General features: G+C 39.3%; 2 protein-coding genes across 2 annotated transcripts; both read left to right on the forward strand.

Annotated features, from left to right (window-relative positions):
• The first annotated feature begins 7,070 nt into the window (after positions 1-7,070).
• On the forward strand, positions 7,071-32,247 carry LOC106548662 (cytochrome P450 2C5). The gene is made up of 9 exons (XM_087709809.1): positions 7,071-7,286; positions 7,861-8,023; positions 19,454-19,603; positions 22,932-23,092; positions 24,099-24,275; positions 24,958-25,099; positions 31,049-31,236; positions 31,572-31,713; positions 31,842-32,247. Exons 1-9 carry the CDS (start codon positions 7,113-7,115, stop codon positions 32,042-32,044), a joined length of 1,500 nt encoding a protein of 499 aa, XP_087565935.1. The 5' UTR covers positions 7,071-7,112; the 3' UTR covers positions 32,045-32,247.
• Positions 32,248-56,103: 23,856 nt separating this feature from the next.
• LOC106538299 (cytochrome P450 2C5-like) lies at positions 56,104-70,318 on the forward strand. The gene is made up of 9 exons (XM_014052747.2): positions 56,104-56,280; positions 58,298-58,460; positions 59,546-59,692; positions 60,791-60,951; positions 61,888-62,064; positions 63,127-63,262; positions 65,048-65,235; positions 67,059-67,200; positions 70,131-70,318. The coding sequence occupies exons 1-9, from the start codon at positions 56,104-56,106 to the stop codon at positions 70,316-70,318; spliced, it is 1,479 nt and encodes a 492-aa protein (XP_013908222.2).
• Positions 70,319-72,089: the final 1,771 nt, after the last annotated feature.

Genomic DNA, 72,089 nt, shown 5'->3' on the forward strand with positions numbered 1-72,089 from the left:
GCATGCGTGGGTGTTTCCTGCCAGCTCTAACGGCACCGGCATTCCATCTTCGTGATGCCTTTTGAAGTTATCTTGCACCTGACATTTGGAAGACTTATGATTGGACTGGGTCTATGATGCCAAGGGGTGGGGAATGGGCTATTCTATATATCAACTGTTTTCGCGCCTAATTAACCAGATTTCGCTATGCATTGCCTTTAACCATTTTTAATTAGTAAAAGTACATTGGATTTCTACGCATGGAGTCTCATGGTCATTCTTTCCTAATTAACTAATGGAGAGGAGCTGACAGGTAGAGAAGTCTCAAAATACCTTTCCAGGAGACTATAATCTACCGTGGAAGGTAAAAATTTTCAAGGAGAGAGAGAAAAAAATAAATAAATATGTCTTCGCCAGCTAGTGATGGAGAAAAGGACAAAGAAACCACTGATATCTTGTTTCCTGAAGAATTGGCTCAGCTGGAGATATCGAGCCCTGCTAGTCCCCCCGTTGGTCTATGTCGGAGGGACAAAGAGAGGAGGGGGCAAACTGGGATGCGGCCGTTACCAGAAGAAGACACCAGGAAAGGCCGTTCGAAGCGGGAGCCGAACGAAGACCCCAGGGAAGAGATCTACCTGATTACTTGGAACGGAGGTACTCTGGGCAAAGATTTGGGGAAGGTGAAGAGGCCGAGAGGGGATGGGAGCGAGAAAACACACGAGCAGCTTCACACACCCCCTACCAGGGGTGCTGCCAGGCCAGGGTCCCCCCTCCCCAGAAGACGCCGAATGGCTAAAGTTCCCCCCTTACCTGTGAAATATGATGGAAACCCTAAGAAGCTGGGGTCTTTCATAGCAATAGCAATAGCAGTAGACTTATATACTGCTTCATAGGCCTTTCAGGCCTCTCTAAGCGGTTTACAGAGAGTCAGCATATTGCCCCCAACAATCTGGGTCCTCATTTTACCCACCTCGGAAGGATGGAAGGCTGAGTCAACCCTGAGCCGGTGAGATTTGAACCGCTGACCTGCTGATCTAGCAGTAGCCTGCAGTGCTGCATTTAACCACTGCGCCACCTTGGCTCTTCATCATGCAGGTTTATAATTACATGGAAATCTATGGGCCCGATTTTGAATCAGATACCTTGAGAATACGCATGGTTTTACTTGCATTAGATGGAGAAGCCTCTGAATGGGGCACAGGCTTACACCAATCAAATTCCCCCCTCCTGAGGAATTTCAATGCGTTTATGGGAGCTTTCAAGAGATGTTTTGATGACCCCCTGACTGAGAAACGGGGCAAACTGAAATTTATGACCCTCGCGCAGGAGTACAGGCCAGTGTCCGAGTACATTCAGGAGTTTCAACACCTATGTAATTACATGAGAGGTTGGGGAGAAGAAGCCCTTTTGGACAAGTTTGCTTTGGGTTTGGATGAAGATATTTATCAACAATGTGTTAATCGCCACCTTCCCAAACGCTTGACTGTTTGGTTTGAAAACGCGGCAGACATTGAACTGGACTTAATTAGACTCAAATGTGCTAGGGAGGAGAGGCAGAAGAAAAAAGAGAAAGCTGTGAAATCTCCCCCCCCCAAGCCGCAAAACCCCTTTCGGAAGCAGAGACGAAGGGAGGGGAGGCCCCTCTGGGAAATCCAGACCATTTGTTTGCTTTTGTTGTGGAAAAATTGGCCATCGCGCCCCTGAATGCCGTGCCCAGCTGCCCACGATCGCCCTAACCCCTTCCAAACAGGAGGGAAAACCCACCAAGGCCTCAGATGAGGAAAAAAAAGAAGCTGCATTCGCTGTTGATTCCAACCCCCCCCCAATTCGCCCAGGCTTTGGAGGGAGAAGCGGATGTCTCCACCAGCTCCTCTGATGACTCCGATGACCACGCCTCGCCTCGCTGGGTGAGTTCAAACAAAGGCCCTATGCTAATCCCCATAGAGTTAAGAGTTCTGCCCGATGGGGGGTCTGAAAGCCTTCCCGCCCTCCTTGACTCAGGCTGTTCCCGCTCAATGTTCAATCCTGCTATGGTGGAAAAATTGGGCCTCAAGTTGAAAACTTTGAAAACCCCTATTGTTTTTTGCCAGATAGATGGGTCCATCACAGGGGGGGGAGACCCACCCATTTCTTTACTGAGCCCTTAGAGATGAAAATGGGATCCCACATGGAACTAATTTCTTTTATTGTGGCTCCTGGGATGGACAGACCACTCATTTTGGGCCTCCCGTGGCTTCGAAAATGGAACCCTCACATAAATTGGAGGGAGGGTTGGTTACGGATTCGCACGGCCACGCCTCCAGAAGGGGAGGGACCTTCTTCAGACCCTGTTGGCTGCAGTTCTGATTTGGCCGCTAGAGGGCAGGAGTGGATAGAAGGAGAGGACAGAATTCCGAAAGTATATTGGGACCTAAGAGGAGTTTTTAGTGAGAAATCTTCCAACAAACTTCCGCCCCACAGATTGTTCAATCGACATTTTGCCCGGGGTGAAGTTGCCAAAACCCCAGATTTATTCCATGTCTCCTAGAGAAATGGAAGAGATGAGAAAATTCATTGATAAGAATTTGGAGCAGGGTTTCATTGAACCTGCCCGCCCTAAAGTTGCTGCTCCTGTGCTTTTCCGTGAGAAGAAAGATGGTTCTCTGAGATTATGTGTTAATTTTAAAAACCTTAACGCCATCTCCACCCAAAACTTATACCCATTGCCTTTGATGAAGGACATGTTGGCCCACTTGGGAAAGGGCCGCATCTTCACTAAACTGGACCTCAGGGAGGCGTATTACAGGGTCCGTATAAAGGAAGGGGATGAATGGAAAACTGCTTTCAACTGCCCTCTTGGTTGCTTCCAATTCCGGGTCATGCCTTTTGCCTGCAGGGGGCGCCTGCTGTTTTCATGCAATTAATAAATGAAATCTTGCATGACCACCTTTACAAAGGCGTTATCATATATCTGGACGATATCCTTATCTATTCTCACAATTATGACGACCACGTCGCTCTGGTGCGCACTGTTTTGAAGAAACTCAGGGCCGCTGAACTTTATGCCAAATTGTCTAAGTGTGAATTTCACCAGGCTAAGATTGACTACCCCGGTTACCGCATCTCTCCCGCTGGCATTGAGATGGACCCTGGCAAAGTGAAAGCGGTCACTGAGTGGGAAGCACCCCGAACACGCAGGCAGTGGCAAAAAAATTTGGGTTTTGCTAACTTCTACCATCAGTTCATTCCTTCTTTTGCCAAAATTGCACTTCCTATCACAAATTTGTTGAAGTCCAAGGGTGGGCCTAGACCTAAGCCTAGCAAACCACTGGATTGGACCATGGAATGCCAAGCTGCTTTCGAAAGACTAAAATGCCTGTTCGCTGCGGAGCCTGTCCTCAGACATCCCGACATGGACAAGCCTTTCATCGTCCAAGCTGATGCCAGTGATGTCGCCATTGGGGCCGTCTTGCTACAAGCCAATGACCACGGTGACTTACAACCATGCGCCTACACCTCTCGCAAGCTCACAGACACTGAGAGACGTTGGGCCGTTTGGGAGAAAGAGGCGTTTGCGGTGCGATGGGCCCTAACCACATGGTGCCATTTTCTGGAGGGCGCTAAGCACCCTTTTGAGGTGTGGACTGACCACAAAAATTTGGAGGCGTTGAGAACCCCGCGCCGTCTATCCCCTAAACAAATGCGGTGGGCCCAACATTTCAACCGTTTCAATTTCACGTTCAAATACATCCCTGGAGGGAAAAATTTCATGGCTGATGCTTTGTCCAGACTTCCCCAATACAACTGCTCCAATCTGAGTGTTGTTTAACCTTTTGTTCCCACTTCCAGCCTGGCGGTTCCGGTGGTCACTCGCCAGCAAGCACGTTCGAAAGTGGAGGTGCCTCAAGATTTTCTGTCTGACCTCAAACGCGCCCTTCCCCAGGACGACTGGTTCCAGAAACATCAAGATGAGTGCACTGTGAGGGACGATCTACCGTGGATCGGCGCCAAGCTTTATGTGCCCGCCTCTCTTTGTCTCATCGTTCTCCAACGGGCTCACGATTCCAAGTTGGCGGGTCACTTTGGATTCATAAAAACCTTACATCTAGTCAAGAGGCAATTCTGGTGGCCCTCTTTGAAAAAGGACATTGAACTTTATGTGGCCAGTTGCCCGGTTTGTGCTGCCGCTAAGAGGCCGCCCGGGAAACCACAGGGGCTGCTCCAGTCTGTGGCACGACCTGTCGCCCCTTGGAAGGAAATTTCGATGGACTTCATTGTCGAGCTTTCTGAGAGCCAGGGGCACACCGTCATTTGGGTCGTTACGGACTTATTTTCCAAACAAGTTCATTTTATACCTTGCCACAAGATTCCTTCTGCTAAGACTCTCGCCAAACTCTTCATCTCCCACGTTTACCGGTTGCATGGAGTGCCTGATCGTATAGTTTCTGATAGAGGGGTCCAATTCACCTCAACCTTCTGGAAGGAATTTCTTAAATGCATTGGCTTAGCCTTAGCTCCACCCACCACCTTCAGACTAACGGCGCCTGTGAGAGGACTAATTCTGTTCTAGAACAGTACTTACGTTGTTTCATTAATTATCAGCAGGATGATTGGGTGGACTTGTTGCCGCACGCTGAAGTGGCCTACAACAATTCTGTTCATACCAGCACTGGTTTTACCCCTTTCCGGGTTGTTTTTGGTCAGGACTTTGTTCCTATTCCTGAGTTGCCTCGTGACCAGCCACAAGTTTCTTCCGTCGCTGATTGGAGTGAGCGTCTCAGCCGTGTTTGGCCTTTGACTCTTGCTACGTTGGATGCTGCTCATCGCGCTCATAAGAAACAAGCTGATAAGAAGCGTGCTCAGCCTTATCAGTACAAGGAGGGTGACTTGGTCTACTTGTCCACAAAGTTCCTTCAGACCACTCAAAAATCCAAAAAATTGGGGCCTAAGTATGTTGGTCCTTTCCCCATCCTCAAGATCATCAATCCTGTTTCTGTTTGGTTGCAACTGCCTAAGCATCTCAATCGTGTTCATCCCATGTTCCACGTTAACCTCATTAAGCCAGTTCGTGTTTCAACTTTACGTCCGCTTGATACTCCTCCTCCTCCTCCATTGTTGATTGATGGTGAACAACACTTTGAAGTCCGTGAGATTTTGGACTCCTGCAGGCAGCGTAACCGCATCCAGTACTTGGTTGCTTGGAAACATTTTCCCCCCTCCCACACGGAATGGGTTGACAAGTCCCATGTTCGTGCTCCCCGATTACTTCGGAAGTTTTATGCTGCTTATCCTGACAAGCCTTAATTTTCTCTCTAACCCCCCCCCCCATTTTTCTTCTCTGTTTTGTTGTTCGTCTGTCTGTCTGTGTTTTTTTCGTTTTGCAGGCCTGATCGCCTTTTTTTCGGGGGACAGCCGGATGTCAGTTTCTGCTCTGCTATCGCTTCAGCTGCCATGAAACGGGGAGGGAGGGCATGGTATTTGGGAGGGGTTACTCATTGTGCTGGTGGAAGTTTCTGGAGTCTACTGATTGATTGGACTATGCATGCGTGGGTGTTTCCCGCCAGCTCTAACGGCACCGGCATTCCATCTTCGTGATGCCTTTTGAAGTTATCTTGCACCTAACATTTGGAAGACTTATGATTGGACTGGGTCTATGATGCCAAGGGGTGGGGAATGGGCTATTCTATATATCAACTGTTTTCGTGCCTAATTAACCAGACTTCGCTATGCATTGCCTTTAACCATTTTTAATTAGTAAAAGTACATTGGATTTCTACGCATGGAGTCTCATGGTCATTCTTTCCTAATTAACTAATGGAGAGGAGCTGACACTAGTAGGGCTGGAAGGAGGGATCGCTGTGTAGGGATCGCTTGTAGGGATCGCTGTGTAGGAGGGATCGACCTGTAAAAAATAATTGTAGTTTAAGTTCCACAGGGTTTAATTAGCAAAATATAATTAATTACTCTTTCACATGCTACTGTATAGTCAGCAAAGAAGAGGGAGAGCTTAAAATGATCTATTATTTAAAGGAATTAACCCAAGTTGGAAAAAAACATTTCCTCTTCAAACTGCAAGACTGGGTTATTTTGTGAGGTGAGCTACATGAACCACGGAATCCTTGAAATCCACAACAAAGTCTCCCATATGAATTCCTGAAGATCATTTATGTCAGAGATGTTTCATTTTCCCATTTTGGATTGTTCTGGAATTAGTAACTTCCTTCTTATTTCCATTTATTCCAACATTGGCTATTTTCTTCCCAATAGTGAGATTCAAAATGACTTTTGGGTGTACTTTAAATTCTAAAGGGCAATGTCAAAATCATTTTTTGTCACTTTTGTGTTCAAGATCCTCCAGAAAGTTTTTTTTTTGTTTTTTGCTGTTGATGACAACTGATTTTCTTCTGAAGGGCACACAATTTGAAAAATTATATAAAAGGCAAATGTCCATATTTTGAACTCAATCAATATGAACTCCATATTTTTCCTCAAAACAATCAAACTGTAACTTATTTTTGTCCACAATGTAAAGATAAGAATATTGAGGTAACTTTCAAATACTAATAGAGGTGAAAGAATCATTTGAGCTGAATGTAAACAAGGAGATATGCAAAGGTTAGAAGAATTGAAGAAGATGCAATTGGGGATCCAGTTGGCCTCCTTCTTTCAATAGAATAAACAGAATAGAATAGAATAGAATAGAATTTTTTATTGGCCAAGTGTGATTGGACACACAAGGAATTTGTCTTTGGTGCATAAGCTCTCAGTGTACATAAGGAGAATAAAATACATTCATGAAGAATAAAAAGATACAACACTTAGTGATAGTCAAGGTTACTAATAATCTATCAAATCGTACAAAGAAACAAATAAAAACAATATAAATAGAAAGATACAAACAACATAATTATAGTCATCAGTGTGGAGAGATAGATACTAGGAAAGAAGAGAAGAATAATAGTAATACATTCTTAGTAAATTATTGACAATGGTGAGTGAATTATTTGTTTAAAGAATGATAGGATTCGGGGACAAATTGTCCTTGTGTCATTGTTCTTGTGTGCAGTGCCCTATAGCGTCATTTTGAGGGTAGAAGTTGAAACAATTTATGACCAGGATCTGTGTTTTTGAAGAACAAAAGAACTCAGAAGAGGATGGAGCTGACATGGGTAGGAGTTCTGCTTCTTCTACCTATAATTTTCATTCTTTTATCATCTTTCCAAATGTACAAGAAAAAAGGGCAGCTGCCCCCTGGACCTGCTCCATGGCCTATTCTGGGGAACCTCATTCAGCGAGATGTTTTACCTCTAAATAAATTCTATAAAAAGGTAAGTTTGGGTAACTATTGTACTTCTTTGCTGTTTCAGATGATTGTTTTGAACGATATATGTACATTTCCCTAATTTAAAGAGTTTGATTTATTCTATAAGAGTCCAGGAATTTTAACTTAAAGTCACCTTGTAAGAGTCTGATAAACAGACAATGAAGTTACAAATTTCATTAAAATAGGTAATAACAAGAAAAACATATTACCACATATTTTGAACAACCAGATTACTTACAGAAATAAATTATATAGTTAAAATTGTGATGATTACATTTCCATAACCTCATCAGCTAGCAATGTAGCCAATCATATTGATGTAGCAATAGCAATAGCAGTTAGACTTATATACCGCTTCATAGGGCTTTCAGCCCTCTCTAAGCGGTTTACAGAGTCAGCATATTGCCCCCAACAACAATTTAGGTCCTCTGTACAGTTTAAGAAATCTTAAAGCTTTGATTCAACATGATCTCTCTAAGGTGAATTTAAGACCTATTTCAAGCATGCTTTAGAGTAATTTCACCCCAAAAAACTTTTATCATTTAATTAACTGGGTTTTCATCTAATTTTACCTTTAGCTTACAGTGAAGTATGGACCTATATTTACTGTCTGGATGGGATCAAAACCAATGGTTGCTCTTTGTGGATATGAGGTGGTAAAAGATGCTTTGATAAATAAAGCAGAAGAATTTGGTGGGCGAAGTCATATGCCCTTTCACAGACGAGTGTTCCAAAATAAAGGTTTATTTTCTTTCTTATTTGTTATTGCTGTTTTTAATTATCTGTAAGTTATTTTAAATTGTTTGAATGCTGTTAATATTATTGATAGTTATGAAAGTCTCACTTCAAATGAAGTGTTGTCAAGATGTTGATTTGGTCATGCTTTTTGAAGAGGAACACATTTTTTTCACCATTTTGGTTCCACTGGTCACTTCTGAAATCTATTTGAAATCTATTTACATATGAGCCAACAGTGTGCAGCAGCTGCCAAAAAAGCCAACACAGTTCTAGGCTGCATAAACAGAGGGACAAAATCAAGATCGCATGAAGTGTTAGTACCACTTTATAATGTCTTGATAAGGTCACACTTGAAATACTGCATTAGGTTTTGGTCACCACAATATAAAAAAGATATTGGGATTCTAGAAAGAGTGCAGAGAAGAACAAAAAGATGATTAGGGGACTGGAGACTAAAACATATGAAGAACGGTTGCAGGAACTTGGTATGTCTAGTTTAATGAAAAGAAGGACCAGGGGTGACATTATAGCAGTATTCCAATATCTCAGGGGTTGCCACAAAGAAGTGGGACTCAAATTATTCTCCAAGGCACCTGAGGGTAGAAGAAGAAGCAATGGGTGGAAACTAATCAAGGAGAGAAGCAACTTAGAACTGAAGAGAAATTTCCTGACAGTTAGAACAATTAATCAGTGGAACAACTTGCCTCCAGAAGTTGTGAATGCCCCAACACTGGAAGTCTTTAAGAAAATGTTGGATAGCCATCTGTCTGAAATGGTATAAGGTTTCCTGCCTTAGCAGGGAGTTGGACTAGAAGACCTCCAAGGAGGCAACTGGATTTTTCTTGAGTTTTTTTTTAAGATGTTTCACTTCTCACCCAAGAAGTTTCTTCAGCTCTGACCAGATGGTGGGGGATGGAAGGATTTATATTCATTGCAGACAGCTGGTCATTTGAATCCTTTTAGAGAGTCATTGAGGCACTTGGGAGTTTATCTGTGTCCCTTTGGGACAACCATGACCTGGATGACTGAGAATATCCATAGACTTTTAGCCATGCACTTTGGGATGAGCACCCTTCAAAAGGTGTGAGAATATGAATTTTTTCCACAGAAAAAAATTGCAGATTACAGGAACATTTCCACTACTCAGGTGACCTTGAGGACATAGATAAACCTTCAAGTGCTTCAACAAGGATGCATATTACCAGTTTTCTGCAAGGAATATTAATCCTTCCATTCCCCACCATTCAATCAGAGCTGAAAAAGCTCCTTGGATGAGAAATGAAACATCTTCAAAGAAAAAACAAGAAAATCCAGTTGTCTCCTGAAAATGTAGCTTATAGGGATAACCATGAACTGTAAGCCGCCCTGAGTCCCCTCAGGGAAAAGGGCGGCCTATAAATAACAAATAAATTCTAAATTCTAAATTCTAAATGACCTGGATGACTGAGAATCACTATAGACTTCCTGAATTCACAGTAAATTGACACAATTGAAATAAAGGCACAAAACCTCTTGATCTGTAACAGGGCAGTGTAGGATGCTAAGGAACACAGAGGCTAGTCATGGTGGAGGATCACTGGGAGTTTTTCTTTAAAAAGGAGAAATTGTTTAAAATGTTTTTTTAAATTGTTGAACCATGAAGTAAGGATAGGAAAAGTTTTCACAACCTATGAGGACTTTGCTTTCCTTCAGATTTGTCATTCCTAAAAGTATCTTTGCTTGACTGTTCATAACAGATTCTTAAATAGAAAACCCTTGTTAAATATTGTCTCCGAACAACAATCCATAGTTGTGACATTTTGTTAGTTTTCTATAGAAGCTAAGATTAATAGGTTATAGCAATAGCAATAGCAGTAGACTTATATACCGCTTCATAGGGCTTTCAGCCCTCTCTAAGCGGTTTACAGAGAGTCAGCATATTGCCCCCAACAATCTGGGTCCTCATTTTACCCACCTCGGAAGGATGGAAGGCTGAGTCAACCCTGAGCCGGTGGGATTTGAACCGCTGAACTGCTGATCTAGCAATAGCCTGCAGTGCTGCATTTAACCACTGCGCCACCTTGGCTCTTATCTATCTTAACTCTATAAAAATCTAGGTTATAGGTTATCTATCTTAACTCTATAAAAATAGTTTCTAAGTGATTTGAGTTCTAGGAAGAAAAGAAGAGGGAAGGCAATATCCTCATCTGTCAGTTTCCTTATTATTGGAAATGTTAAATGGTTCAAATAGAATCTATGTACAAAATACATCCACAGGAGACTGTTTGATTTCTATTTAGTTACAAATAGACAACAGCAGCATATGGTAGGTTTCTACTATTGTGTAAGTTTCATAGATGAATTATAGTGGAAAAAACTATCATCACAAATCTCTAGGAAATTTATTCTTTTGAGCCACAGAAGAAACCTCAGTTGCACAATCATTTCATATAAATACATGAGAAGCATGTGACTTTCCTATAGTGCAACTAGCGAATAAGGCAAAGAAGAAATCTAGGGAATCTAGAGAATAATCTAATTGTTATTATTCCATTTTGTCCATTGAAGTTGTACGTGGCTCTTTTCTTCATTTCTACGCTATCAATACTGGACTCAATAGATTTGTTTACTAGTCATGTACATCTATTTTGAACATAAGCATATTAAATCAAATCAAAAAGCGAAAAGTTTCCAAAATGTTTGGCAAAGAATTTTGGGATTAGTATGTAGCAAATTACATGTGTAAATGTACAAGGGATGAATCAAGTTTGCCAAGTTTTAATTCTGTTCACAATTCATACCAGATTCAGATTGGAGGCAATCAGTTTAATCCTGATAGATTTATAATTAGATAAATTTATTAGTGTTAAAAGTATTATATAAAAGTATTGCCATAGTAAAACTGCAAAAAGAGAGGTCACTTACATGAGTAACCCTTAGCTGCATGACCTGCTTTTCAACATGATCTGCTTTTATCTGCTCATCAGTATTTTTCTCAAATGTTGTATCTGTAAAGATTACAGATAATCTATTGAAAAACATCCCACACTGATCAACTGCTTCATTACTAGAACCAATCTTTCTTTCTCTGTCACCTTCCCTTTTTTTCTGTTAACACAAGATTGTGAGTTGTGTAAGAACATTATTCAAACGAGAAAAATCACATTGAAGCATTGCAGAATACTGGAAAAAGAAAATGCCACCTTTATAACATCTTCCAACCAAATGGATACCATGCAACTTTATGAAAAAGTGCCCGACCATTCAATATCGACCATTCAAGGTTAACACTGCCATATATCAAAAATGTCTGAAAAAGATATAATTTAAGCTGTTTTATTTAAGTTGGTGTGTTAAAGAACTGAGTAAAGCTTTCACTGATATAAGCTCCTCAAGCCAAAGATCCATATAAAGTTTTATTCAGCAGGAGAAAATGAATACATTCCAGAAAGATATGCAGACTATGAAGTTTCCAAAAGATGACCTAATTAATTTATGAGCCTTGAGACAAAGTTCAAAAGAAATCCAGTCATTTATTAGGATCAACATTTTGGCATATTCTGCGGAGCCGAAACTGATACCCGGTTAATGATGTTTGCGTGACCCGACAAATGCACGATAGACATTTGCGCACCGACAAAATAGCGCTGATTAAAACGCAATGTCAAAAAAGCGCTGACAAATTCATGATGATAAAATCATGATGACAAAAGCGCAATGATGACAACCGCATTTAAAAAGCAGTAGAAATTTGACAACCACACACCATTTAAATAGCAGTAGAAATTTATTATGTCAGTAAATAATTTAAAAACTGAGCAGTAAAAAAAACAACCCCTGGTATGCCCAAATATGGGAGGAAGGTAGAGCACAGGTTCGATTCCCAACAAGGGTGTGGCTAGCTGATGAGAGCTAAATAGCTTGAAATACATCTATACTAGTCTCCCTTTATTTATTTATCAGCACAAATATATATATGAGGTTTTCGCGGGTGTTAGTATGTAGGTCTCCAGTTGTTCGGGTTTTCTCCCGCGTAGAATTGGAGATGTCTTGGCGACGTTTCGACGAAGTCTCATTCGTCATTTTCAGGCTGCTTCAGACTACTTCAGGTTTGGTGTTTCCAGGAGTAGGAAACAGTTCTATATATATAAGATTTTTACAACCCCTGGTAAGCCCCAATTATGGGAGGAAGCTAACTGCTTCCATCATCTGTCCTTCGGCTCGTTACAAGAGTCCATCACGACAGAAATCCAATATTTTTACTGTTGCCTTTATTATCTTTGTGGTTTTTTATTTGTGCTGATAAATAAATAAAGGGAGACTAGTATAGATCTATTTCAAGCTATTTAGCTCTCATCAGCTAGCCACACCCTTACTGGGATTTGAACCCAGTCATATAAAGTCACAACCCCTGGTATGCCCAAACATGGGAGGAAGGTCACACTTACACACACACACACACACACACACACACACACACACGTATATATATATATAATTTTTTGGGGGGTCACATAAATAACACATAGCCACAACAGTGGGGGAAAAAAGTCAAAACAAAAAAGAACAAAAAACCAAACAGAGAAAAAAAGACACAAGTATATGTTATAGAAAAGTGTATCACCTGGTTACAGCAAGTTTTTGTGCATCTCTTTCATTAATTCATATTAATTCAAATATCTTAACTCAAATGTTTACCATATTAATATCATCATACCTCCACTTTTAGTTGACTACAGTTGTTTAAACATCCTTCATCCTTAACTATAGCAAAAATTTAATCCATAACCACATGCTGGCATTTCATTTACTTGTTTATAAAATCCTCCATTAACATCAAATCCTCATATCCTGTTTTAGCTAAACATCCATAATATTTAATATCAAAAATTTCATCCTCCATGTATATAATTTATTATCATTCTCCTTTCTTTCCTTAATTGTATCGTATATCATAGCATTTTCCCCATATTAGTTAAGATTTAACTGTATATAGTTTTATTTTATTTTTTATAATAATAATAATTATTATTAATAATCTTTATATATAGTCCAAAGATATTTCTAACCTTCCCTTCTCATATCCAATTATTATTTATCATAGCAACTCAACATTATATACATTACTATCATTATCAATTATTATTCAACTATATCTATTACAAATGAATTTAACTAGGTTTAGCTAGTTTTAAATTATACTCTTCCATCTATCAGCCTGTGTCTCTCCAGTAACAGAACCGCCTTAAATCTGTTGCCATTCGTGGGTCCAGTTCTCTAAACATCTTTATGAGCAAGTCCATATGAAGAAATCTTTCCACCTTTTTGCTTATGGTGCCTCTCATATAATGCTGCCGCCCTCCTTTTATTTCCTTTATCAGCTTGTCTTTAATTCTCAGTGGTGGTATCAAAAGTTTTGCAGATGGTATTTCATAAAGTATAAATTGTTTAATGCTTCTCACTCCTCCTGCACCCTGTCTTTTGAAGTAAATCTTCTGTGTGGCTGCTCCCCCTTCTGACATTCCATCTTTTTCTCCCTCAGAGGTAAACCAGTTGCCCCGAATATCAGCAAATTGAGAATTTTTATCTCTGACATCCTTAGTTTATATTTGAAGATCATTCTCAATTTTTCCCTCGTATTTTGTTGCTAAAAACACCAAATAATCCAATTTTCTCTCAATTCTAGCCTGTGTGGCAGATAATTTCTGTAGCACTGAAAAAATCATTTGAATAGACACTTGAATAGACGCCATATTTATACGCAGTTAGTATTTTTTCTTGAGAGCTCTGAGGTATTTGCAGGCTCGGAGCTGTGCAATCTTATCAGATCTTAGACCAATACAGCCAAGCAATAAAAGTGTCAAGTTGTAAACAACCAAATTATAGTGAATTGGTTTACAGCCTGCTTGCAGAGGATCAGAGGAGATGTTTGAGTAATCTATCCTTTGTCCATGTGAATAACATTTAAAACATTTAAAAAGTAGAATAACCACCGTCCAAAAACCAATAAAAAGATCAAGATCGCCGCTAAATTCTTCTGTTCTTTAATTTAAATTAGCTTGAATTTTTAGGCGGACTGTTTATCTCTGAGTAATAAAATAAACTTTCGTCATTCTTTGGGGCTGCCTGCAGTTTCAATTAGCCTTATGGCTAATCCGGAAGTCACTGGCAAAGGAGGTTATTTTCCAGTTCCCCAGAGACTTTGCTAACGTCTCTGGGACCACTGGATCTCCTCCTACCTTTCACTATCTCTCCAGGACAGTTTGGGTCCAAAAAGGGACTGTCCAAATGCTTCGGAATAGAGGATTTCTAGGAGTAGCCTGAAAGTCCGTCTTCTCACTGCTAAGCCCCGCCTTCTTCAACATTCTGTTTGTGTCTTGATCACCCGAATCCCACAAAAGAAAATTTTCACAACGTATTGTTACCTTCATAATGTCTGGAAGAATAATGTCTTGAACAGCATGTGGCCTAGGATTGTTGACATCAGGCCTCTTCTGTTTCCGCTCGACAGTCCATTGGCTTGCTGAATACAATGGCAAAAGATGGGCTGCTTCCAGCAAGACTCCTGCTGTGCTGTTCACAATAATTTGACGAGGTTTTTCCAAACCATTTTCAGCTCGTTCACGTATAGTCCCTTTTATTATTTCACTTTCATTTTTTGCGGTATCTGGCACATGCATGTGTTTAGTACTTGTTTGTTAAGTCCCATCTGTTTTCTTCTTAAATCTGCCAGCACACTCTTTTAATGCACCTCCATGAAGACAATCCATCTTGATTTAACTGTCACGTCAATATCGATATCCTTTATACAGCAATTGTTGTTTTCCTTTCTGTGACTTAATAATATCCATGGCTTCAACTGGTGTGTGCTGACTGCATTAGAATGTACGTTTTTAAAGGCATTCCACTATGTTAAAGGCCCGGCATGCGATTTTGTCGTCGCACATTTGTCATCGCGTTATTGTCGAAAATTGATTAGCGATTTTGACAGTGCTCATTTGTCCGTCGCGGTTTTGTCGGCGCACATATGTATATCGTGCATTTGTCAACTTGATAATAGTCATGGTAACGCTTTACAAGTTGACACAGGCATTGTTTCAATCACTACAAGAGGCCATAGCCAAGAACCATAATGAAATGAAGAATGATATGGGAGAGATGAAGATGGAGATGGGAGAGATGAAAGAGAAAATGGAAAGCATGAATGAAAAACTGGGAACTTTCAGGCAATGTTAGCCAAAACCAAAGAAAAGAACAAAACAATTGAAGCAAAATCAGAACAGAGGAAAAAAATTCAGAGGAAATGAACCAGAGACTAACACAGGCTAATAAGAAATTAGAGGGAACTGTAATTCAATTGCAAATGGAAAAGGCTGAACATTTTCTGAGATTCCAGAATGTAGAAGAAGAAGAAAAAGAGGAAGATCTAGCTAAATTGATGGCAGAGTTATTGGCACAGGCCCTTCAGATAACAGTACAGGATATGAGGGTGGAGTGTTTAGATGAAGTGTTTATAATACATATGAGTTATCCAAGAAAGAAGAAACTCCCAAGGCAGGTGCATGTGAGATTCATCAATAGGAGCAGAAATTCTTTAAAAAGTAATGGATGAACTATTGAAATATAAAGGGACAGAGGTTGTGGTTTTAAAATAGGTTCCTAGACATGTAAGAAACCTGTGGAAGCAATACCAAATCCTGACAGGACAGTTGATCAACATCAGATAAATTTCAGATGATTGATACCTGAAGGAATTTTGATTACATGGAATGACGAAAGGCACAGATTGGATTCACTAGATAAAGCATATGAATTCTATGAGTACCATTTCAATGCAGATGAGGAGCATAAAAGAAGAGAGGAAACAGAAGATAGAGAACAAAAGGAATTAATGGCAGGAGGAACCAAAAGTAAACAAGAAGAAAGTGAAACTGAACAAAAAAAAACACAAACAGAATGAGAAGGAGCAAGAGCTAAAAGTAGAGAGAAATAAGAGCAACTAGAACAGCAAAATCTATTTATAAGTTAAACAATGGAAGAAGAAATAAAATTATTGTTGATTATACTAATATACTAAATTCTCCCATGAAAAGGAAAAGAACCCTTACCAAATTGCAAAAAAATGAAAATAGATATAATTTTCTTGCAAGAAGTACATATCAAAAGACAATATCACAATTTTTTAGAATATCCCAAAATTGGGAAACTATAAAAGAAAAGGGAGGAGATCTTATATATTAAAGAAACAATAAATGCTAAGCAAATTTATACAGATGAAGACAGGAGAATATTGATGGTGGAAGTAATAACAAACTACAAACAAGTGTGATCTGATAGCAATATATGCACCAAACAATAAACAAGAAGAATTTTATGGAAAACTTCATGAGAAAATTGCAGAACTGTATGTATGTATGAAAATATTTGTGTAATAAGAGGTTTTAATGCAATTACAGATGCAAAACCTGACTATAGAAGCAGTGAACTATGCAAAAAAAAAAGGAAAACTTTACCAAAACTTTCTTTAAAATGGTGGAAGAAAAGTGCATGCAAGATGTGTGGAGAGAAAGAAATCCTAAGAAAAACCAGTATACATATTATTCAAATAAACACCAATCTTGGTCAAGAATGGATATGACACGAGTTAAGCACTAATGTACAAAAAATAGACATAGAACCAAATATATTGGCATATCATAATCCAGTTTGGATCAAGTGGAAAGAACACAAAAAAAAGGGAAATGGATGTTGAATCAATCTATATTAAAGGATAAAGAATTTATACAAATAACTGAAAAAGAAAGGAAGTTAAAGATAGTAGAATGGAAGAGGCCTCACTGCAAAATGTATAGGATACAGCTAAGGGATATTTTCGAGGACTAGCATAATTTACAAAGGAAAAAAAATAAGAAAAAGAAACAACATCAAAAGACACTGGAAGAAAAGTATAAAAGATTAGAATCAGAGCTACAGAAAGAACCACAAAAAAAAGAATTTTAAAAATCAAATGGAAATAATAAAACATAAATTGCCCTTTATTGAAAAAGAAGAATTGGCATGAAAAAATAAAAGTGCAAAACAAAACATTTTTGAAAAGTAGCAAACCAGGGAAAGGGCTGGGATATAAATTTTAAAAAGAGAACAAGAAAAAAGTAGATACAAAGTATGATAGACAAGAAGATTATGCTTCATTACCAAAATTATAACAAAAAGAAAATAATCCAGAACTATTATGAAAATTTGTACGATCAAGAGGAACTATCAGAGGATAAAATGAAGCAATATTTGGAAGAAGCCATGCAGCCTAAAGTACCTGAAGTAGTAAGAACTATGTTAAATGAAAAGATAACAATGTTTGACCTAACCTAGGCGATTAAGAGAAAGAAGAACAATAAAACACCAGGGCCAGATGCCCTATGGGTGGAAGTTTACAAACAACTACAAGTCACCTTAGGACCGTCAATGCTGGAAGTCTATAATGAAGTCTTGCTAGAAGCTAAGATACCAAAACCCTGGATAGGAGCAAATATTACTCTTATACCAAAAAAAGATGCAGATTTATTGCAGATTAAAAATTATAGTTGAATCTCACTTTAAATGTGGATTATAAAATTTATGCATCAATAGTAGCTGAAAGCTTAAAGAGATTTTTGAATGAATTTATACACTCAGACCAAAATGGATTTTTGCCTAAGAGACAAATTAAAAAAACATGAGAATAATCTTGAATACATTGGAATATATGAAGCACACCCTGAAAAACAAATGGCACTGATCTTTTTAGACACACAGAAAGCATTTGATAATATAAATCGGCAATTTATAATATTGCAATTAAAATACATGGAATTTGGTGAAAAATTCATTAATATGATTAAGACAATATATACAAAACAGACTGCAAAAGTTATTATAAATGGGAATGTAATGGAGAATGTTAACATCAAAAAAGGCACAAGACAGGGATGTCCTTTACTATGCATTTTGACATTGGAAGTGTTAAATAGAAATATTAGGCATGAGACAGAAATAAATAGGATGGAGATAAAGAAAAGAAAAATACAAATTACAGGCATTTGCAGATGATCTGGTATTTATCATAGCTGAACTGCAAACAACTGGAGCCAAATTGATGAAGAAAATAGATGACTATGGGGAAGTTGCAGGATTAAAAGTAAACAAAGAGAAAACTAAAATTTTAGTCAAAAACCACAGTTAAACAGAAAAAAAATTAATGGAGAAGACAGATATTCAGATAGTGAAGAAGGTAAAATACTTGGATATCCATTTATCAGCAAGATATAAAAGAAAATAATTACAGCAAATTGATACAGCAAATTAAACTGGACCTGGAAAAGTGGGAAAATCATTATCATTAATAGGAAGAATAGCCACTATTAAAATGAATGCTCTACTGAGATTATTATATCAGTTCCAAACAATTCCAATAAAGCTGAAAAGAAATACGTCAAGGAATTAAATAGGCTTTTTGCTTCACTCCCTCCCCATCCCTATCCAGCAGGACACAGACAGCCCAATGGAGGTGGAAAAACGGGGTGTTTCTATCAGCCTTTCTCTTTTTTTCCCCTAGCCTCCTTTTGCCAGCATTCTTTAGATGGGTTTTTATTTTTATTTTGTCAGCCCAAGGGCGGCAGAGGGAGAGATATGTAGGAATTTTCCCTGATTGGGCATGGCCAACTCAATGCCACTCCACCTTGCCATGAGTGACGTTGAGTTGGCCATGCCCTCTCAATTACATGACCTCACCTGAAAAAATACATTTGGGATCTCAATATAGACTTCCATAGCTAGTGCAGGGATTTCTTTATATCTAAAACACAATTACAGAAACTTGTGACATGATTTTCATAGCCTCATTCATTCTTCTCTTCATATGACAGCTGTTGTGTAGTGGGCTTTAGTGGGCAAGAACCAGACAAGCATAACTGTAACAGCTTTTATTGACTCAAAAACAGAACTGAAGAACTGCAGGCAAATGCCTGTTATTTATACTCTAGGCCAACAGGGCCTTAACCAATCATAAACTAGAAAAAACAGCCCCCATATAAGTATTCTGAATTCCTTCCAACAATTGGAGTCATGTAAATGTTAGTTTGACTTTAGCCCAATTTAACAGTCAGGGTCATCTAAATCCACTTTAGCATAAATATATACATTTAATATATAACAACAGCAGTCAAGAATGGAAAGATGGAAACTGTGAAGTTTGCTTCATTAGTATTTCAAACATCAAATCAGGTTTACATTAAATATGAGGAAGTAACATTCTGTGATGCATAATTTATTACAATGCAGTGGCCTATTTCAACTATGATTGAGAAAAAGAGTTGAAAAAGGAAAGTGCCTGAAACATCACATTATGTCTAAATATTATCCTCCACCAAAGCTGAGATTTGATGGACATCTTGATAGTTTTGGTGTTTTTTATTTCAGGATTCTCTACTACTGATGAGAAGAAATGGAGGGAGCTACGACGTTTCACACTGTCCACCTTGCGAAATTTTGGGATGGGGAGGAAAAGAATGTCTGAGAGGGTGCAAGAGGAAGCCCTTTGTCTGGTGGAGGAAATGGCTACCAAAAAAGGTTCTCTAAAGAAACTGAAAGCTGTTCTCCCACACAAGAATCATAATAGGAAGAGTATTTAGAATATTAAAATGAAAGAGTTTGTTGTACTGTATGATAATACAGAAAAACTAGATTTTTACTTATGGATGAATGAGATAGGAAACCTCAGGGCAAAAAGGAAAACATGGATAATAACTGCTCTTATAGGCATGGAGAAACAACAATAGGTAGTTTTCATGAGGGTGAAGACCTGAAATCCTCTGTGGACCTGAATTAAATGGTCATAAATAGTGTTCCTATTTATGGACAAATCTCTGGAATCAGGAGAGAAAAGAAAAGAATAGATTAATTTTTTTAAAAAGAAAGACAATACAAAAAAGAAAGGAAGAAATTAGAAGGTGGGAGGGGGAGAGAGTCAGGAGAGTTAAAACTGGAAGCAGAACCTTCTTAGAGTAAGGTGACCAGACGTCCCGCTTTTGGTGGGACACCCCTGCTTTTTAATGCATTTTCCCGCGTCCCGCACGCTTTTTAAAAAAGCACGCTTTTTTGGCACTCGCAGCTCCTGCCCATCAGCTGCTAGCTTGCTGGGCTGGCTCATCATTCTGTTCTATCTGCTACCTACAAATTTAAGCCAGCCCAGCCTGCCGCTCACTGATTTAATTGGCCAGGACTCCAGCCAATCAGTGAGCTGGCTGGGATGGAGCCCAGCCTGCCGCTCACTGATTGGCTGGATTCCTTAGCCTGAGGACGCCTGCACGAGTCTCCATTTTCCTTTCGTCTTTTGGGGTTTCAGCTGTGCTTGTTGGTGAGTAATCTAATCTAATTCTAATCAGAGAATTTTCCGCTCGCCGCGGCAGGAGGAGAGGGTGGGGGCAGCGGCAGCCGCCCGCAGAGAACTTCCTCTTGCTTCCGGGGCTCCCGCCGCCCGGCAGAAGCCCCTGAAGCGCATGGAAGTTCTGTGCGGGCAGCTGCCGCTGCCCCCACGCTCTCGTTCGTGCAGAGAATTAGCCTCGGCTGCTGAAGGGATCGGGCCGCCACTTTAACTTTCTCCTCCTCCTCCTCCCCTTCCGCCCTCAGCAAGAGAAATGGCAGCCCGCCCGGGGAACGGACACTTTGGCAGGGCTTGCACAGCGCTGTGGAAGCCCTGTCAAAACGCACGTTTCCCGCCTCGGCTGCTGAAGGGATCGGGCTGCCACTTTAACTTTCTCCTCCTCCTCCTCCCGCCCTCAGCAAGAGAAACGGCAGCCCACCCGGGAAATGGACACTTTGGCAGGGCTTGCACAGCGCTGTGGAAGCCCTGTCAAAATGCATGTTTCCCGCCTCGGCTGCTGAAGGGATCAGGCTGCCACTTTAACTTTCTCCTCCTCCTCCTCCCGCCCTCAGCAAGAGAAACAGCAGCCCGCCCGGGGAACGGACACTTTGGCAGGGCTTGCACAGCGCTGTGGAAGCCCTGTCAAAACGCACGTTTCTCGCCTCGGCTGCTGAAGGGATCGGGCCGCCACTTTAACTTTCTCCTCCTCCTCCTCCCCTTCCACCCTCAGCAAGAGAAACGGCAGCCGGGCTTCCGCCACGCCCCCGCGCCGCCGCTTTTTCTTCTTCCCCGGCCTTCCCAGTTAGCTTGCTTGAAGCTCCAAGGAGGTGGGAGGAGGGTCGCAGGAGTGGAAGTGGGGGGAGGTCTCCCCAGCCGGGAACAGCTGAGAGGCTGCCGGCCCCTTTCGCAGGAAAGTTAACTTTTCTTGGCGAAATCCTGCCCCCCCCCGGGTGTGGTTGAGTGGTCAGCTGTCCTCTTCCCATAAGCCGCCCGGAGTTACCTGTGTGTGAGGTGGGCTGCCCTATGCATTTGCGTGTGTGTGCTGGAGAGAGAGTGAAAAAGAGAGGGAGAAATAATTATATTAATTAGATAGATCAGTCTTTCTCCACCTTGGAGACTTGAAAGTGTGTGGACTTCAACTCCCAGAAAGGGAGTTGGAGAAAGGGAGAAAGGAGGAGAGAATGAAAGGAAGATGGAAAGAAGAAAGAGGTAAGGAGAGGAGGATGGAAAGGAGAGAAAGAGGGGGAGAGAGGGTAGAAAGGGGAAGAGGAAGAGCAGGAGTAGGAGAAAGGTAAGGGAAGAAGGAAGGGAAAGGAGAGCAGGAAGGAAGAAAGTAGAGAAGGGAAGAAGGGAGAAAAGAAAGGGAAAATAAGGTGGTGTTATAACAGGAGGAAGGGATGGTAAACAAAGCAACCCAAACTGTATATTATAACCTATTAAATGAAATAATAAATGTATAAGAATGATAAATGTTAAAACACTTGTAACCAAATGACATGCTATATGTGATGATGGGTTTTTTCTTTTTGTTTTGGTTTGTTTTTATTGTTGTGGGTATGTGTCATCTATGTAACAAAAAAAATTTAAAAAGTTGATAGGCAAGAGGAAGGAGGAAGGAAGGAAAAAAGAAAAAGAGGGAGAGAGGAAAGAAGAAAAGATGAAACTAGAAAGGAAAGAAGGGAGGGAGGGAGGAAAGGGGAAGACAATGAAAGAGCAGAAAGACAGAGAAGGTGAAGGTAGATAGGCAGAAGGAAGGAAGAAGGAAGAAATAGGAAAGGAGGGAAGGAGGAAGGAACAGAAGCGAAGAAATGGAAAGAGCAGAAAGACAGAGAAGGTAGATAGGCAAAAGAAATGAAGCTGAAAGAATGGAAGGAGGAAGGAAGAGAAAAAAGGAGGAAGGGAGTGAGTGAGGAAAGAAGAGAGGATGGAAGGAGAAAGGAAGGAAGAGAGGGAAAGAGCAGAAGACAGATAAGGTGAAGGTAGATAAGCAAGAGGAATGAAGGAAGAAGTGAGGAGTCTCGAGGAGGGGGAAAACATTTAGTGACCAAAGTTACAATGGCATTGAAAAAAGTGACTGATGACCATTTTTCACACTTAGCGACCGTTGCAACATCCTCATGGTCACATGATCAAAATTTTGTTTGGCAACAGATTCGTATTTATGCTGGTTTCAGTGTCCTGGGGTGACCTTTTGACAAAAAAAATTTTTTTTAATCAAGCCCCCCCCCCCCCCCCGGTCAAGGGCGTCCCTCTTTTCCAATCTGAAAATCTGGTCACCTTATCTTAGAGGTGAAGAAGGGAAGGGTCAAGGAGAAAAGACTTACCATGAACAGAAAAGAGCAGAGGAAGGAGGTTTCCATTTGATTACATATAAGCTCTTCTACTTAATATTATTTATCAAAAATTATCAATAAAATCTTTCCATAACTTCTTTGACCCAAATCATTTTTCCTTGCAGTTTTGTGGTGAGAATTCTGGAAGGGAGGATCCACAGTCTTTTATTCTGCTCATAGGTTTCTGTGGCCTTTGTTGCAGGGAAACCTTTTGACCCAAGAAGAAATGTTACAAGCGCTGTTTCTAATGTGATCTATGCAGTTGTTTTTGGCAATCGACTTGATTACAAAAATCACACCTTCATAAAGAACCAGCAGATTATGGAGTCTCAATTAGGATTTCTTGCTAGTTTCCTGGGAATGGTATGTTTATTCTCTCCCTGCCATAAAGATTCAGTTTCACTAGTGGGTTTTTTTCTCTGTGTGTAAATGTCAAAATTAGAGATGTTGTGATTAGATGTAATGAGCTACTAAGCAGGAGAAACAAAATTTAGACATCCAGGAAAACACAAACTGGTTCTGAGCAAACGTCTCTTGGCTGGTCTTATTTCCCAGGGGTCTATTTCCTTTTCTCACAACAAATTTGGCCCTCACTTGATTGTTCCTAGGACTCACTCATTTCTTAACTAATCAGGGAGGTCCAAATGAGAAATTTAATTGGAGGGGCTGATTTCTCCTAATAGTAATCTTTCATTGTAATTTTTCACCCCTGGACTCTACAGTTACCTTTAGTTCTCAAACATAATTCCATGTTGTAATTTTAACAAATGACAATAGTATCCATTATCCCCAATCCTTTAGGTTTGTGATATAAGGAGAATATCAATATTACGATCAAATTAAAATTTAATATTATAATATTTTTAAGAGTACATTGCTACACATTGTAGTAATCATCATATCAAATCAGGCACAGGGGATTCTTTTCTTACAATGGTGTTTTTAGAAATTTCCCCAGTCTTTCTTTCCACAGCCAACTTTTTTCTTCTATTGCTTCAAGAACTATCACCATTTTTGCCATTATCCTTTAATGGAAGAGATGGGAGGGGAGGTTAGAAAAGTAGCAGGTGAGTCCCTTGACCAAATATCTCCTACCAGGAACATAGCCTAGGTGAGGAGATATCTAGGGGAAATGGTTTTGAAAGAGAGTCATATTTAATTAACTTATTATAAATAAAAAAAATCCTACTATATAGTAGTTTCCAAGACTCTGTATTTACTCGAAACTAAAATTCTTGACCCTGGCACCTAGCTGAGGTTTGACAATTAACAAAACCAGAGTAAAAACTACTCTCTGAATATTTGGGACATTAAGCTTCCACCGTTATGGTATAAAAAAGTATATTATTTAACATCAACTCTGCAACAGGTCTACAATACTTTTCCAAAAATAATGGAATACTTTCCTGGGAAACACATCAAGTCTTTTGCTGAGAGTGAAAAACTCTGTGGTTATATCCGTGAGGAGGTAGAATTGCACAAGAAAACATTGGATCCTCAGAACCTGCGTGACTATATTGATTGCTTCCTTCTTAGACTGGAAAAGGTAGGTATAGATACTGTACCTTCATAAATGTCTAAATATAACCAATGTGTATCTAAGATGAAACAAGTTTGCCACATATGAAAGAATATGAAAATATTGATCCCCTGTTCTTTTTTGTTTACTTTAAATTGTCATTTGTTGACATATATTCATGATATAATTGTTTCTAAAGTTATCTCCCTTCAAAAAATGAGTATGTATAGAAATTTGCTTTACATGCTAATTTACACAATTTCTACACTCTTAATAGGTAAAGAAATTATTGGTCTTGCAAGACCAATTTTTATTAGGATTAGTCTTTCAGATATAACATTCAAGCTTCTATGCTCAGATCTAATCTTCTTTTCCACTCATACACCTTAAGACCTGCTGTAGTCCAGCTCTAAATAACAACCTTAGTCAAATTCAGAGTGTCCAGCCTTTAATTCTGGCCATTTCTTGTGGTAAATATTTGATGGTAGACCAGACAAACAAGCTGTTCCCTCCCTAAGAATTGAAAAGGTTTTGTATATATTCTAAAGTCAGTCTGGTCGAATTAAGTTTCCTTTAATTGAAAGAGACACTATGAAGAGTTTCATGAATTACTTTAATTTAATTAAGTAGTTTAATTACTTTAATTTACTTTAATTGAATTCCAAGTAGAATTTATATTCTTCTGGTTCCCTTTCTATTTTCTTTTCAGGACCAGAACTCATCTGAGGGTATCTACTCTCCTGAAGAACTTGTGTTTACTGTGTATGGTCTCTTTACTGCTGGGACAGTAACTACAGGCCATACTTTGCTCTGCAGCCTCCTAGCAATGGCTAAATTGCAACACATTCAAGGTAGAGAAATACCAAGAAATATATAAAGATGTCAGTACTCTTAGCGCTTTCAGTATTAATCCTGGGGGGGGAAATAAACTAAATATGCTGTTGTACTCAACAATACAACTCATTGCAGGTTCTTTATTGATTGTTGAACTACTGAGCCAAGTGCCTGTGTGTAGTCAATGAAAGCCATGCACAAAGGCAAGGTGTACTCATTCTGCCTTTCAATGATTTGCTGAACAACCTAGATGTGATCAATTCTACTGTAGCCATTTCTGAACTCTGCCTGCTGCTTTGGCTATGACATCATTTAATGTTCTCACTATTCTTTTTCCTATTATCTTGGTGAAAACGTTATAGATGACTGAAATAAGATTTTTTTGTCTGATAGTACTTTAAATCATCTTAAGCCCCTATATTATGTATAAGGACCTCTTTAGCATTTATCCATTTATTCAATATTCTTCTTTTCTGTGGCATCTTAAGTACAGTTTTCTTAGTATCTTCTGTAAACTGTGGCCACCAGCTTTCATGATTTAAACTGTAACACAGTCATTTCCTGAAGCTTTTCCACTTTTCATTAATTTTATGGCACTTGATAGATCCTCGACTAATATATCTGGCATTTCCTCTTTCTTTATATATATTTTATTATGTTTTCATTCTATACAATCACATATTCACTGTGCTTAATCAGGGCATATAACATTGAATATAGAAAATGCCCTCTACAATACAAACCCAGTATACCACCTTGGCCCGCCATACACCCTCTTTCAACCCCCTCCAACTTTCATTCTTCCTTATCACACATGGCATTTCCTCTTTCATGGGTGTTGTTACTTTTGAGTGATCTTGATCTTTCCATAGGTCTGAATAGAATTTTATTTCTATCAATTCCTAATCTAATTAATAATCTAATAATTCTGTTAGGATTGTGCACTTCACACAATGCAGAAACTTTCTTTCTTGTATTTATAAGCTTGCATTTGCTCTATTACTACCTTTGTTTTCTTCAATTGCTTTTTTCTTTTACAAGTTTCATGTTAAACTGATGTGTATCTTCCTGAATATGTTTTTTTGTGGTCTTGCAAAGTTCAACATACTTCAATTTATTAGTGAAACGTCCGGTATTCTTCATCGTCCATTGTTTTTTTCATTAACTCAATAGTTTCATCAAAGATTTTTGACTGTGCAAACTGTTTTTCCATTAAATATATACGTCTCACCCTGGCTGGCTGAAAAGGAGTCGAGCTCTGTAGCTCAATGGTTAACACATCTGCCTAAGAGGCAATAGAGCACAGGTTCGATTCCCAGCATGGGTATGGCTAGCTGATGAGAGCTAAATAGCTTGAAATAGATCTATACTAGTCTCCCTTTATTTATTTATCAGCATAAATATAACAAATGTAACAAAAAGGCAACAGTAAAAAATATTGGGTTTCTGTCTGGATGGTCTCTTGTGACGAGCCGAAGACAGAGAGTGGAAGTGTGACCTTCCTCCCATATTTGGGCATACCAGGGGTTGTGACTTTAAATATATACCTCTCACCCTGGCTGGCTGAAAAGGAGTCGAGCTCTGTAGCTCAATGGTTAACACATCTGCCTAAGAGGCAATAGAGCACAGGTTCGATTCCCAGCATGGGTATGGCTAGCTGATGAGAGCTAAATAGCTTGAAGTAGATCTATACTAGTCTCCCTTTATTTATTTATCAGCATAAATATAACAAATGTAACAAAAAGGCAACAGTAAAAAATATTGGGTTTCTGTCTGGATGGTCTCTTGTGACAAGCCGAAGACAGAGAGTGGAATGTTTGGAATGTTTATTAACATTTATAGGCCGCCCTTTTCCCTGAGGGGACTCAGGGCGGCTTACATAAAATGGGGGAAGGGGGGGTACAAACAATAGACACAAAATAGTACATAAAGATAAAAATAAAAGCAACATTCATTCATCATTCGGGTGGGGACAGATTATCTTTATCCCCAGGCCTGGCGGGCTAGCCAGGTCTTAAGGGCTATGCGGAAGGTCTGGACGGTGGTGAGGGTACGAATCTCCATGGGGAGATCGTTCCAAAGGGTCGGAGCTACTACTGAAAAGGCTCTCCTCTGTGGGGTTGCCAGTCGACACTGACTGGCAGATGGTACTCGGAGGAGGCCTAATCTATGCGATCTAATTGGTCGCAGGGAGGTAATTGGCAGGAGGCGGTCTCTCAAGTACGCAGATCCACTACCATGGAGGGCTTTATGAGTGACAAGTAGCACCTTGAAGCGCACCCGGAGATCAACAGGTAGCCAGCGCAGCTCGCGGAGGATAGGTGTTATGTGGGCGAACCGAGGTGCGCCCACAATCACTCACGCGGCCGCGTTCTGGACTAGCTGAAGTTGCCGGATGCTCTTCAAGGGCAGCCCCATGTAGAGTACATTGCAGTATTCCAGCCTAGAGGTGACAAGGGCCCGAGTGACTGTTGTGAGGGCCTCCCGATTCAGGTAGGGTCGCAACTGGCGTACCAGGCGAACCTGGGCAAATGCCCCCCTGGTCACAGCCGTCAGATGATGGTCGAGAATCAGCTGTGGATCCAGGAGGACTCCCAAGTTGCGAACCCTCTCTGAGGGGTATAAAGTTTGACCCCCCAGCCTGAGTGATGGAACACTGATCGAATTATTGGGAGGGAAACACAACAGCCACTCGGTCTTCTCCGGGTTGAGCACAAGCTTGTTAGCCCTCATCCAGTCCATAACGGCCTCAAGACCCCGGCTCATCATGTCCACCGCTTCATTGAGTTGGCACGGGGCGGACAGATACAACTGAGTATCGTCCGCGTATTGATGGTATTTTATCCCGTGCCTCCGAATGATCTCACCCAGCGGTTTCATGTAAATGTTAAATAGTAGGGGGGGATAAGACCGAACCCTGCGGCACCCCATATGATAGGGGCCTAGATCTCTGCCCCCCCACTAACACCGACTGCGACCTGTCCGAGAGGTAGGAGGAGAACCACTGCAAAACAGTGCCTCCCACCCCCACCTCCCGCAGTCGTCGCAGAAGGATACCATGGTCGATGGTATCGAAAGCCGCCGAGAGGTCGAGGAGAACCAGGATAGAGGGATGGCCTCGGTCTCTGGCTCTCCAGAGATCATTGGTCAATGCGATCAAAGCGGTTTCTGTGCTGTAACCGGGTCTGAAGCCCGACTGGAAGGGGTCGAGATAGCTTGCTTCCTCCAAGGACCATTGGAGCTGGAAGGCCACCACCTTCTCAACAACCTTCCCTACAAAAGGGAGGTTGGAGACTGGTCGATAGTTGTTAAGAACAGCTGGATCCAGAGATGGCTTCTTCAGGAGGGGTCTCACCACCGCTGCTTTAAGTGCGGCGGGGAAGTGCCCCTCCCGAAGAGAGGTGGTAACAACTGCCTGGATCCAGCCTCGTGTCACCTCACTGCTGTTGGCAGTGAGGGACACGGGTCCAGTACACAGGTGGAGGCACTCACAGCTCTCATGGCCTTGTCCACATCCCCAGGGGCAACATCCTGAAACTCAACCCAGGGGTGATCTACCAGTTCATCCTCTTGTGCCTCGGCTGGAACTGCAGGGATGGAGTCCAAATCCGACCGAAACCGAGCAATTTTGTCCGCTAAGAATTGGGCATAATCCTCAGCTCTACCCTGCAAGGGTTCCCCCGTATCCCTCCTGTTTAGGAGGGAGCGGGTTATCCTAAACAGGGCGGCTGGGCAGGACTCAGCGGACGCAACCAAGGTGGCAATGTGAGATCTTTTTGCTGCCCTAAGTGCCCTGATGTACTCCTTGGTGCTGGTTGTTAGGATTGCTCGGTTCGACTCGGACTTATCGGACCTCCATAGGTGCTCTAGGCGTCTCCTCCGGCGCTTCATCTCCCGGAGCTCCTCAGTGAACCAGGGAGGTCTCCGGGATCCGCTGCCTCGGAGGGGCCGTAGTGGCGCAATCCGGTCGAGGGTCTCCGATGCTGCCGAGTGCCAGGCAGCAACCAGAGTCTCCACCGGACTGTGGGCGAGAGTATCAGGAATAACCCCAAGCTCCGTCTGGAACCTCAGGGGCTCCATAAGTCGCCTGGGGCAGAACCACTTGGTCGGTTCCTCCTCCCTACAGTGGGGGTTTGGCCTCCGGAAGTCGAGCCTCAGTAGGCAGTGGTCTGACCACGACAGGGGTATGATCTCATTACCCCTCAGACCAAGATCACAAATCCACTGCTCCGAGAGAAATACGAGGTCGAGCATGTGACCCGCTGAATGGGTTGGGCCCCGAATTACCTGGGAGGTGTGACCTTCCTCCCATATTTGGGCATACCAGGGGTTGTGACTTTAAATATATACCTCTCATCCTGGCTGGCTGAAAAGGAGTCGAGCTCTGTAGCTCAATATATATATATGGTTTTTTTTGACTGTTTGTTCATTTTGATCCATAATGTTCATCTTTTCCAAATCTTGCAAAAGAGCAAAATGATTTGATAGATTAATCTCAAAATTGTTGTTTTTTTCTAACAGCTTATCTTCATTTTTGTTTTTTGTGACATCTTTATCATTTTCATATGCTCTTTTCGACAGACTATCTTCACTTTAGCTTGTACCATTAACTATCATCACTTCCAACATTAAAATGATTGATGACACTACACTTGCAGAATATGGTTTTATCACTTGGCATGATATAGTCAATTTCACAAATACCCAGATGGAGTCTTCTGTGTCCATTTTCTGCTTGCCTTTTTCTTGTAAAATGAGTTCATGATATAAAGTTCCTGTCAATAAATAAATAAATTCTATTAGTCTACACCTCTATTATCTCACTCACAATTTCGATATAGGCCAGTTGACTTTTCTTCAATTATTGTTCTTCCTATTGCATTAAAGTCATCCTTTATTATTTTGTACTGGGTTTTTTCTTTTTCTTTAAGGCAGGGCACATTGCCATAAAATTCTTCAACTTAATTGTCATTATAGCTTATTGGATGATTTGAAGCTTGCATTGTTTGTTCAATTGAACAATGTATTGGGCTACTCTGTCTGATATATTTTCAAATTTTACTTCAAAGTGTTTCAGCTTTTTATTGATAAGAAAACCAACTCTGCCTCATCGTCCATCTTCAGTACCTCTAGTATAGAATAAATGCCCAATCCTATCAAGTTCAACTAAATGTTTGCATTATTATCATGTTTCACATAATCCAATGATATCCCAATGTATATTGTTGAGTTCAATCGGAGGTTCTTCTACTCATGCATCTGTTGTCATTGTTCGAATGTTGATGGTTCCTATGTCCAAAGGCCAAAGGCAGCCTGATTTAACCTGGTGATTTTTAGCACCCTCTGCCTTTTGGGCAGGTCTTCCTGCTGCTGTGGTAGTTGCCCTAGGGCATCTGAGGAATGAGGGACATTTTTCAGTTTATATTGGCATGTGGAAGGAATAGATTATAATCTGATACACTAGACTACTGTGAGTTAGCAGATGTGATCAGTGTTAGTCTGAAGTATCCATTATGATCTGTTCACCTTAGGAGACCCTTCTGAATATATACATGTTCGACAACATAGCCCATACATTCATTTAACCATACAATATAATATCTGTTTAGGAAATTAATTTAAGTACATTAGGTTTTCTCCTGATTGCTATTTATTCCAACTTTGGGCGGGGACTACAAACTTCTAAAGTGTCATATGGAAACACTTTTCATTTTGCTGGTTTTCAGCTTATCAAGAAAGACACAAGACAGATAAACAATAAGAATATCCTGTTCTTGCACTAGAAACATTGAAATGGTCTCCTCTAAGAAATGACTTTGAGGAGGAGCCATTGTCCTGACTAGAAGAGTCTTCTCTGAATATACTTTGGAACACATGTTTTTATTCAACTGGTAGTTGACTGCAGATGCTCAGCATGAGAAAGTGAAAGTAAAAGACAATTTCATCTAAATATGTTTGTCTCACAGCTAAGGTGCAGCAGGAGATTGATGAGGTGGTGGGTACAAATAGAACTCCAAGCATGGAAGACCGGTTGAAGATGCCTTTCACCAATGCTGTGGTCCACGAGGTTCAACGTTATGAGATTGGGAGTGCTGAGAGCTTTCCACGGGCAACAACCTGTGATGTAAAATTCCATGGCTACAACATTCCCAAGGTATGCCAATAATACTAATCTACTAATCAAGATAATCTGCAGAACAAAAAAGTTGACTGTTAGTAGCCAGAGATGATATTCAAAACAGTTTAGTAAATATGTATTAATATGGCTTATTTATGGAATTGTAAGCCTAAAGTCACTTTGGATATTGGGAGATATGTAAATTTAATAAATAAATTAGTTAAACCAAATATCTCTCCCTTCACTCCATTTCAGACTGTTTGCAGATTGCTCCCTGCTGCCCTATTTTATTTGAGGCAAGTGGGGCTTTTTCTTTTCTGCATGAAGCAACACCAACTAATGTCATCTGTTTCCTCACCTCCCTCTTCTAGTGCATCACTGTTGCCCCTATCCTTCCTTCGCTACATTATGATCCTCTCCATTGGGAGACTCCAGAGAAGTTCAACCCAGATCATTTTTTGGATGAAAAGGGCCAATTCAGGAAAATAGATGCTTTCATGCCATTCTCAGCAGGTACAGTTCTCTAGAAAGATAGTATTTCAAATCCACATGCTGATCTGATCCATGTTATTCTTTTTATCAGGCACAATTCCAGCAAATGTACTTCCTAAATAACTTTATTTTCTGGTTTTCTATTGCAGGGAAGAGGGCCTGTCCAGGAGAAGCCCTGGCTAGGATGGAGCTCTTCCTGTTCTTCAGCACATTGCTCCAGAGGTTAACCTTTTATCTGGATGGGGACACCAAAGACACAGATGTAATGTCTCTGTTTATGGCCTTCAATAATAAGACTCAATGCCCCCTTATACAAGCTGTTAAACGTTCAGTGAACAATTGTGTTGAATAATTAGGACAATGAAAGAAGCCAAGATCCATCCACCCATCCATCCTTCCTTCCTTCTCTTTCTTTCTTTTTCTTTCTTTCTTTCTCTTTTCTGTTATTATTTCTTTTCTCCTCCCTTCCATTTTTATCTTCTCCCTCCCCGTCTTTCCTGTATTGGCTGACCTGTATTAATAAATATTCAAATAAAGCATGTGGGATAGCTTTTACTTTGAAAGGCAATGTTAAAACTGATGTGGTATACATATATAATGATTGTGAAGGACATTTTATTTTTTAAGGCAAATAATTATTTTTATCTCTGCTCTAATAATATTTTATGGGAAAATTAAGAATATTTTGAAATATTTCATACAAGTTTCTCTAAGCTATATTCTGCAAATTCTGCAATATGTAATTCATACTAAAGATTTCAACTTCATTCAAGATTCTCAATTGGAAGTCTCATGAGGATATGATGTTGTGGAATAACCTACATTTGAAACTGGATGCTGAACTGCTGTTGACTTATTAGCTCCTCTTTTCCAGTTTTAGCAAATAGCATCTGGCTGACCACTCATTTTTCATTTTATTCCACAACAGTTTAGTTTTATTTTTTATTAAGCCTTGAGGCTTAACCCTAAGGATTCAAGAGATGAGGGAGATCCGGAGAGAGATGCTGAGCAGGAACACTGGGATGTAATGGGGAAGGGAAGATATGGTAGGATCTTGGAGTTGATCCTCACTTGGTGATGTCACTTTCACTGGTTGAGAGTGATCAAATTGTCTAGTTTCAGGATCTTCCTTTAAGGATCCTGTAATGGGCACTAGGAACAAACTTGATGAACAGGGAAAAAAACTCCTATTGGCAGTTGTAACTATCTGCAAGCTATTGATGGTTTGGAGGTGTGTGGTGCAAACTGGATGTGAGATGATCTTTACTTGGTGAGTCAATCTCACTGTTTGAGAGTGATACAATTGTCTAGTTTCAGGAACCTCTCTTAAGGCCAGGTTATAAGATCCTGGTTGAATTTGGAGTCTAGGGAACCATTTTGATTGTTGCTGATATATTTCCTAAATCTCAGAATTGCACTTGCTTGAGCTGCTGGATCTGTAGCTAGGTTGACAATAGAGATCCTGAGGCTATTGATTCATGAGGACTTCAATTTTGCAGCTGTGGCCATTATGGAAAATATGGACATATTCCAAATCACTAGACACATCATTTACTAGGGATTACACACTAGCTTTTTTCTTATGACAGGTATGATAGATCTAGTTTTGGAGAACACCATTATCAGCCTGCTGTCATAATGAAATCATTCTCTGGATACTTTCTGGTTTGATGGTGTCACTCATTTCTTGGGGATCCAGGACTTGCCATACAAGGTGGCTGGAACTTGTTGGGTATTAGAGGGAGCTTGGGTTTTTCATTTAGTATTTGGTGGGCCACCTGGCTAAATCCTTAGTTGCATAAAACTCCATAAAGTTCCATAAAACTTAGCACACTCTCACATTTGAGAACCAGTAGAAAAGGTAAGTTGATTTCACCCATGAGCCAAGGTATTTCTTCCTCAACCTGGTTCAGAACCAGATCAGAATTTTCTTCTAACAGAAAGGTAATAAAACAACATATAAGCATATAAATTGCTGGAATAACTTTCAGAATCTTTCTCATAGTATAATTATAATCCTGACACCAAATGAGAGGACATCAACTTTCATGAATGAAGGCAAATATACATGTCCCAAGATAATATTGCAGGATCCAATCTGGGTCAGTCACCAAGACCAAAGATTTTATCTTCTGAGCTTTCAGACTCGTACTGGAGCCCATCCGCAGATAACTTCTCTCTAACAGAGTGTGTATTGTTAGAGATACAGTCTTTCATAGACTTACGGTAGCTGCAATAAAATAAACACAAATACCTTTTTTGGGGGAAAATTTTACATATTTATCAACTGGAATATCACAAGATACCACACATAGAATAGCACACCCTCTTCTAGAGAGAAGTGCCCTGAGGATGGGTTCCAGCATGAGTCCAAAAGCTCAAAGACAAAACCTCTGGTCTCAGTAACTGACCTGGATTGGAATCAGCTTTGCTCTGTATAAAGGGAAAATTCCCATGCAAAATGTTAAATTACAGCAGCAAAATGCTTTGTTATTGATTAATAAAACAATGTTGGAACTCATCCTTTGAATTAATTCACCTTTGGTCAAAGCCAAAATGTAGGGAAAGAATTCTCTAGTATTGCTCATATTAGAAAATCAATCAATCAATCAATCAATAAAATAAACTGGGTATACAATTTATAAAAAATATTTCCAGTTGATAAATATATAAAGTTTGGCCAAAAATAGTCAGTGTGTTCATTTTATTGCAGCTAAGTCTATTAAAGACTGTATCTCTAATGAGATTACAATGAATATATATTAAATATTTAAGAATTAGAAAGAACAACTACTGGGGGGGGGGGAGCCTTTCCTTCCAGTTTTTTTCTTCTTTTTAATAAATTTACAGACATTTCTAAAATTCTGTTTTAACTTTGTCATTATAGGGTATTGAGTGTAGATTAATGAGAGAAAAAATGAATTTCAACTATGGTAGAATCAGGCTGCAGCATAACAAAAGTGACAAAACTCTGAATTCTATGGGATCTGAATACTTTCTGAATGCACTGTAATCCATTAGGAACCTATCTGTCAGATCAAAAGTGATGGTGCATGTGTGGGAGAGAGCAGAACACCAATTAATTGCTGGCATATTTAAGGGGAAAATGGGGAAGCAGAAAAGAAACTGAGTTAAAATATTGAAAAACTGATTTTAAAAAAAGCAGAAAGCAAAAAAAGCGTGGGAATAAGAATTTTGGAAAAAAAGTTACTACATCAGGGCCAATGCTACAGTGTTAATACCACTTTATAATGCCTTGGTAAGGCCACACTTGGAATACTGTATTCAGTTTTGGTTGCCACGATGTAAAAAGACGTGGAGACTCTAGAAAGAGTGCAACGAAGATGATTAGGGGACTGGAGGCTAAAACATATGAAGAACAGTTGCAGGAACTGGGTATGTCTAGACTGACAAAAAGAAGGACTAGGAGTGCCATTATAGCAGTGTTCCAATAGCTCAGGGGCTGCCACAAAGAAGAGGGAGTCAAGCTATTCTCTAAAGCTTCTGAGAGCAGGATAAGAAGCAATGGGTGGAAACTAATCAAGGAGAGAAGCAACTTAGAACTAAGGAGAGATTTCCTGACAGAACAATTAATCAGTGGAACAACTTGCCTCCAGAGATTGTGAATGCTCAAACACTGTAAATTTTTAAGAAGGTATTAGATAACCATTTGTCTGAAGTGTTGTAGGGTTTCCTGCCTAAGCAGCCCATTGGACTAAAAGACATCCAAAGTCCCTTCCAACTCTGTTATTCTATTTCTACAAAAATAGAAGCAATATTATCTGTTTCTCAGTCCCTGATGAAAACCATGTCAATTTGAAAGCATGTCTCTCATTCAGCCAATACTTGCTGCCAGCCAAAAAAGGAAAGTTCCTTATAACAAATGATACTCCTTTAAATGATCTTTCTCCCTTTTAAATAGGAGTAGGGAGGACTTTTCTGAAATTCATATACTTTAATGGCTGCATCTTGAATCATTGGCATAATCTAGTCCTAAATCTGACAATATTCTATGTTGTTTGTTTCAAGTTTGCTTTAGAAACGGCATGAATTGAATGTGACAGGGTGGGGGGGGGGGGATTGATGGTTAAATGTGTTCCTCCTTTTGTTCAAGAAATAGCTTCTCCATGTTTACAGAAAATGAATCAATGGGTAGTATTGATTTTCCAAGACTTCTGCATCTAGGATTTTAGGATTCCTTCCATGATAATATTGATCTCACTTATCTAACAGTGATCTTTTAAATCTTGCTCAATTCTCTGATATTTATATGCATTGTTAAATTTGGAAGTTGGCCATTGTTCAATTCTCTTTCCTGCTTTCTATTAATTCCTTTCTGTGCTAATGGAATTTACATGCTATGCTTACTGCAGGCACATTTTAGTGGAATTACAGTAGGGACTGAGTTCTCAAAGGAGATTTTTTTTAAAAAAAGAAGTGTTCCACCAAGAGCCTCGATTCTTATTAACACTATATACCATTCTGGATAAATGGCTGTCCACTTTCTTCTCAAAAAACCTCCAATGATGGAGCACCCACAACTTCTGAAGGCAAGTCCCACTGTTTAATTGTTCCCACTGTTAGGAAATTTCTCCTTAGTTCTAGAATGCTACTTTCCTTCTTTAGTTTCCACCCATTGGTTCTTGTCCCACCCTCAGGTGCTTTGGAGAATAGCTTGACTTCCTCTTCTTTGTGGCAGCCCTTGAGATATTGGAATACTGCTATCATGTCACCCCTCATCCTTCTTTTTGTCAGACTAAACACACCCAGTTCCTGCAACTGTTCTTCATATGTTTAAGGCCCAGTCCCCTAATCATCTTTGTTGTTCTTCTTTGCACTACATCAGAGTCTCTACATCATTTTCATATCGTGGTGACCAAAACTTGAAATAGTATTCCATGTGTGATCTTACCAAGGCATTATAAAGCAGTACTAACATTTCACATGATCTTGACTCTATCCCTCTATTAATGTAGCCTAGGATTGCATTGGTTTTTTTGGTGCCTGCAACCCATTGCTGGCTTATATCTAAGTGATTATCCACTAGGACTCCACGATCCTTCTTGCAGTTGGCTGCTATTGAGCCAGTTTCACCTATTCTATGCTGTACATTTGTTTTTCTTATCTAAGTGCAAAACCTTACTTTTGTCACCATTGAATTTCATTTTGTTATATAGGGCCCAGGTTTGAAGTCTTTTGAGGTCCTTCTGGATTGTGAGCCTATTTTCTGGGGTGTTGCTTACACCAGCTTGGTGTTGTCTGCAAATTGCTTATGAAGATACTGAAGAGTATGGGGCCTAAGGTAGAACCTTGGGATCCCCACTGCTTACTTCCCTCCATGTAAATGTAGTTTGTCAGCCAATTACAAATCCATTTGGTGGTGGTGCTGTCTATCCCACATTTTTCTAACTTACTAAGAAGTAGATTGTGGTCTACTTGGTTAAATGTCTTACTGAAATCCAAGTATATTATGTCCACAGCATTTGGTCTATTAATTTAATCACTTTGTCAAAGAATGAAATAAAATATTGTTTGGCTTGATCTGTTTTTGACAAATGCATCTTGGCTTCTGGTTATAACTTTGCTTGCAGATCTGCATTTCCTAACATTCTAGCCTTTTATATAGAACTATGATGAATTATGAAAATTACACTAATACAGGGACCTTCTATTCATGACTTCTAATATTTACAAGCTCTCTGGAACTCTATTTTTTCCACCTTCCTAAATATTGGAAGGAGGGTGCCACTTGGATCTCCAGGAGCTGCCATAGAGAAGAATTGACAATTCTCCTCTTCCACTGAATTTCTTGCAAACATGACTCTTTAGTGTCCCCATGTGGACATTTCAAACCACACTACATAATCTCTGTCTAGGTTATAATAAGCATGTTGAATTATTCTCTAGGGCCTATTGTCAACCAATGAAGAGCCTGCAGCTCCAGTGTAACATACCAGTTGAAGTTTTCACCCACCAAAAAGTGGATTGCTGGATTTAGTCTCCAAGTAGCCTTTACAACAAATTGGAAGGGAGGGGGGAGGGAAGGAAAGAAAGAGAAAGAAGGAAAGAAAGAAAAAGAAGGAAGGAAGAAAATTGTTCCACAAGTTCATGATATTTCACAATAAAAATAACTGAATTGAAAAGTGAGCAGATAAAAAATTAATAAAGCTAGACTTGGTGGGATTCGAGGTGGCACACTGGTTAAATACAGCACTGCAGGCTACTTCAGCTGACTGCATTTCTGCAGTTCGGCTGTTCAAATCCCACCAGGCTCAAGGTTGACTAAGCATTCCATCCTTCCGAGGTGGGTAAAATGAGGACCCGGATTGTTGTTGGGGGCAATATGCTGACTCTGTAAACCGCTTAGAGAGGACTGAAAGCCCTATGAAGTGGTATATAACTATTGCTAAGTCTAACTATTGCTATTCAACCTCAACCCCCCCCCCCCTCTTCCAACCAGGATAAGAAAATATGTTATATCTACCTGCTGGATCACATAACTCTCTCTATATATTTTGTAGGAAGTTAAAACCCATCCCTCTCCCAGAAAAATGAAATATCCTAGGAAATATTGAAAAGGCAGAATATTTTGCTGGATGTGAAAAGGAAGAAACATGTTTTAAAGAGAGAATAGCTTCCTGCCTCCACCCAGTTTCTCAATGAGTCATTAAAGCCTGAGCTAGTCCACTTTCCATAATAAAGGTAGTATCAGCTTTTCACAGAAACTCACCACATGGCATCTGAAAACTAAACCAAACCTGGGATTCAAAACACAGCCTAGAGAGTTGCCCCTGCATGGGCCCATGAGAGTCTGACAACCAATCAGAATACAAGCTCAAGATCAAAGGCCAGAGAGAGCATAAAACCAGGGACTTTCAGCATGTCACCCCTTCCTTCTCTTCTTCTCCACCAACATTGAAGCATGTGATCACCTTTTCTGTTCAGGGCTCTAGCCATGTGGTCCTGTCCACCATTAAACCATCTTTCCAAGCAGCCTCCATGTCTCCAGTGTCTTTTTCTCCACTTGGAGCTGAATCCAGAATAACACACACACACACACACACACACACACACACACACACACACACACACACACACACACACACACGAAATAGTATAGAAGAGAAAAACAAAGATTATTAGGGACTTGGTAACTAAAATATGAAGAACAGCTGGAGGAATTGTGTTTGTCTAGTCTAATGAAAAGAAGGACTAAAGATAACATGATAGCAGCTTTCCGATCTTTGAGGGGCTGCCACAAAGAAGAGGTCAACTTATTTTAGAAAGCACTAGAAGGCAAAACAATAAACAATGGATGAAAACTAATCAAGGAAAGAATCAACCTGGAATTGTGGAAAGTTATCACCCAGCCCTCTCCCAGAAAAATGAAATATCCTAGGAAATATTGAAAAGACAGAACATTATATTTCTCTGGATGTGAAAAGGAAGAAAAATGTTTTATAAAGAGAGAATAGCTCCCTGTAGCTTCCTGCCTCCACCCACTTTGTCAATGGCCATTAAGAAGGGCAAGCCAGTCCCTCTACATAATAAAGAGTTCTCCTCTTCAGCTCCAGGGGGATGGGATTAAGGCATGATAATATTGGCCCTTTATCCAACTCACTACATGGCATCTGAGAACTCAACCAAACCTGGACTCAAAGCACAGCCTAGAGAGTTGCCCCTGCATGGGCCCATGAGAGTCTGACAACCAATCAGAATACAAGATCAAGATCAAAGGCCAGAGAGGGCAAAAAAACAGGGACTCAGCATCTCAGCCCTTTCTTCTCTTCTTATCCAGCAACATTGAAGCATGTGATCACCTTTTTCTGTTCAGGACTCAAGCCATTTGGTCCTATCCACCATTAACACCAACTTTCACAGTCTTCATGTCTCCAGTGTCTTTTTCCCCACTTGGAGCTGAACCCAGAAGGGCCTTTCTTTCAACAATTGGCAAACATGAAGGGACTCCAAGCTAGCCTAACCAATGGATATGGCCCATGCCGGCACAGATCCCATTGAGTCTGTGGGTGGACTTTATCTTGGCCTTAACCATTGGATCTAAGTTATAAAGGGGTTTTGAGTTTGAGCTCAAAGGCTGCCTGGAAAGAAGTTGAGTACATCTAAATTTTAATTCTCTAAAATTTAATTTTAAAGCATGGCAAAGAATGGGAAATATGTGTATGCCTGCATGTGTGTGAGTGATGATGAAACCTTTCTCCCAATCACAGCTGGATCTTGGTTCCTTGGTTACCAAGAGAGCCTGGAAAGTATTATGGTCAGGCCAGAGCATAGGACCTTCTGCTAGGGAAAGGAGAGAGTGTGTGTGAAAATGGATGGAAAAGTGAATGAAAATGTTGTTATTGTTGTTGCTTTTGTCCTGTGAAAGCAAAAAAAGGAAAGGCCCATTGTGTGTAAAGAGAGAAGGAGGTGCTGGTACTAACTGCAGAGGGGCAGAGGTCCACTTTTTTGGATCTGGAAAACCTTAGCAGAATTCCCTATGAGGAAAGGGGCCGAATACTTCGTTGAGGGAATCCAAGTCTTTCCCGGAATTTTTTCATGTGGTCCTGTCCATTATTAAAACCATCTTTCCAAGCAGTCTCCATGTCTCCAGTGTCTTTTTCCTCACTTGGAGCCGAACCCAGAAGGACATTTCTTTCAACAGAACTAAGGAGAAATTTATTGACAGTAAGAAGAATTAACCAGTGGAATGGCTTGTCTTCAGAACTTGTGGGTGGACACTTTTAAAAAGAGACTGGACAACCACTAGTCTGGAATGTATAGAGCAGGGGTGCCAAACTCAAGGCCCACTGACCAGATCTGGCCTGCAGGGTGCTTAGGATCTGGCCCATAGGGCAGCCCTGGAAATAACAAAGGACCAGCCCGCAGTTCCTGCCAGTGAAAACGGAGCTTGCGAGGGCCATGCATGGTCCTCCCAGACTCTGCTTTCAGCCACAACAGCCTACTGAAGCCTTCTGCCAATGAAAATGGAGTTGGGGCGGGCACATGAGCTCCATTTTCATTGGCAGAGGTCTGCAGGAGGCTGTCACAGCCAAAAATGGAGCTCAGGAGCCGGTTTTTGCTGGCAGAGCACTCAGGCCATCACAGGCACCCTCTCCCCTGACAAAAATGATGTCAAGCTGGCCATACTCACTCCATTCTCCCCCCCTCCTCCAAGGTCAAATACAACCCTGATGTGGCCTTCAATGAAATAGAGTTTGACATCCCCGGTATAGTCTCCTGCTTGAGAAGGAAGTTGGAGTAGGAGGTCTCCAAGGCCCTTCCAACTCTGTTATTCTTTTTCTAGTTACCAAGTCTCTTTCTGGCCTTTATATGTCTTAACTTTCTTTTACAAAATAAAACTTCATTATTTGTTGCTATTGCAGGGAAGAGGGCCTGTTCAGGAGAGAGCCTGATTAAGATGGAGTTCTTCCTGTTCTTCAGCACTCTGCTCTAAGGTTCACCTTCTATCAGAATGGGGACACCAAAGACACAGATGTAATGTCTTTGTTTATGGACTTCAAAACTAAGAATCAATACTCACTTATACGAGCCATTAAATGTTTAATGGACACAGGTTAAATAATTAAGACAAGGCACAAAGCTGAGGTCATGATGATTGACAGCTTGCCTTCTCCTTCCTTCTCCTTCCACCCTCCTTCCCTCCCTCTTGTCTCCTCTTTTTTTTATTATTCAAATGTTTTATTTTCATTTTTTCATTTTCATTTCTTATAGTCACATATATACTGTGCATGATTGGGGCCATATAACATTAGGCAATAAACACAGCCATCCTTGTACTCCCCAAAATACAAAACCAATATACCATTTCAACCCTCCATACACCCTTTCTTACTCCCCCCTCCAACTTTCCTTTCTCCCCTCCAACATTCCCCTCTCCTACTTCCCCTCCCCCTCTGTCACTCCTTTCTCCCCTTCCCTTCCATCTCACCCTCCTTCCGATCCTCTCTCCCACCCTCTCTACCCCTCCCTCTTCTTTCCCTCTGCTCCTCGCTTCGGTGTATTTCTATTAACTATCGATATATTCAGCTTCTTATTTTTATACTAAAATTAAAAAAAGCAACAGTATACAAGTGCAATCATGTTACTTTAAAATCTGGCACATACTATATTTCCCCCCTCCCCCCCTCCCCCCTATGACCCAACCTCCCTTCCCCCCTCCCAACTTCCCAGAGCCCGTACACGGTATAACTTTTTATCAAACACAGTCTAAGATGTATTAAAACCAAGAAAGTTGGGAAAGAGAAAAAAATAATAATAAAGGGGAAAAAGGGGGGGGGAAGAAAAAAGAAAGAGAAGAAAAAAAGTCAGTAAAATCTCTGTGTTGAACTCAGCTTCTTACCATTACACAAACTTTAAACAGTTTACATTGTTCCTAATCTTAATTGTTTGATTACCTGCAGGATTTCCCCAGAAATTATTTGTTGATTCAGCTTTTGCCTGTACTCTTCTCTAGCTAGAGGCCTTATCTCTTTATCTAAGTATCTGTCTGTTTCTAAACCCTTAATTTTGTCCCCTTTGTGCCGCCTTCCTCTATACCCCAATTTAAATACATTTCAAATTTTTCTTTTGGTATCCTCTTCCAACTCTTCGTTTTTACCCTTGTTTCTCTCTATATTTTTTTTTGTATTCATCAGTACTCCTCTCATATATGCTTTACTTACATCTCCTACAAATTCCCTGAATATACCCTTATTCATATTCAGAACAAAGTAATCAGATAGCAATTTTTAACAATCATTAATATGCTTTTCATATCAAAATAAACTCCCATTTGACCTCCAAGACCTTTTTGCCTGCACTACCCTTCCCAATTCCGTCCAGACTGGGTTATGATCCAAGAGAACCCTCGCCGCATTCTTTGTCTTCTTCACCCTAGAAGATAAATCATTAGTGATTTTATAAAATTCAAAGTTGTCCATAAAGTCTTTTTCCCTTCTAGAATTAGGTCTAATGCGATATAGCTTCCAAAGGGATCTGCTTCAGTTCACTCAGCCTTAATGTCTTTTCTTAAATATACAACTATACCATTTTTCTTTTGCGTAGCAGAGGTCACAAAATATTGACCAAGTTCGAGGTTGAACAGATATTTTGGATCAGTTAATTTAATATGAATTTCTTGCAGACAAGTTATATCGTTCTTGAACTGTTTGAAATAGTAAAATATTTTCTTTCTCTTCTGTAAAGAGTTCAGACATAACTCCTTGATCAATGGTCGATGATTATTGAGGTTGTTGCAATCTGCCTTGTTTTCCCATTCGTCTGGTAGTCGTACAGCTGGGTCCTTGTTCTCTGGTCCCTTGCCCTTCCGGAAGGAGGAAATGGTGCTTTCTGTCTGGTAGTTGTGTGATTTGCTGTTTATCTTGTCCTTCTCGTAATCTTTCTCCAGATCCAGATGATTCACGGTGTCCCACCTTCAAGGTCTTGTGATAGAAATCTCGGGCTTCCCATACAGAGTTGAGATGGTATATTTGCTTATCAAATGTAATTATAATACCAAATGGCACATCCCATCTATACTGTATCTGATGGTTTCTGAGTTCTTCCACTAGAAAAGCATAATCTCTCCTGGCTCTTAGCATTTGGGGTGGTATTTCTTTCAAGACAATCAAGTCCTGTCCACCAATTTGTAGCCTGGTATTATAAGACTCTTGTAGTATCACGTTTCTAGACTCTCTTGTAGTAAAATATATAATTACATCTCGAGGAAGTTGTCGCTGTTTTGCCGCCCAAGAGTTAATGCGATAATTTTTTTCGATCTGCCAGTCAAAGTTGATCCCTGGTCTTCCCACCAGACGATTAAAAGCCTCTGAGAAAATCTGCTTCAAGTTCTCCTGTTCGTTTTCACGCAGCCCCCTGACTCTTAATGCAAGCTCCATCTGTTTGTAGTGTATCATAACAATTTGTTTTTCTGCATTTTCGACTTTTTGTTGCATCACTTCAGTTTTGGATGTCAAGTTAGTGTTGGCTTCCTCAAGAACCTCTAGTTTATCTTCCATTCCAGCAACATATTCTGTCAATACAGTTACAAGTCCCACCATATTGTCCTTTGTTTTGGCAATCCTAGTATCAAGCTTATCACATAAGTCTGCATTAAGTTTCTTTATCTCCTCTCTAAATTCTCTAAGAGTCTCAAGAAAAAATTCTTTTGTTAGTAAATCTCCAGTAGGGGGCATAGAGGGTGAAAGCTGCAGTTTTGTGCCAAGTGCGTGAGGTATATTCCTAAAAGCACGTCTCCCCGACTTTGATTTTGGTGCCATTATTTCTTTTCTTCAAACAATTATTCAACAATTATTCAAACTCTGCTGGCCCGTTGTGTAGCTTGCGAGAGAAGAAAGTATTAGGTCCCCCCTTTATTTGTCTTAGAAGTTTTTCAAAAGGTTTCAGAAAAGAGCATTGTAACAAAGCAAGTTTCAAAAGATTAGCATTGTTATGAAACAATTCATATTCACCTCTGTTTAGAATGTCTCTATATTAACAAGGAGGCTTTTACAGCTTTTAAAAGTTGAAAAGAAAAAAATTCTTGGTAGGTCTTCAAAGAAACAAAACTAGTTAGTCAGAGAATGCCATCTGGCTATTCCTTTGATCTTTCTCTCTGTCGGGCAGTTAAGAATGTAGCATCCGCCATTTTAGGAGCTTTTTTTTTTTTTAGAAAACCGATGCACAAAGAAAGCTCTTTCCTTTTTAAAGGAAAAAAGAAAAAAAGGGGGGGACAGATAAAGTTCTCAGGTACGGACTCTGCTTGTATTAATCTCAAATAGATATATCAAAAATTGTCCTAAGCGGGGGTTCCTTACTTTGCACCGTAGTGGTTACGGCAGAAGCTCCTGGCTCGGAGGTGTGATTCAGCCTTCGGTAGGCCCCCCTTCCGTTCGCAGCAAAGAAAAAAGCTGCAAACTTCAAAGAAAAGCTCTTGCCAGCTGGATCTCTCTCTCATCTTCTTTGCCTGAAGAATGAGTTTATCTACCAGGTATTTAGGCAGATAACGCAGCCAGGAACCCGGGAGCAGCTCGTTGAGCCACCGCCATCAGCAAGATCCCGCCCCGGAAGCCCTCTCGTCTCCTCTTGTCTCCTCCCCCGAGTCCAGGGCAGAAATAAAACTTGAGAAAGTGTAATGGGTAGTAACACAGGAGGAAAAACAGCAATCTACGCAATAATCTGCTATAAGTGGTCTGATCTGCTTTGAAGGGCTGACAGATCCTTGTCGGCCCTGGACTTCAGCTATTACTGCTGATTGCCAAGTCAGTCTGCAATATATCTTTCTTCATCCAAATTTGATTGTGGATGTGGCAACAAATGGTCCTCAATGGCCCCAGCGTGGGAAGTTCTTAAAAATGGGGCCTCCTAGGTATGGCTCAAACTTTAGAGAAAGGGGAAAGATTGGGCATTATCATCTGCAAATTGTTGTGGGCTTGGAGGCTTGTGATGCAAACTGCATGTGAGGCTCTTGGTTGAATTTGGGTTATAGGGAACAATTGTGATTGGTATTTGTAAATTACCAGTTAACCAGCATCATATCTGCTTGAGCTGCTGAATATGTTGGTGGGTTGACAATAGAGACCTGAGGCTGTCGGTTCTTGGAGATTTCAACTTCACATCTGGTAGCCTTCATATTATGTTTTGTTATGTTTATAACGTCTATAATCTGGCATAAAGTAAGGCAGGTGATTGATTGCTGCTTTCCTTCTTATATAATTTTATAACATCATACTATATAGAAAAATCTTTTTAATATATATAAAATGTTACCTATATTTTAAAGATGATATTTTAAAAATGGTTTCTGCATAGCTGTTGAGGGAGGGAAAGCTACTAGAAGTTATTTCCATACACGGTTTTATTGTTCTGATATTTCTCTCTCAAAATTACCATATATGTCTGATTTTAAAAACTGCAAAATTTTCCTAAAATTAACATTTATTTTGCTATCAAATTATTAAAAGTATCATGCGTTTATGCTGAAATGCTTTCAGATAAAATTTCTGATTTGGAATAAAAAATATCTTTCCTGATTAAAATGTAAATACACTAAATGTATTTATGCCCGGCCATTTTGAATGAAAACAGAGAAGCTTGGTGTCAGGCCTGCATTTATATTCCTTTTAGAATTTTGGCCTGCCACACTTTCTCTTATTTCATTATACTATTTCTTTAAGTATAGTCAATGGGAGGGGGAAATAGACAGGAGTGAGATTGTGGAATGTATTGTTTTCATTTTTTACTAGAAGCCAAGCTCATCCTTTGTCTCCGGACTTTCACACCTGACCGGAAGAAGCTGGTCATGGATGCCAACATGGAGGAAGAAGATTGGACCATGTGATGGATTGTGACTGTGGGGACAAGATCATGAACTTTTAACTGGGTGGAATTCTGATGTCATTTCCAGTATTGGGATTAAAACAGATGTGCCTAAAATGTCTGTCTTATTAAATTGGAACAAAAAGGATCGTTTTGCCTTGGACTCTGATTTAATTCTGCATGATACTTGGAAGGCTAACATTATCCCAATACTCTCTTCAAAATAAATCACCAGCACCCCTCCCTCACGGGGCGGGGGGGGGGGCTGGTGAGGTTTGCTGTTTCTCCAACGCTGAACCACACCGGTCAGCGTAAAACATCAGCGAACAATTTGGAGAAAGCCTTTTGAGATAAGTAGCTGAAATGAGACATTCCTCTGCAAATATCTGCAAAGGCAAAAGCAGTTTCGGTTTTAAAAATCATTGCTGCTGGCAAGAAGCCCAGCCTGTATCGGATACAAAGAAGAGAAATAAACGCAGTCAGCTCCGATGGAGATCCCGGACCATTCTGGACAACTAAATGTGAGTGCATTCTACCCCTCCTTTCCCCCAGCCAAGGTTTGGAAAAAACCCTGGAGTGGAGATTTTGACTCCTTCCAAATGAACCAATGCTCTGCAACTGAGTTGAAGACAGAATCCCTAGCAAAATAGGATTTTCAACCCAGCCAGCAAGAAGGGATTTGGCAAACATCCTCCACTTACCAGCCACCACTAAATTGGATTTTCTTCCCAGAGTATGGATGGTTAAGATACCAGTGGGCACCTCCAGGACCATCAACATGGGAAAGTCCCCCAAGCCAGCAGAGGGGCCCTTGGACCAGAAATCCTCCAAGCCAGCAGAGAGGCCCTTGGCAAATAAAACCCCCTAATCAGCCATCATTGGGTGAACTGCAACCTGTGAATCAGGCACCCTCAGGATGGGTCTTAATCCCAGGTCATGGGATTAAGGGATTTCAATTGGTACCTGCCCTTCCTCAGCAGATGACACCATGGCAGACAACTGGGCAGTGGCCAACCGAGGGAATGACCTCCTCACCGGTTCCAGTCTCCCCTGCAATGCCCCAAAAGGTTCTTGCCCAACCTTCCAACAGAGAAATGCTCTCAACAATGGAAGAAGGGATTACCAAGGGGCTAGCTACAGAATGGATGGTGGAAAAATGTGATGAGGCGGTTCCTAAGTTTAGAGATGTAACTAGGTCCCTTTCCTCATGGGGCCCAACAAAATGCCACCTTTGCTGTCAACTTGGCCACAAAGCGTCAGAGTGCTTGGCTCCAGCCCCATTGCCACAAATGTGCGCACCAACCGCCACAGCGGAAAAGAGAAGGCCCCAGATGCCACCACAAAAGAGTCATCTGGCCGAACAACCTTTAGAAGAGGATCCCCAACTTAAGGTGATGAAGAGTCCTACCAAGGGGGAAGCCTCAGAGGAGGAAAAGGGCAACCAACCTCTAGAAGAGGATCCCCAACTTAAGGTGACAAAGAGTCCTACCAAGGGGGATGCCTCGGAGGAGGAAATTGCTGAAGATGACCCAATGGTGAATGCACCCATCCTTCGCCTTCTAAGTCAACCTCCAAGTGCCTAAGACGGGGTTGGAGGGGGAAGTTGAAGCAGTTGTGAGCACCAGTTGCACTTGATGCTTAATCAGCACGTTGATTGTCAAGCAACTATGCATAAGCATGAGACCTCTAGCCTGTCCCATTCGGGGTGAACAGGTAGATGGAGGGGCCCAACCCATGCTAGTAACTGAACTGGTGAAGTTACAAGTGGGCCACCACTGCGAGCTTCTCAGATTCATTGTTGCTCCAGAGATGCCGGAGAAAATAATCTTGGGGCTTGCATGGCTTGACAAGTGGAAACCTACAATAAAGTGGGAAGACGGTGGTAGGAAATTGATGATTGTGGATGAGCCAATACCATCAATGGAGGAAAAGGGCCTGCCTGGGATTGAATCCAAGAGCCCAGAACCTGCAGCAGAGACAAAAAACCCAGCTGTCCAACAAAAACCCAAAACTTGTTGGGGGATGTTTTGTCGAGAAGACCACAGCATGATAGTAATGGAAGCCAGGATAAGCTGATGACAGCTATGAGATTGGCTCTCCCAACAGACCAGTCTGACTGCTACAATGAGTGGTCAGCCCTAACAGACCATGGGAAGAGGTCGCAATGGATTTCATTGTGCAACTCCCAGACAGCAGTGGAAACAGAGTAATCTGGATCATTTCAGACTGCGGAGTCCAGTTCACAGCCAAGTTCTGGAGCCAGGTCCTGAGATCCAAGGGGTCCACACAAGAACTGAGTTCAGAGGTTCATCCCAGTATGAACTGTGCAGCAGAGAAAGCCAATGCATTGGTGGAACAATACATCGTGGACTATCAGCAAGACTTGCTACCCTTCGCCGAAGTGGTGAACAACAATGCGGTTCACAGCAGCACTGGATTTACTCCTTTCCAGATTACCAGTGGCATGGAATTTGTTTCCATACCTGAGCTGCCTAGAGAACCTCCCTCCTCCATGTCTTTGAATGAATGGATGGACATACTAAAGAAAGGTTGGGAGAATATGAAGAAGGTTCTAGCAGATGCAGCAGAAGCCTACCAGAAGCAAGCTGAGAAACACTGCTCACTCCAAAACCCTTCCATGTGGGGGACAAAGTTTTTGTGTCTACCAAATACTTAAGATTAGGAATGCCTAGCAAGGAATTTGGTCCAAAATTTCTAGGTCCATTCCCGATAGTGAAATAGTTAGCCCATTTACAGTTCAGCTCAGTCTACCCAGAAGTCTAGGGAAATTTGGCCTGGAATTTCATTGTAGCTTGTTGAAACCAGTAAATTGGTCTAGCATAAGAGCATCCACCCAAAGTTTCTCTCCTCCTTTAGAGATAGAAGGGGAAACACGATCTATAGTGATAGGAGGGAAACCACAATCTGAGGTGGAAAAGATTGTAGACTCTAGGTTGAATAGGGGTCGCTTGCAGTATTTAGTGCAATGGAAGGGTTACCCTTTGTCTGAAGCCACTTGGTTGAAAAGAGCCGAGGTGGCGCAGTGAGCAGAGTGCAGTACTGCAGGCCACTTCAGCTGACTGCTATCTGCAGTTCAGCGGTTCAAATCTCACCGGCTCAGGGTTGACTCAGCCTTCCATCCTTCCGAGGTGGATAAAATGAGGACCCAGATTGTGGGGGCAATATGCTGACTCTGTAAACCGCTTAGAGAGGGCTGAAAGCCCTATGAAGCGGTATATAAGTCTAACTGCTATTGCTATTGCTATTGCTAAGTTGGAACTTAAAAGTGGAAAAGTTAGTAGAACAATTCCACAAGAAGTTTCCCGATAAGCCAAAGGGTTTCCTAGGGGTGGAAGTAGGTGGTTGATTTTTTATATGTTAACTTTTATGTTGTTCTCTTTTCAGGAAACATTTTTCTTCTGAGGAGGGGCTGCCTGTCAGTCCTGCATTTATATTCCTTTTAGAATTTTGGCCTGCCACACTTTCTCTTATTTCATTATGCTGTTTCTTTAAGTATAGTCAATGGGAGGGGGGGATAGACAGGAGTGAGATTGTGGAATGTATTGTTTTATTTTTTTACTACAAGCCAAGGTCATCCTTTGTCTCCAGACTTTCACACCTGACCGGAAGAAGCTGGGCATGGACACCAGCGTGGAGGAAGACGATTGGACCATGTGATGGATTGTGGGTGTAGGGACAAGATCATGAACTTTTAACTGGGAGGAATTCTGATGTCATTTCCAGTATTGGGATTAAAACAGATGTGCCTAAGATGTCTGTTTTATTAAATTGGAACAAAAAGGATCGTTTTGCCTTGGACTCTGATTTAATTCTGCATGATATTTGGAACGCTGACATTTGGTTTTCTATCACTGAACTTTTACAAAGTGAATTAAGTAGTTTGAAATAAAAATAGTTTGAAATAAAAATAGCAGTTTTAATAAAGGATATATTTTAATTTCTGCAGTCTTATCCTAAATTAATATATACCATAGTCATATTTGGTATAACTGTTTACAAAGAGAATCATAATTAATTTCACAACATTCATATACTTTGTAATCTATGCATCTATATAAGAAAATCGTATATCTAATGAGTAGCTCGGTTGATTTAGAGAAAACTATTAAGTACCAAGAACTGTATGGAAAAACACAACAGGTATTTTTTTTAAAAAAATAGTTTGGAGTCTAGAAATATCTACAAAGTCTTGCAAATATTAAGCTGTAAATCCAAAAGAAGTATACAAGAACTATTACACAGGTGGTTTTCATTTAATTACCGTTCATTCAATTACCATTCACAATTATGAGCCAGATATCTACATCAAAATACTAGAAAATATGCAGAAGTTTAAGATTTGAGGACTAAAAAAACTGTAATCATTTCTTGTATATTTAATGGGATTGATAATTAGTGGGGAACAAGAAAATATTCCTTTTGGGCAGATACCTTCTTTCTTCATTTGTAAACATTACATAATTGGTCATTTTGAGAAATAGAACAGAGGTTAAGTAACGATTTGGGATCCATTGAAATATCTGGTGCACACAAGCCCTTATATGCAATTTTAATCTGTCACCCCTATACACTTAAACACATCAACATATAAATATGTAAACAAAGAAACAAAAATTAGTTCCCAACAATACATATTCCTGCTTTTCTACCTCTCTTCCTTACACATGATTTTGACTTAGTATTTTTGCATTGCAAGATCTTTGGTGCTAAACAAAAGATTAGCTCCTCCTGCAAAAATCATAATAGATAATAACAATACCATAATAATGAAATAGTATTCAGCTTCTTGCCGTTACTCAAACTTTAAGCAGTTTACATTATTCCTAATCTTAGTTGTTTGATTACCTGCAGGATTTCCCCAGAGGTTATTTGTTGGTTCAACTTTTGCCTGTACTCTTCTCTAACCAGGGGTATTATCTCTTTATCTAAGTATCTGTCTATATCTAAACCCTTAATTTTGTCCCCTTTGTACAATTCTGTAAAAAAAATAATCCCGGAATGCCTTTTAAATCTCCTCCTGTTAAAACACCTCCTTCCCTCTATAACACAATTTGGATACATTTAAAATTTTTCTTTTAATTTCCTCTTCCAATTCTTTTCGTTTTTGCCCTAGTTTATTTCTATGTATTTTGTTTATATTCATCAGTACTCCTCTCATATGCGCTTTACTTGCATCCCCTACAAATCCCATGAAAGTACCCTTATTCTTATTCAGAACAAAGTACTCAGATAGCAATTTTTTACAATCATTAATATACTTTTCATATCTAAATAAACTCTCATTCGACCTCCAAGACCTTCTTGCCTGCACTACCCTTCCCAATTCCATCCAGACTGGGTTATGGTCCGAAAGGACCCTCACCGCAATCTTTGTCTTCTTCACCCTAGAAAATAAATCATTCGTCATTTGTATAAAATCAATCCTTGAAAGGGATAGATGTCCATCAGAAAAAAGGGTGAGGTCATATGCCTCTGCATTTCTTTCTTGCCAAACATTTCTCAATTCGAGTTCCACGTAGAGACTTTACTGACTTTTTTTTCTTTTTTTCTTTTTTAAAAAATTTCCTTGGTTTTAATATATTTCAGACTGTGTTTGATAAAAAGCTATACCGTGTACGGGCTCTGGGAAGTCGGGGGGGGGGGGAAGGGAGGTGGGGTCCTAGGGGGGAGGGGGGAGGGGGGAAATATAGTATGTGCTGGATTTTAAAGTGATTAATATGATTGCACTTGTATACTGTTGCGTTTTTAATTCTAGTGTAAAAATAGGAAGCTGAATATATTGATAGATAGTAGAAATACACCGAAGGGAGGAGCAGAAGGAAAGAAGAAAGAGGGGTAGAGAGGGTGGGAGAGAGGATCGGAGGGAGGGTGAGATGGAAGGGAGGGAGTGTATTGGGAGAGAGGAGTGATAGAGGGGGAGGGGAAGTAGGGTAGAGGGGAATGTTGGAGGGGAGAAAGGAAAGTTGGAGGGGGGTGAAAGAAAGGGTGTATGGAGGGTTGAAGTGGTATATTGGGTTTGTATTTTGGGGAGTATTGTTGACAAGGATCACTGTGTTTATTGCTCAATGTTATATGGCCCCGGTTATGCACAGTATATATGTGACCGTATGAAATGAAAATGAAAAAATGAAAATAAAACATATTTACACAGAAAAATAATGAAATAGCATTATGGTTCTGGCAGAAAAATAATGTTATTTACCCTCAGGCTGACAATGTGACCCAACAAATGGTACATATCCAATGGTTTCTGTCTCCCAAGATCACTGGGAATCTTAACCTGGGGGTAAGGCAATCATTCAGGAGGGAAATTATTCTTCTGACGTAATTTAATAAATTTGTGCTAAGACAATACTTCATTGATTGCCCATACTTTCATCAAGCAATGTAAACTCAGACTTCCACATGATACAAATATCTGAACCAGACAGACTAAGGAACAGGAAATAAATCCAGGCCGACAGAACATTTCCAGTTGTGCATTGTGGGGGGAAAAAAACAGGAAAAAGGTGGGGGGGAGTCAATGCATTATCAATATATGAATTCAAGAACATGCAGTCAGAATGTAAATTTAGCCCCTAATCTCTAATTCTCTTGTTCTTGAAACAAGCCTAGCCTTTGCTCAACAGATGCCGCCATCTCCTACCACATTAAGGGGAAAAAGATGTTCTAAAAGCAATAGGAATTAGATGCTTGAATGGGAAGAAGAAACTACAGGGCTTTAAACTTCTAAAACTTCTTTTTTTAGGTAGAATTATTAATACAATTATGGATTAATAGTGGGATGAAATGGTTGTGGGCGGGCGTATAAAGTGTATTACTTTGAATATGTTGAGAGTGCAGTGCAAGTAGACTATAGCACTGTACGATAGCTGTTTTAAGCTATTTTTTGTAGGCTTTTTTGAGAGGCTTTCATTTGGGACATAAGCAAAAGTTCCTCAAGAAAACAGAAAGCAATTTTCACAAAATAACACTGATTTAAAGACCAAACTATTTCTGCTAAACCTGTTCAGCAACAGTTAAGCAGCTAGCACAAGATCTTAACTGATATTCCTTCCATTAAAACAGAAATGTACATAAAGGTTTCTATTTCAACTCCCAATCTTTTTGCCAGGAAAGGTGATACATTAAACAGGAGACATCTCCTGTCTAATCATTAAAATCATGCGTTCATTTTTTCTGCTCCACACAAAAATCTGTAAGGGGTTTCCAGCATTGACAAATGTAGCTATCATCTTGTCTATGATCAAAGAAGACAATTTAGCCATCTCACCAAGGTCCTGCATCCTTACCAACCATTCATCCATCATGCTTAAGATTTAATTTTTCCACCTGTGTGCAAGCACTTTTAATTTTATTTTTGCATTTATCATGTACAAAAACAATGTTCCATATCTTTTCCAACTGTTTGCCATGACTACCAAAAGGAAAAAAAAACCTCTGGTCTCAATTGTATATTCATATTTAAATTGGCCTAATATTTCTTGTCTATAAAATATGTCTTGTGCTGGGCACAACTTGGATCTGTATCTATTCCATATTCTCAATATGGCATGTTGAAAATAATGACTTTTAAAATCTATTTTAACTTTGACCACAAATGTCTATACTATTTAAATCTCAGGTCATGTCTTTCCAACGCCAAAAGTCTATTTCTCAGCAACACCCACTCTTTTATTCAAATCAAACAGCAAACTGCAAAATAACATTTTAAATCAGGTAAAACTGGTCTCTTCTTTCCTTTACCTGCTGTAACATTGTAACAATACCTGTTTTGATAATTGATACTTCATTTTAACAGTGACAGAAGGATCTAAGTTTGTGTGGCAGGGGGAAAAGCACAATTTAAAAAGAGAGGCTGTTTTCAGCTACATTATTTCTGATGTTTGCAACAAGAATCCAATAGCAATAGCAGTAGACTTATATACCGCTTCATAGGGCTTTCAGCCCTCTCTAAGCGGTTTACAGAGTCAGCATATTGCCCCCAACAACAACAATCCGGGTCCTCATTTTACCCACCTCGGAAGGATGGAAGGCTGAGTCAACCCTGAGCCGGTGAGATTTGAACCACTGAACTGCTGATCTAGCAGTCAGCTGAAGTAGCCTGCAGTGCTGCATTTAGCCACCGCGCCACCTCGGCTCTTCCAGTTCCATTCCTGAAAGTGGTAATTTTTATTTTATTTCTTTTAAAAAAAACACAAATATTTCATCATTTGTCAATCATTAAAACATTGAAGTACAATTTTTGTGTGTGTGCCCCTCCCTCCCTCCACCCCACCCCCCTCCTCCTTCCCCCCCCCCGACTTCCCAGAACCCGTACACGGTATGATTTTTAACTAACACAGTCTAAAATCTATTGAGAAAAAAGAAATAAAGAAATTAATGACATTCTACATTGACCTTGACCTCTACAGTTCCATTCCTGCTGCTATTGGCTAGAACAAAAAGGAAGAGGAGGGGATTAGGAAGCACAGCAGGTATAAAACCAGATGTTCATGTAAAGGGGAACCATTTGGGGCCACTGCTGTGGAGGACAAGCCTCAAGTAGATTGTTGAAAGGTATGTGCATTGTGATCATTCCTTAAATAGCGTCATCATTGTAATTGCATTTTCTGATTGCATGTTGTAAATGCAAAATTGTGTTTGTTGTTTACCAAAAATGCATGCACATCTTTAGGTTGAACTTCAGTCTTTAAATGCAAATATTGCATTACTTTGGTTGCTTGATTGGTTTGCTTCCGTTTTGCTAAATGCAGAAATATGCCCAGTGTTTATGAATTAGGAACAGGCAAACCTAAGCCAAAGAAATATTTTTTCTATTGTTATGTTGTTCACGGGTTGTTGTAAAGTGTGTCTATGATGAATTGCCCTTGATTGGATTCTGTGGCTATTGCATAGACAACTTGCAAAAACGAACACTCAAGGCCTATGTGACATGACAGGATTTTGTTTCAACAAATAAAAACCAACACAATTTCGTTGCCACAGAATAGATGGGTCATGATTTGCCTCAGTGAGGTGCTTCATGTTGCTTCTGAAACCTCATCCTGCAGTTTCAGTAGCCAGAAGAGGCTTGTGCAGAAGCATTTCACATCACTGTCTTCATGAGTCAGAACCTCCCCAGACACAACTCAATGCTGATCTTGCTTTACTTTAAGAAGGGGGTGGGGAGGAGTTATCATTGCTTTGAGAAGCAGTTTCATGGGGATGCTTTCCATACACCTTTATGAAAGTGAAAGTCCCTTCCGAACTTTGTCCATCCCTGTTAATTTGATTGCTCTGGGGATATTTCGAAAATTTAAAACTACCAATCTTCTTCCCTATATTACCTTTATGAAATAGAAATATTGACCGTCAGTATTGTAGCCAAGGGTTGATAACAAACCTAACATGCAATCCATTTTGGAATTGCAATTCTCACAATCTCTTTTTGGTGACTATGCTAGCTATGCAGTCTTAGAATTGAAGTACAAATGTTTGGAAATGGACAAATTGCTGTTCCCGCTTCTATCTCTCTGCTGTCTGCCCAGGTGATACAGAGATGATGAGAGCAAAATGTGACTTAAAGATATTAAAACAGACTCATTGTTCATCTATTTCCTTTTGTTGGTTGACTGTTGACTGGTCAACAGTTGGTCTTGTCACCACAATTTCCTTATTATGGAAATCTACCAAGTCCATCTGCTTGCCCAGAACATGACTTTCCAATACTATCTGCCTTATACTTTAGCTGCATTGTACAGCCCAAATCTATCCACAATCAAAATATATTTATTTTACTCTAGAAATTTGTTTTGTTAGAAACATATCAAGAGAGTATTACTTCATTCTGCTTCAGATTTGTTTATGGGATCAAAATGAATACTTAAATACAACATTTTATGTTCTGGAATAACTGGTAGCCTGCAAGCAGACCAACAAAAGAGAAAAGATAACATGGGGAGTGAAATGAAGAAAGCTAGAAGAAAAAATCACATTGAGTTTCCCCCTGTAATTCTCTGTGTGTCTCACACTTAGCCGTTTCTTGCAAGCCCACACTCTCATCTATTCCACTCTATCAAGGAACGAATAAAAATGCAGGTGGAACTGATCCCTGGAACAGTGGTACTGTTGATTGTGTTTCTGTTCACACTCTGGGCCTTCCGGTTTCACCAAAGAAGAGTCAGATTCCCTCCTGGCCCCAGACCGTGGCCCTTTTTAGGCAATCTACTGCAAAGAGATGTTCTGCCTCTGTTTAACTCCTACACAAAGGTAGGACAGTCTTAAATCGGTTTCCTTTCTTAGTGGGTCCGAGATTCAAGATATCAATTTCCTTTATTTTGGGAAAGCTAAAGCCAATATTTCAAAGTTGGGTTTTTTTTCAGCACTATTAAATATGCTCTTGGCTCCACTGTCTGTCTTTTGTTTGTTTGTTTGTTTGTTTGTTTGTTTGTTTGTTTGTTTGTTTGTTTATAGGTTTAACCACAAACATATTTTATCAAAGTCTAAGTGGTATGAATAAGAAGCGTAGAATATTGTACAGGTCAAAATAAGTATTATCTAATATAAATGATACTGTTTTTTTTCCTGTTCACCTTATTCAGATTAGGCTATATTTTGATCTTTTGTTTCATTCTGAAAATCAGTTGATAATCTGGGAAGTATTTTCAGAAGCCATTAAAACAGGATGGGTGACACTCCCACTCCAATTCATAGGGCAAAATTCCGACCAAGAATGGACCTGTTGCCTCCCTCTGGGTCTGATGAGACGCTGCCCCTCCTTCGCCACCCCTCCAGAGGGATTCTGGTCCAAAAAAGGATCCCCAGAGTTGGTTTGTCAGACAGGGTTCATGTGAGGCTCTTCAGAGCTCACATCCCCCATGTCTGTCCAGCTGAAGAACTTCCTGTTAAATCCCTTATAGATGGCTTTTATGAGGCTTTGGGTGAACCCACATAACATGGATTTAATCCCATGGCTCCATGGGTTGCTTGAACCTAGAAAGTTGTAGCTTATTAAAGAAACCATGATGAATAAAAGTGTGAATTGTATGACATGCTCTTTCCCCTTTCTTTGAATGCCCTGATCTGGAAGTACGGATTTATTAAATGCATATGCTGACAAATCCTTGTACACTTTCACATCTTAGAAGAGTAGGAAGTCATATAATAAAAATTTTAAACATCCACAATGTATAAACCCCCACAAACTGTTTATGTTCAGAAAATAATATAATACAAGAGTTCATTTAAAGTGTAACAATATCAATTAATAGTTTCATGTAGTAGAACACCATTAGAGTAAGACTTAATGCAAGTTCTCCAGGCACAAGTTTACTGATAGATTCATTATATGCTATCAAATTGTTTTTACTCCTGGTAGCCACATAGATTTTGCCCATGATGATCTAGCCCTAACATGTTCTTTCAAGTCTCATAATAGTGCACTCATTATCACTCTTGAGTCCAATCAACTTTGCTCCTGATCATCTTCTCTTTCCTTCTAACTTTCCCAACATTAGACCCATTTCCAGAGAGCTATGTCATCAACAACAGTAGGGGACTTCTTCATGCTTGCTAGATATGTAGAAAAGCTAAACGTGTTTGATACTTATAATATACCTAATACTTATTAATTCAGAAAATTTTGAAGATGACTATACAACTGAAGCCAAGGTGTTACTTTGGACTTATTTGACAAAATCATTAGGAGAAAAAATCAAATAGAACTTTGTTTCTATACATAACTGCAGTAAGACTTTTATATACACAACAGTGGAAAGATTTGACGCTATCCACAATGGAGTAGTAGTTGTTGAAGATGAAGGAGTTTACAGAAATGGATTAATTGATACTAATTAAGTTTAATACCAGTGGAAGCCACTTTAGGATAATTTGCATGAAATAGTGGGGAGGGGGGGAATGAAATAATATGTGGATTTGATCGCTAGAAAAATAGTACATAATAGTAAAATTAAAGTTATATTATACCCATAAAGTAAAATTTTAATGTAAATTTGTATCTATAATTTATGCAAAACAAAATCAGAAGTTATTACTTAGTATTTTTTTATTTTTGCTATACTTTTGGCTTTAATCTGTTCTACTTTTTTCTTTCTCTTAAATATTAGTTTCTGTAAGTTTTTATTTTTCTTGTTTAAAAATCTAATAATGTTATTACAGAATGCAATAGCATGAGTAAAAAATATTGTGAGCCACTAACTGAAGTAGATATCCAAAAGTGAGATTACAAATCCTGCTGATTCATGCCTTTGATGGATTTTTTCCTCAGCTCAGTAAAAGGTATGGTCCAGTTTTTACTGTCTGGCTAGCTACAAAGCCAATGATTGTGATTTGTGGAATTGAGTCAGTGAAAGATGCTTTGATAACTCATAGTGAAGAATTTGGTGGACGACCTCCAGTACCTATCCTTGATTCAATATCCAAGGGCTTTGGTGAGTTCACAGATTATTTTCATTTTGATTTGAGATGTAGTTTCCAATTTCTGGAGAAACAATAAAAACATTAACTTTTCCAGGCAAATGGTGGCCATTGTTCTTTTCAAGAAATTTTTAAAAATGAAATTGCTAAATCTCTTATAGGTATTTGAAAATCTGTTCAGTCTGGTTATGACAGAGTATTAAAAGAAGAAACAGCAGGGCACTGAAATCCCGTATTTAGAGGTTTGCACAAGAGTCCAATTGATATAGTAGTCAGTTAGGTGATCTGAAATTATAACCTATGTTCAGTATTCTCTCAGAAACAACAGATTTCAGAACTGCCATCTCCTCAATTCTGTTTTAGCCAAATTTAAATTAAAACTGGCCCATATCTAAAATTTAAAAAGTGAAGAAGAGAGAAAGAAAGATCTGTCCTTTGCCATTTTTAGAGTATATTTTAATAGCAAAGCAGCAATATTGTGTAATACTAAAGTTCTCAAATCTTCTAGTCTTTCAAAAGGCTATAAAATTTTTTGAAGTCATCAGATATTATTGATTGATTGGAATGTTTAATTTGCTATTCTGCAAAACTATTTTGAGGGGATAACTCAAATCTTTTAAGGCTAAAGGCTTGGAGGTCGGTGATGTAATCAGGTGACCTTTTCAAATTTTATTCAGTAATCCAATTGTCATCACGTTCCAAAACTGAAGATGTCAAATTACAGGAAATGTTAAAGCAATGAAAAACAACAGGTTTTCCCCCCACCCCAAGAATGGATTTGGTTTATGTATATGGGTGAGAGGCAGGTGAAGCGAAATATTGAGAAAAATGGAAGCTCTTCTATCCTTTCAAAATATTCATATGTTTTGTAACTTTACCCAAGATATAATCTGAATAAAAAGAATCCGAACTCATAAGCAAATTGAGTTTCTTTACCTTTTGCCAAACTACCAATTACTCCTGAAAGAAGAAATGTAAATTTATTTGAGAAGAGTAATACTTTTGGGGTGGAGGGAGACTACTGAGCAAGTTGCTTTTTTATTATTTAAAAAATGCTGCAGTGTCTGTTCTTTGTTATTGTCAACGTCTATCCTTCCAGGGCTTATTAGCAAACATGAGAAATGGAAGATGGTGCGTCGCTTTACTATTTCCACTTTTCGAAACTTTGGAATGGGAAAGAAGTCGATGTCTGAGAGGATATTGGAAGAGGCTCACTGTTTGTTAGAGCAGATAGCAAGCTTTGAAGGTGATCTGATGTTGCAGGAGATTTTATTTATATATCTGTTTATTTATACAATTATATACCATCTTTATATGCACAACACAAGGCAGTGTACATAATGTTCCTGCCCCCCACTTCACCACAACCACTTTGTGTTTATTTATAAGATCAAAAACAAATACTTGGTTTTTGTTGAATTGATACTATTGAGTTATGTTACTGAAGCTAGCCCATTTCAGTTAAAAAATGGGGCTGAAACCTACCTGCATGGTTCATCCTGTGCCTTGAATCCCACCTCCCAGACTCTGTTCACTAGGTTGAAAAATGGCCGATCTGCACTTTCATTGTCTTTCAGAGATGCACAGATTATGACCATGATAAAGATTTACTAAAATTAAGCTGTACAATGTCTATGGTGATTTTCAGTCATCCAGGTCATGGTTGTCCCAAAGGTGCTTTTTTCAAGAGGCTCAGAGCTGAAGAAGCTTCTTGGATGAGAAGCGAAACGTCATCAAAGAAAAACCAGAAAGTCCAGTTACCTCTTGAAAAAAGCACCTTTGGGACAAGCTGTACAATGGGAAATTTTCTTGGCAAATGTTGTTTGAACCAAGAAGTTCCATAAGTGTTAAACTCCCAGTAGAATATAACATGTCCTTGATGTACTATATGACTATAATGGAGCCTGCCCATTATGACCATATGTTGCAATGATCATAAATCAGTCACAAGACTGACCCAATTTTAGAACCATTTTGGTGGTGATGAAGTGAACACAGTGATCATTGTTTACTATGGCGGGTTTTGCCAAAATGGTTTGCCAAAACCATTATAAAGCACAATCATGGGACATTACAAATGGCCATATATGCAGCCATGTTCGTGAGTGTCTAAAGTACAGTGCCATAATAACGGGGGAGGGGAGGATGCAACAATCAAAATTTCAGAACAGAGTCATAACTCCTTTTTTCCAGGGAGGTAGTAACTTTAAACAGTCACTAAAGTGACCCGTTCTTAGTTTAATATTACCTGTATAAATAAAATTTAGAAAGTCATTACAGAAAAAGATTTGAAGATGCAAAACCTGGTCAAACAATGTCTATTCTCCTTTCACTTTCTTTGCAGATCAGCCCTTTGATATAGTACCACTTATCAAAGCTACTGTTTCTAATGTTATATGCTCTGTTATCTTTGGGAATCGATTTTCTTACGATGATAAAGAATTCACTAGGCTATTGGATACCTTGGAGGCATTTATGACTTTCTTTACGAGCATTCCTGGAATGGTAGGTCACGTTTATGTACTTCTACAATAGAATTTTATCTTTGTTTAAGGAGGTTCACTTAGTTCCCTTCAACCTAAAAACAAAGTGGCCTCTCTACCTACTTCCACTTCTAAAAGGTGAGTTTGTGAGAATCACACTGTATTTCTTGATCAAGTACTGTTCTCCTTTCTCTTGGTTAGTTCAGGTGTTTCTACTTATCAGTGATTATTTCCAGAGTTATCAAAGATGTATACAGCTTCAATCCTGCTTCTTCCCAGCTAACTATTCTACTTACTACCCATTTCACAGAGGCATACATAAATAAGTGGTTTTTAAGTATATCATAATAGATCAGCTTTCATTCTATTATTTAGCATAATAGCAACTGAGGGAATATAATCAAAGAGAAAAAAATCATAACTAAATAAACTTGGTGTCCATGAGCTCATGTTTTATATTTATTTGGTCTGAAGCAGTGGTGGGATTCAACCAGTTTAACAACCGGTTTGGTGAGCATGTGCATAGAGTTCAAAAACTGCCCATTTTACGCTTAAGAACTTATAATGGTCTCGCCTCAGTCTATCAGCCGCTGTCCTCAGGACTCAACACTTACCTTCTATGTCAGTGCTGGTGAGTAAAACAGCTGACGGGTGGCAATCCACTGTGCCACGTGAATCAGCTGAACTAAAAAACAGGGAAATATAGGACAGGAAAGGGCAGGGGTGGGGGACCAATTGCTCACTGGAACTACCAGTAGAATCCCACCATTGGTCTGACGACACTGTAGAATAAAATGAAAATGTTTCTACTTGATCTTGCATTACACGATGGACGAACATCATCATATAGTTTATTTAAAAAAGAAAAAAAGAAACAAGAGAGCACTTTATAAGAGAACTAGCAAAAGCAAAAGAGGTAAACTGGCAATGGCTAACTTTTACTATCACCATGTTTCAGGTATACAGCAGTTTGCCAAATATCATGAACTTACTTCCTGGCCCTCATAGGAAAGTTTTCTCTGACTGTAAAACGGTCTGTAACTTTATTAGGAATGAAGTGGACACTCACAAGAAGACCCTGGATCCAGACAATCCTAGAGACTTTATTGATTGTTTCCTTCTTAAATTAGAAAAGGTATGTTGCAAGGAAATTTAGCAGACAATGCACAAAGAACAACGTTCCAATTATGCACTTGCGCCCCATTTTCTGATGGCATCTAGGAGAGGGAGCAATTTGTACTGCTGAGACAGCAGAAAGCAAAAGGACTGTTATCTTCCAACCCTGCCACAAAAACTGCAGTAAAATATGAAGTCAATAGTGGCCTCCATAAACAAACAAACTCACTGCTTAAGAAACTGTTGTGTGGAAATGTAGAAATAGAAGTGCTTCTAGCAGAGGACTCCTACTCATTTTTCAATTCTTAAAAAAAGGAGGAGAGGGTTAAAAGTGTCCCTGTTCTTTTAGAACTGTCTCTGAAAACCTTTTCTGTCCCCCTTGCTAGCAAAGAAGGTTGTAGCCTCAACAAGGGAAATTAAACCTATCTGTTACTTATGTATAGGCTTCTTGGTACCATCTGAAAGAATGCAATACTGTGGCAGGTTGTTAGTTGTAGCCAGTAAAACATTCATTGCAAGATTAATCTGGATGCTGTTGAATCATGAGATAGCAAATGCCCTTTGAGCATTGAGGGAAGCGAAGCTTTGTGGCTGTTGCTGGGCAGAATGAAAAGGATCGTGGAAGGAGATATCAGGGAAAAGGAACGTTTATGAATAAAATGCTTGCAAGATTTCAAAAGCTCAGCTTGTGAGTTGAAGATGGAGAGGAAATTCCATGTAGAAGAGAGAAAAAAGAATTTTCTGCATTACTGTACAATAGCTGCATAACTGGTGGGATTCTGGGGAAGAGTTGAAGATACAGGGCAGAAAAAGAACCAGTTTGATTTATTTGGAATTCAGCTGTTTCCCTTTCCCTTTCATTTAAACAGTGAGAGATCTGACCCAAACATCTATTCAATTGAATTGGGTATTCAAATTAATATAGAGAATATAGAGAACTCTATCTTGAGTTATTTGCTGCCTGCCCTCTAAATTGGTCTAGAAAAAAAGTAAAGTGAGAAGAAACAGGAGGACATCTTGATGACATTGTGATACAGCTACATATTCTGCCTTTTTATTTTATTTGTACCTTAATTTACAGGAACAAAATTCTTCCTTAATCTGTATGGAAGACTTGGTCATGTCTGTGTTTCAGCTCTTCATTGCTGGAACGGAAACCACAAGCAGTAGCATCTCATGTGCCCTTGTCGTTCTGGCCAGATTCTCAGATGTCCAAGGTATATGATATGATAAACTTTGTTCATATTTTCTCCCTCAAATATGGATTCCCAGCAGTGGTGGGTTGCTCCCAGTTCATCCCAGTTTAGCTGAACTGGTAGTGGCAGCAGCGGGAAGCTCCGCCCGAACGCTTCTGTGCATGTGCGAGCATATGCACAAGCAAACCGGTAGTAAACTGGTTAGCAACCCACCATAGCAATAGCAATAGCAGTAGACTTATATACCGCTTCATAGGGCTTTCAGCCCTCTCTAAGCGGTTTACAGAGAGTCAGCATATTGCCCCCAACAATCTGGGTCCTCATTTTACCCACCTCGGAAGGATGGAAGGCTGAGTCAACCCTGAGCCGGTGAGATTTGAACCGCTGAACTGCTGATCTAGCAGTAGCCTGCAGTGCTGCATTTAACCACTGCGCCACCTTGGCTCCTCATGATTCCCAGATACACTACAAAGAAAAACTACAGGTTGGCATTTTCCTGCCATTTTTCACTATGTTTCCAGATATTTCAAGTGACAATCTAATGTGTTAAAGAAACCTTCCAAATTAGCTTTTAAAGAGACTTCAAATAATAGGAACCCAATATAAATGTTAGATTTCTCTAAGCATGTTTTCTTAGTATTGTACATGTCCTTAGACTTATATACTGTTTCACTGTGCTTCACAGCCCAATCTAAGCAGTTTACAGGATCAGCCTATTGCCCCCAACAATCTGGGTCCTCATTTTACTGTCCTTGGAAGGATGGAAGGCTGAGTCAACCTTGAGCCATTCAGAATCAAACTCCTAGAGTGAGCAGTGAGTTAGCCTGAAGTCCTGCTCTAAGGCAGTAAAATGAAGCAGTTCTGTGACTCCTCAGTTTGTCTTCTGACAAGCAAAGTCAATGGGGAAACTAGTGAAGATTCACTTAATGACCCTTTACTAACTTAATAACTACAGTGATTCACTTAACAAGAAAGGCAAGAAAGGTCATGAAATGGGACAAATTTCATTTAATTATCCCACTTATCAACATAAATCTTGGGCTCAGTGTGGTCATAAGTTAAGGACTATCTGTATTAGTAGCTCAGAGTTGAAATGTGGGGTCCTGGGTATTCACTGTGCTTGGTTGTAAACTCTAGCTGTTTGCTACTGCCCACTATCAATTAATAGTTCAGTAATAATTTTGGAGAACACATGTGAGTGTTGCAGATAATGGTCTCTTTCATGCAGCAAAGTATCTTTCTTGAACTCTGATTCCATGAACATTTATGCAACAGCTGCATCTGGATTACACACATCTGGACTACTGCTATTTTGCAGTTAAACACATACAGATAAAGAATTAACTATCATTCAGGATTCAATTGTCTCATAGAGGTGGGATGGGGAAGAGGGTGGGAAGAAATGATTGAATGGAATGCCTGAACCCTTAAGCACCAGCTTGGCCTCCATGCTGATTGGGGATGGTTTTCTCTAATTTTAACATCCAACCAGAGAAAATTGCTGGTCACTGCCCTCACAGTGTCAGGTGAAGAAGCTAAATGGACAGTGGTACAAAATGGCTTGTTTAGCTATCCTTTAAGGGCACAAAGTGGGGCAATGTGCTTTATGTTGATATGTTTTCTTCCCAGCTCTAGGTGGGAAGAAAGCAGGGCAAATAGCTAGGTGAATGAGCCCAAAGAGATGTGAAATGGAGAAGAAACTGGAGTGCATCTTTGATTATCCACTACGTAAAGATGAATGAAGTTTAGGTCTGGAGTGGTTGAAAAAAAATATTGTTTGTTTTTAAAAAGTATGATTTATTGCAGCCAAAATGCAGCAGGAAATTGATGACATTGTGGGAGCAAACCGTGTTCCCTCCATGGAGGATAGGATGAAGCTGCACTACACCAATGCATTTATTCATGAGATCCTACGTATTCCACACTTTACTAATGATAACTTCCCACGCATGACAACTCGGGATGTGAATTTCAGGGGACACTTCATCCCTCAGGTGTGAAAAATCAGACAATATCTGGGATTCTCTCTGCATACAAATATGTAACTGCAATTGCAGTACAATTAAGCTTCTGCAGTAATTGCTGCTTATATTTTGTGAATGTTATTTTAGGCCCCTGGATTTTAGAGAATGCTCTATTTATTTGCAAATGTCGTCAACCGTCCTAAACATTTTCCATTCTGCTGAGCTTCACTGATTTCAATTAAAGTTCTTAACTACAAAAATTAATTCCTTTTTCTTTGTACCAAGCAACTGAGGATGTTTAATAAGAAAACTGGCACTATGTGTTTAACTTTTAGTCATAATACATTTCTGGGAATATTCTTCGAGAATGCAAAATGGGAGCATAAATGTCCTCAGTAAAAATGATGGATTAATTGATTTAGTTGGCCTCTTTTGGAATCTAGAATTCTGCCTTCCTGATAGTGGAAAAGTAATATTTTGTAGGAGTACTGAATATGCTTTTTATTTACATTTGGTTTCATCAATCATAAAGCCATAGAGCCAGTTTGGTATAGTGGTAAAGGCATCAGGCTAGAAACCAGAGAGACTGAATTCTACTCCTACCTTAGACACAAAGCTAGATGGATGACTTTAGGCCAGTCACTTTCTCTCAGAAAGGAGGCCATAGCAAGCCACTTCTAAAAAACCTTGCAAAGAAAGTTGCAATGCTGTCCAGGTAATCTCTGAGAACTAGACATCATTGAACAGAAGAAAAATAGTTAATAAAACAATAATTTGGGATCTCCTCTCTAAAGAGGAGAAACACCAGTTGCTATCTTTTGGTTTCTAATTAAATGTGTTTTGGTATCCATACATATTTTAAAAACATTTCATCCCTCACAATGATTTGCAGTGCTTGTGTGCTATCATTTTTACTGTCATTGTATAAGATGCTATATAACTGAATAGATATAATTGTCTCCTAGCTATATCAGGACATAGTAACAGCTCATTTCTGCAGATACAAGGAGGACCTCTCAATTGTCTTTCAGAAGACATAATAATTTTTTTAAAGTTACAATATACAGATAAATTGAACCAGAATCTCAGCTTGGAAGGTATAAACTTCTTACATCAAGGCATGTTGCAGAATGCAACACAATTCCAACATTTATCATTCTGAAGAATTATCCATCAGCAGATATAGAGTGATAAACCTAATTGATAAACCATTCAAAAGGAACAATCAAAGAGACATCAGCTCTGAGCACATCCTCCCAAATACACACCCTTTAAATAATACTCAAAAAACCAGAACAATCAAGGGAAAAAATCTTCCCAAATCCACACAAGGCTGTGGACAGCAAACCAACTTAAATCCCCCACTTAGGAGCACTGATGACATTATTAATCTGGTAATAAAATATCTGCAAGAAAAAATCCAAGCTGAAAGAAAGGTCTACTAGAGAATGGTGAAGGCCACCATTCGACATTATCAGTGAACAACTGTAATGAACTAAGTAGTCATCCATTGTTCAAGTCTTCTGTAATGCTTTTAATCCCCCAACCTCATTCTGGATAAAGAGCATGATATATAAATATATCAAAGCCTCTAAATAAAAATGGTGCTAATGTGCCAAAGTAATATAGTATTAACACAACTAGAGGGCATTTTTAAATAATTCAAAATAAACGTTTTCTTTTGTTGGAGAAAATGAGTATGGTAATATGCAAACACCAGGTATGGAGAAATCTTGTAAATTGCATATACCTTTCAAGGAGTCTTGTTTTTTGAAAGAATTAAGAACAGTCTATTTCTTTATGAGGTTGGGAAAATCCATCTTTCCTCTCTGTATCATTTTGTCTCCTTAAAGGGCACGACTGTTCTTCCATTGTTGATTTCAATTCATTTTGATCCTGTGTGCTGGGAGGATCCTGAAAATTTTCATCCAACTCATTTCTTGGACAAGAAGGGTGAATTTCAAAAGAAGGATTCCTTTTTACCTTTCTCTGCAGGTAACAAGGGCTATAGCTGAATTAGTGATTTGGGATCTTCAAGGTTGGTCAGTTACCTGTAAGGCTGTTGAACTGTTACCTCACCTATGCTCACAGATGCTGTTCTCCCTGCCTGCCCTTGCCACTATCTGTATTAGTTTCAAATCATGGAGAGAATATGGTTGAATCATGAAGGAGAATGTTCAATCTCTTGGAATCAGGAGAGACAGGGTAGCTGCTAATCAACCCCTCTACTGAAAGGGACTTTTTGTTGAAAAAGCTATAAATAATCATAGGAGGAGGAAGAGAAATTTGGATCATGTTAGGACCAAAACAATAGGGGAGATTAGTATCTTCCTCTTTACTGTTTTCCCTAATCCAGTTTCCCTTTTCCCTAGATAATTTTTTTAATATGTTTATTAAAAGTTTTAATGAGAATATAAAAATTAACCAAAACTAATACAGACTACAAAGGACAAAACAAGAGAGGAAGAAGAGGAAAACCAACAGAAGAAGCTTCCAATTCCTTTTGAAGCAAATACAAATTGATCTCTTTCTTTAAGTTTTTTTCTATTATCTATTTCTATTTTTCTATGACTGCATGTTTTTATTTTTTCATGTGAAAAGTGCTTGAAATGGCTTTCCATCAGTGTAGATATTGGTGTTTTTTTCTCTAATCAAAGCAACTAATTTAATGATCTTTGGAAGTTCTATCATCTTCACCAATCTTTTCTTCACTCTGGGTATTGTTTCCAGTTTTGGAACTTATAATAATCTTGATGCAGTTGTGATATGTACAATGTTCTATGAATTATTTTTAGTTGCTTCTTTCATATTCCTTATTCCTAGTTAATGTTATCTCAGGGAGGGAAGAACAGGGAGGAGAGGCTTCCACCTACTGGGGTATGTGTGTGTTAGTGCCTCTTCCCAATGCTGTAGTCTTAATACGTAGCAACCGTTTCCCTCTGGTGGCTGATTTTAAGATCCCAGGAAGATGCAGGAAACCTGACTGCGACTTCCTTGTTCTTATATCTGGTTTGGTCTTAAAAGCTGAAATCAATTTACTAAAATACTCCAAGGATATTAAAGTATCTGTCATAATATTTTATCTAAACAGCAGATATCTTTTTATTTCATGGTTACAATCACTATCCTTGTGAAAGTCTGTAGAGATTCTCAGTCATCCAGGTCATGGTTGTCCCAAAGGTGTTTTTTCAGGAAGCAACTGGACTTTCTTGTTTTCTCTTTTGAAGATGTTTCACTTCTTAAGAATGCTTGTCTGCTTCATGTTTTTTTTAAAAAAAATATTATTGTGATTGTTTGTACAATCAGCCAGATATTTAGACTGAATTAGGCACTCTTATCCACCTATTGAGTCATTCTCAAAAACCTGTGCTACGCAGATGATATTGTTTTATGATGTCAAAGGTATCATTGCCATATGCAAGCTGTTCCCAATAAATGGTCAGTGCAGATGGTAATTCAGGTTATGCTGCAATTATTTTGGGATTGCCCCCAACGCACCTATTACCATTGGTACCAACTTTACTTTCTTTTGCCACAGTCATATATCTATTTGCCGATCTTTGTGTTTTGTTATGGTCTCCAGTGCTTTCTCTTCTAATTTACTATCTCCGGGTACATGCAGTCCTTGACTTACAACCGATCATTTAGTGACCATTCGAAGTTACAATGGCACTGAAAAAAGTGATTTATGATCATTTTTCACATTTATGACCATTGTAGTATCCCTGAGGTCACATGATCCAAATTCAGACACTTGGCAACTGATTTATATTTATGATGGTTGCATTGTCTCCAGGATCATGTGATCACTTTTTGCAACTTTCTGACAAGCAAAGCCAATGGGGAAGCCAGATTCACTTAACAACTGTGTCACTAACTTAACAACTGCAGTGATTCATTTAACAACTGGGGCGAGAAAGGTCGTAAAATGGGGTAAATATCACTTAACAACAAGTCAAGGACTACCTGTATTGCCTTACCCATTATCTGGACATTTTTTGTTTTTCTTATTGACAATTGTTAAGTCTGGGATGTTATGTAGTATGTGCTTGTCAGTTTGAATTCTAAAGTCCCAGAGCACTTTACCTTCTTCATTTTATGGTCCCATCAGTTCTTCTTTGTAGGCAAATGAGATTTCTAGCAAATCTTCTAATGCACAATTCTTGATACTTTTTTGTTGTTTGTACACAATCTGTGCAATCTTCTTGTAGCAGCTACCCAGGTGGTCCATTGTTTCTTCAGCTTGTTTGCAGAGATGGCATCTGCTGTTTGTTGCTGTCTTCTCAATTCTGGCTTTGTGTGCATTTGTTCTTAAAGCTTCTTCTTGTGCAGGCAGAATTTGCCTCTCTGTCTCTTTCTTAATTTTCCTGCTCATAGCCATTGCAAGATCTTCTCATCGGCCTCCCTGAATTTTCTTAATGTACTGCCCATGTAGTACTTTGCCTTGCCATGTGTCTTTTCTAGTCTCCATTAGGTCTTCATTGTAGGCCAGTATGTTCTCTCTAGAATTCAGTATTATTATGATTCATTGCAAAGTTAGCCAGACTTTTAGATTGGATTTGGCATTTTTATATACCTATCGAGTCCTTTCCAAGAACCTAGAATAGGCAGATGTTGTTGATTAATGGTGTAAAGGCATTTGTTATTTTAAAAAAAACAAATTAAACATTGAATGGTAGCCATTTCAAAAGTTCCAGATATTTTGGAATGGCTATGATATTTTCCCAGCACTCAGACTACAATATGCTCTTTTTGGTATTCTGATTTTCATTTTCCAGTGCTAATGTGAGAATATGCCTTACTTTCTGTCTAGCATAAAGGCATTATATATTTATTGACTGATTTGATATGTTTGGTTGTCCATCTCAACAATTGACCAACTAATTGACAATTAACTAACTATCTTCTTTGGGTTTTTTGTACAGGGAAGAGAGCATGTCCAGGAGAAGCATTGGCTGATATGGAACTCTTCCTGTACTTTACCTTTCTGCTTCAGCATTTCACTTTTGAATTGACAATAGACCCTGAAGAGGTAGACTTAGAAGCTGTGTATTTGGGCTGTAGGGAAAAAGGAAAGTATCGCTACTTACGGGCTATCAAACGTAAGATTTAAATTAGTAGCAGAAATAAATGAATGTTCCAACTTTCTCCTACTCACACCTACATTTCTAATGCTAAATGTAAGTTTCTAAAAGTATCAGAAAGTTTTGAATTAAGTGCCAGAAGGAGTTAAATAAGGAAAACTTCCTATCAGAAGATGTTCTTAATTAGGAAAACCCCCATCACATTAAAAGAGGAATTTGATGATTGACTAGAAGGAACAGGAGAACTAGAGATTATAATTATCAAAGAAGATATCCACTAATTCAGAATGGAACAATATTATTTGCTTGTGGGAGAATTCAAGGATATCTGGGGGCAATGCACTCAGAAATTATAAAATTGGAATTCAAAATAAATTATGGAAAAGGGACAACTTTTAGTAAATGAAACAGATTGTGGTTAATTTGCATGTAGATGGACCATATATTTTCAAATGTCAAGTTACAAGACCTCTCTCCAAGATGGTTGCTGAACAGTAGAAATTTATTTTTATTTTTTATTTTTTTGCTGCCAAAGATGGAGTGTTGCTCCCTGGATTTGAATGGGAACACTTAGGAATAGCAATAGCACTTAGACTTATATAAAGCTTTACGGTGCTTTACAACCCTGTCTAAACAGTTTATAGAGTCAGCATATTGCCCTCAATCACCTTGATCCTCATTTTACTGACCTCAGAAGGATGGAAGGCTGAGTCAACCTTGAGCCGATGATAACCAAACTGCTGGAAGCCAGCAGAATTAGCCTACAATACTGCATTCTAATCAGGGCACCACCATGGCCCAATGACCCAAGATGACCTTTAGATAGCTGAGGACCCACCTGGAAATAGGAATCTTGAAGAGTCCAGTTTCCCATGTCAGTGGTCAGAAAATTACCAGTTATCCATCTTTCTCTTGGCAATTTGTTTTCTTAACTATCTCTGAGTTTTAACTTCATTTTTTGAAACTTTTGTTTCACTTTGCTTTTTATCTTTAAAAGTTGTCTGGCTGGCTAAATGCTGATTTAACTCCCTGTTTGATTTTGTTCTCTTTTTTTTTTCTTTTTCCCTTTGATTTATGTTGTTGTTTGTAATAACTTTTCCTTTTCCTTAAGGAAACATGGATAATGAAAGTGCTTTCATTTGACTGATATCTATATTGGACTCCCACAAAAAGGGTTTTTGCATTTTACTAATTTGGAAAACATTTGAAGCTTTTTTAAAAAAAATATTTTAACTTTGAATCAAAATATTCAGAAATATCTTCCCTGCTTCTTTATCTATTTCTTCACTTCAACATTCTGTTTCCTCTTTTTTTTTAATTAAATTTTTTTTAAATTTTAATTTGAAACAAGTACAACATCTTTTTTTACATCTATAGAAAGTGTATCAGTCGATCACAAATAAACTTTGGTACATCTCCTCCACAGTCAACAAACATAACTCATGTTAACTCAAGCATTTTAACTCAGATATTCATACATATCACCATCGTCATACATCCATTTTCATTTGACTGTAATTATTATTTAAAAATATTAATAAAAGTAATAATCTTAAACAATACATGCCCACACCAGTGGGAAAAGAAAAAGTAAAAAAAAAAAAACAAAAAAAAAACAACAACAACAAAAAACAAAAAGGACAAAAAGGACAAAAGACAAGGCAGGGAAGAAAAAAAAAGGAAAAAAAAAGAAAAAAAGGAACACAGGTATATATTATAAAAAAAAGTATATCAGCTGGTTACAACATGTTTTGGTGCATCTCTTCCATTAATTCATATTAATTCAAATATCTTAACTCA

Source organism: Thamnophis sirtalis, unplaced genomic scaffold, assembly GCF_051295495.1.
Source record: "Thamnophis sirtalis isolate CommonGarterSnake01/CBP01778 unplaced genomic scaffold, rThaSir2_p1.2 scaffold_3, whole genome shotgun sequence".
NCBI classification, from domain to species: domain Eukaryota; kingdom Metazoa; phylum Chordata; class Lepidosauria; order Squamata; family Natricidae; genus Thamnophis; species Thamnophis sirtalis.

Coding starts and splice junctions, on each gene's coding strand:
- LOC106548662 (XM_087709809.1), top strand. CDS start 7,113: ATGGAGCTGACATGGGTAGGAGTTCTGCTTCTTCTACCTATAATTTTC. Junction 23,093..24,098: donor TTGCTAGTTTCCTGGGAATG/GTATGTTTATTC, acceptor ACTCTGCAACAG/GTCTACAATACTTTTCCAAA. Junction 25,100..31,048: donor TAAATTGCAACACATTCAAG/GTAGAGAAATAC, acceptor TTTGTCTCACAG/CTAAGGTGCAGCAGGAGATT.
- LOC106538299 (XM_014052747.2), top strand. CDS start 56,104: ATGCAGGTGGAACTGATCCCTGGAACAGTGGTACTGTTGATTGTGTTT. Junction 59,693..60,790: donor GCAGATAGCAAGCTTTGAAG/GTGATCTGATGT, acceptor CTTTCTTTGCAG/ATCAGCCCTTTGATATAGTA. Junction 62,065..63,126: donor TCCTTCTTAAATTAGAAAAG/GTATGTTGCAAG, acceptor CTTAATTTACAG/GAACAAAATTCTTCCTTAAT.